The sequence below is a fragment of the Sciurus carolinensis genome, chromosome 5 (assembly GCF_902686445.1).
Source record: "Sciurus carolinensis chromosome 5, mSciCar1.2, whole genome shotgun sequence".
In the NCBI taxonomy this organism is placed as follows: Eukaryota; Metazoa; Chordata; class Mammalia; order Rodentia; family Sciuridae; genus Sciurus; species Sciurus carolinensis.
In genome coordinates, this window is record NC_062217.1 from 112,956,785 (window position 1) to 113,028,873 (window position 72,089).

A 72,089-nucleotide genomic window follows, 5' to 3' on the forward strand; every position below is an offset into this window, starting at 1 on the left:
TGAAATTTACATTTCAAAAATGTTTAAACAAGATAGGGAGTTAGAACTTTTGCTTCAATATTATCAAGTGCCTCAGTCTCCTCTCTGTCAAGGAATCTAACTAAAGACATGAGAACAGAAGTAGAGGGACTGAGGAGGGCACAGTCAGCCTTTGTGATGCTCAGAGGCCATCTTCAAACCTTGTATCTTCCAAAGAAATATATTCAGCTCAAAGAAAGTGAGCTTTTTAAAAAACAGCACTTAAACTTAGTGCTATATTGCTTCGTTATTCAGACATTACATAGTCATTTAGGTGAAAACCAAATTGTTTCTATGACCAGCAAGACACTGACCCTTTAATTATGTTTTCAATCCCTTCTAATATTTTTTGAAGACAACCCTTACATACACTATTTAAAATTCTATATTACTTCAGTTGAGTTCAAAACATTTGACCTTTAAAACCCAGCACTGTTAACAAAGGTAAGGAAAATAAAGGCGTAGGAAAGACATATTTTTGTTTAAAATACATAATGCTGATTTGATGTCAATTTTATTTTATGAATTAATCCTGTGGGAACTTCTAATATTTTATTTTAGGTTTATCATCTCCATTAGGCACTTCTGGACAAAATGGTGTATACAGATTCTATATTAAGCCCTAATTTAACCTTTTAAATAAAATTACATTTAAAAGTTTAATATTATGGGCTAGATGTAACTTAGTGCTAGACTGTTTACCTAGAAGAGCAAATGTTGGTTTTAATCCCTAACACCATAAGAAAAAAAAAAAAAAGTTTAATATTATTCACATGAAGTTTAACCTTTCTCCAATTTTTTTAAGCCCAAATGGGATTTCTGCCTAAATTAAATCCAGTTTTAAAAGATATGCAAAATAATGCCATTATGTTAATACTGGTTAAAAATAATTGCTATCACACTACTAAATGAATAAAATACAGCAAAGCTTAAATACTGCATTTCATGCAATAACTATATATTAAATAAATCCTCAAAAGATACTCTCTAGATTAAAAAATATATGTCACAAAGACTCCTTTTAAAGTTAGTTTTGGTCTGGGGGAATAGCTCAGTGGTAGAGAACCTACCTAGCATGCAAGATGCCCTGGGTTTGAGTCCCAGAACTGCAAAAAATAATAACAACAAATAAGGTTATTTTAAGTGTTATCCTATAGCTAGGAATAATTTATTTTCTGATGATACATTGCAGGAGTTTGGTTTTTCTTTAAGCAAGCACAATGAGTCATTATCTAATAAATTCAAATAATGAACATTTATGCAAAGAAAACTAGTGACTAGGGAATTTCAAAGCATGTAAACTTTTGTAATATTGCATAAATATGTAAGCAAATAGAAACAAATGTAAAAATTCAGATACAAACCATGGTCATGATATGTTATTTAAATTTTAACTAGCCAATCACTGAACAAAGATAAAGGAACTGATCCCAAGGGACTGGGGTGGGAGAGAGGGCAATGTTGCTCCAGCTCCTTGATACTTTAGATAACTGTTGGTAAAAATTACAAGAGGCAACATGGTAAAAGGAATCACTGACAGAGCCCTTTCCTGGAAGTCCCTACCACCCAAAGACCCAGATCTGATTCTCTCTACTTTTCTCTAAATTTCAGGTGTTCATTTCCTCTTGAGTTGAAACAACCACACTTGCCACTGAATGTCAGCTATTCTTTAGACTAACACATTTTGCCAGTGATGTCTGCCTTAGGATCAAATACAAAGGAGAGCATGTTTTCACATCAGATGAGTGAAGAAATAGGATATGAGTTGCATGAAACTCTTCTTAACTCTAGTGCTTTGATTGAAATAAGACATATATCTCAACTATAATAGAGTCTGCATTGAGTTCAATTATATAACTATTTGAGTGGGGAGTGTGCAGCTGCCATGTATTTGCTCATTCCCTGTAACAACCTTTACAACCTACAGAATAATGTAGAAGGCTTGGAATTTACTTTGGAAGATTTTCTACTTTCTATTTCTGTTTGGATTTGTTTGGTTAGTCTATGTGGTTGAGCTGAAATCTCTAAAGGCACATGGCAATTGAACAAGAGGGAAATAATAAAAGATTTTCAAGTATTACAAAATTCTCCCACAAACTTTTGTTTCTGATTTACTCCCTGAGTACAAAAATCAGCTAATAAGGAACATGATTCCAGAATATTACACAAAGTTTGATCATACTATTGGGAGCTTATGCATTCCTAAAATATTACTAAATACAGGGATCCTACCTCAGGTATATTTCAGCTCCCTCCCTCCCCACTCCACCCTACTCTATGCCACTCCGTGGGAATACCCTCATCATGCATGGTGGTGACACCTAAATTCTAGTCACCTATCTGTAAAGGGTGGTCTCTGAGATTCCTCAGATTCTTCATCTACTAATTTACCTGAATTTGAACAAATTAAAGTAACTGGAGTCTCAATCATACTACAGTTAACAAAAACATGACAGCAGCAAACATACCTCATGGAAAAGTCTATATAAAATTAGAAGAACCTAAAGTGGAACTCAGGCCCACACTTCTTAAGGACTGGCAGTCAATAGTTTCTGAACACCATGTCAGTTTATAGCCAATTTTATACTAGTGGTTCCAAATACTTTCTAGAACATTTCAAATATGCTCCTATACAAGTGAGACTTCAAATTATGAGGAGGCATTTGCCCAAAATGCAAGCACAAGTATGTTATTCAGGACTCAGAATGTTCCAAGTCATTTTTTTTTAAATTATTACATTTAAACCCAAAATATCTCACTAAAAGCTCATTTGAAACAAAAATATCTGAAGTATCAGATTAATAATACTTTAAACAAATATTATAATACATGGCCTCAGACACCCTTCCCTCTCATCTCAAATTGCAGGATCAGTAAAAGCCTTAGAATTATAGCAAGAGTAGAAATAGAAAGAGGCCAGTGATATCCACAACCAGAACAGCTATTCTGATTTTAACTTTGTTTTTTGCAGTTCTAGGGATTGAATCCAGGAATTTGCACATGTTAGGAAAGTGCTCTACTACTGAGCTATATCTTCAGTCTTTCAGTCTTTTTTTTTTTTGGTTTTGAGACAGAGTCTAAGTTGTTGCCTAGGCTGACCTCAGAACTTGTAATCCTCCTGCCTCAGCCTCCTAAGTAGCTGGAATTCCATGCATGAACCAGCACACCTGGTTTCAAGGTCGCTTAAGAAAGTATTTGACACACATTTAAGCACTTTAATGGTGAAATATCTTAAAAAGTAATTGACACCCATTTAAGCTCTTTATTTTAATAATGAAACACCTCAAGTTTAAATATCTGCACCATGCACTTTGATAAATGAAAAGTAACCCAATATATTTAACTAAGAAATTAAGTTGACACATCATACTGAAAAGAGAAATAGTTAAAAATTGGGATTGTGAGTATTAAAGTTTGTTGGTCAGTTGGAAACTTAGATCATTACCTCATATAGCTAAATAATGCTTTTAATAAGAAACAAATTTCTATATCTACAATGAAGGAATTTGTTTTATCCTTCTTTTTAACTTTCCCTTTTTTAAACCCTCGCCTATATACTAAAGCTTAGATGTAGTAGACAATGCAAAGGCCATTTCATTAATGTAGAAGCAGAGGTCCAAAGGACTAAGCAACTCGACCAAGAACACTCAAACTATTAATCATGAGCCAGGTTGGAAACAGATTTATCTCCAAAGTTTCAGTTCAGCTATATTTTTGACATTATTCCCCTTCTTTACATAATGGCTACATTTTGTCGAAAGAACATTGGGTTTTACAATACAAGAAACCTGATTTGCTTTTGTTCTAATAAGGTAGACAGGCAAGATTAGACCTTCGTCCCAAGAGAGCCTGAGTTAATAAAAGCAATCCCAGAGAAATAATCCATCCAGGAAAAAGCAGATCTTGTGTTCAGTGGAAGGAAGACCGCTCCCGGCAGGGCTGCGCCTACACAGAAGTCCAGTACCTGCTGTTTAGAAGACAAGACAGAATCAAACCTATTGAATTCACAAGAAGAGACAAGGCCTCAACCCACTCTCTCAAAAAATAACAAAAAGTGGCTGCTGCAGTATTTAGCTGCTGAGTGCTAACTCTCAGATGAAACAGGGGGGCCCGTGATATGAAAAGATTTTGGAAACCTTTTTTAAGGAGTGATAAACACAAAGTGGATAATAAAGAGTTGGTTTTTACAGTATCCCATGGAATGTAGAATAAGGAAGATGGGGGTGTGCTTTCCCTTGCTCAACACCATGCAGAGCACTTCACTGCTGCCTGCTCTCAAATCTGGCTTGATTTCTTACCACCTTCTTGCTCCACACACACCCTTCAGACCAGTTAACCCCTTCAGTGACTCTGCCATGCTGTTTCACATTCTAGTCACATTAAGTAATCCATTCAGTCCATCTAACCTTTTTATTTACCTCATTAGCTTTGTTATAAACTGCACATCCTCAAATAGTTAATGGAACCTTCACCTTTGTGAGGTTCTCCCAGGCAGAATTTGATCATCCCTTTCTCCATGCTACAAGCGTCCTGAAATTTTTCGCACTGTTGATAGATCACTGTCTCTCTCCATCCTTCACCTATCAGCTGCCTAAGAAAAGCTATGCTTATTTTTTCCAGGCAATGAACCTCACAGATGAAATGCCTTCAGTATGTGTTCACTCAAAGAATACATGATGCTGTTGAGGGTCTGGCAAAATGAGCACTCTCATACATCCATGAGAAATCGATACACTCTTCCAGGAAGGCATTTAGCAATATATTTGTGGGTCTTAACATTCTCAATTCCTTTGGTCCAATAATTCCATTTCAAGATACATATCACAAAAATATAAGCAAAGATTCGGGTCCAAGAATTTTTAACAAAGTCTTTTTTGAAATAGTGGAAAATTGGAATAATATTTTAAAAGAGAGTTAAATGAATTATAGAGCTTCCTCAGGATAGAATAATATGATATTATACCTGATAACATGGGGGATAACTTAATGATATACTGTTAAATATTTATAAAATGGACCCCAAAATAATCTTACCTAATTTTTCAGTCTTACAATGGCACAAAAGCATACCCATATAAGCATTCTGTCTTCTACTTTCAGTGTTGTATTCAAGGAATTAATGAGTTATCCAATACTTCATTATGGAACAGGCTTGGTATCAGGTGATTTTGGCCAACTGCAGGCTAAACTAATTTTTCTGAGCACATTTATGGTAGGCCACACTCTTATGTTCAGTAGGTTAGGTGTGTTAAACGCATTTTAAACTTACAATATTTTCAACTTATAATGGGTTTATTAGGATGTAACTCCTATGTAAGTCATGATTATCTATATAATATTTCTTATTTATGCTTCCAGTCTTAAGGAATTAACTTCTGTAATAATAATAATAATAATAATAATAATAATAATAATAATTTCCTTTCTGCCATAAAATAGAAAAAATATATATAACCATGTACATTTAGACATTGGAAAACAAACAGTAATGAACTATGATCCCTGAGTGAAGGGGAAAAAGGGAGTTCAGCCCTAGGATTGCCCCAATTCATTCTCTGGGGACAGTTTCAGGTTGCAGTGCAGGAAGAAAGAACCCTATCACAAGTGCAACAATCTTACTAAGTGGAGAAAACACAATTTGCAGGGCTTGAGTAAAAGAAAGGAAGGAGTTGCAGAAAAAGCTCCAGAGATCTGCAAAGAATTATTGAATACAGATTTGTGCATGCGTGGGGTGAATTCCATGAAGTGGAGGAGAGAACTAGTAGGTTGGAAAGTTCCTAGAACTTACATAGGGCTAGAAATAGTTCAGCTTCCCATCAGACAGAGTGGAGAGAGTTTGAAATACATGGAACATTGGAGAGAGTCCTCAGGAGGGTCATGCCTTTGTATTAAGGAAAATTAGCCTAAGAATAAAGGTGATTCTGCATCTTTATGCTTATCAGCAACTCCAAATGGTTAAAAGGATCTGTTAGTAACAAATGCTAAGAAAGTAAAGACTCCAATCTTTTTAATAAAAAGGAATACAAAAAAATTCAACATTCAACAATATGACAATTTGATGTCTGGTATCTAAATGAAAATTATCAGGCGTGCAAAGATGCAGAAAAATAAGACCCACTGACAGGTAAATAAAAGTTAATCTGCAGAAACAGAAATGACAGAGATGATGCAATTTGCAGGAAAAATCTTTAATCTCCAAATGGAATTTCCAGAAATGAGAATGCACTGGATGACTTTTAAATTCAAAACTGTGCTTAAGGAAATTCACAGCAAATTAGGCACTGTAGAAGAAAAGATCAGTGGACTTGAAGACAGAACCTATCCAAAATGAAGTACAGGGAGACAAAAATGAACAGAGCATCAATGACCAGGAATCAATCTCCAGCAGTTTAGCATATGTGTAATTGGACTCTCAAAAAAAAAAAAAAAAAAAAAAAAAAAAAAAAAAGAAGAAAAAGCATAAAAATATTAGAGGAAGTCATGGATTAAATTTTTTCAAAGTAGATGAAAACTGTAAGGCAACAGATTTTAAAATCTCAACAAACCTCAAATAGAATAAGCATAAAGAAAACCACTGAAAAATACATATAATCAAATTGCTGATTAAGAGCAAAAAAGGGCCAGGTGCAGTGGTGCACACCTGTAATTTCAGCGACTCTGGAGACTGAAGCAGGAGGATCAAGAGTTTGAAACCAGCCTCAGCAACTTGGTGAGGCTCTAAGCAACGCAGTGAGACCCTATCTCTAAATAAAATACAGAAAAGGGCTGGGGATGTGGTTCAGTAGTTAAGTGACCCTGGGTTCCATCCCCAGTACCAAAAAGAAAGCAAGCAAGAAAATGCTTAAGAGAAAATTCCAAAAGCAGCCAGGAGTAAAAAGACATTAAATACAGAGTCACACACAAAAAAATAATTAATTAATTAACTTAAGAATATGAATGAGGGCTGGGGTTATGGCTCAGTGATAGAGCACTCACCTAGCATACACATGAGTTTGATCCTCAGCACCACCTAAAAATAAAATAAAAATATCGTGTCTACCTACAACTAAAAAATATGTATTTAAAAAAATTAGAAGAATGAGTTGGGTGTGGTAGCACTTAACTGGGAGGCTGAGGTAAGAGGATGGCAAAATCAAGGCCAGCCTGAGCAAATCAGTGAAACCCTGCCACAAAATAAAATTATAAAAAGGCCTGGGGATATAGCTCAGTGGTAGAGAGTTTGCCTAGCATGTGCAAGGCCCTGGTTCCATTTCCAGGACTGCAAGAAAATAAAAAATAAAAATAATGATAAACTTTGTTTTAGAAACTAAGCAAAATGTAAGACAATGGAATGTTAATTTTCTAAGCTCCAAATAGAAATTGTCAGCATAGATTTCCATATTCTACAAAAATACTTTCAAAAATGAAAATGAAATAAAGTCATTTTAGACCAAAAAGGTCTAACTTTATCACCACCAGACCTCCACTAAATGACAGAAATTTAAAGGTTAGAGGAATGAAAAGTACCCAAAGAGTAAACATACGAAAAAATAGAAAAGAGAGTTTTAACATGGGTAGATGCAAAATGTATAACAACAGCAAAAAAGGGATGAATGAATGGAAACAGATGGTTGGAAGTTTCTAACAATAATCACATATTATTATTTGAAGATAAACTATGATACATTAAATGTATATATTATAATTCATGGAGTACGATATAAGAAGTATTTTGAATACACTAATAAATGAGACAAAATGGAATCTTTAATGATATTCAATTATTCCAAAAGGAGGACAGAAAATAACAAGAGATAAAAAATATATGACTCAAAAAATAAACAGGTGGCAAAATAGTAGATACAAAACCAAAATCATTTTAATAATTACATTTAACATAAATCATTTAAAATTCCAATTAAAACGTAGAAATTATCAAGACCCAGGGCTGAAGTGGAGCTTAACATTAGAGCCTGTACAAAGCTCTGGGTTTGAGCCTCAGTGGGCAGTGGAGTGGGGGGGACAAGATTCAACTACATGCTGTGTATGAAAATGTACTTGAAATTCATAGACACAAAAAGGTTAAAAACTGAAGTAAGACAATATGTTATACAAATATGAACCACGGGGAGAATAAACCAGAGGGACTATGTTCACACAAAGTAGACTGAAGAACTGTGAATATCATCACGGATAAAGACAAGCATTTTATAATAAAAAGGAGTCAACTTCGGAGGAAGACATAATAATCCACAGGATGTACACACCCAATAACAACTTTAAAATATGTGATATAAAATATATAATAGAACTCAAAGGAATCGAAAGCCAAAAGTAGCATATCAAAATGTTAGTTTCTCAAGATGGTTAAATGAAGGTCAGTGTTGGTTTTTTCTCTCCTTTATACTCTTCTTTATTTTCAAACTTTTGGGGGTTAAGAATGTAACTCAGTGGTAGAGTCATGCCCAGCATGACTCAGGCCCTGTGTTCAATCCCCAGCACTGCCAAAAGAAAAAGAAAATCAATTTTTTTCAATAAGCACACACTACATATTAACAACAATGGTATACTACTCAGTCTTTGTTTTGTTTCTCAACTCTTCCTTAGTCTGGGGACAAAACCTCAATTTTTTCTTCTGAGAACCAGTCCTTCTCACATGGCTCTGTTCTCTGTGAGGGCCTACATAACCTCTGCACAGTTGATCACAAGTTTGCATGACCCAGGTTTACCAGTCCATGTAAAATAAACTGCCCCCCCCCCATAGGTCCAGTGATGAAAACACAAATGGAAAATGAAACAAGCAGAGTTTATCAGGCTCCTTGTTCAGGAAAATATCTGCAAGAGATTTCTCTCCACCCTCGGGCCCTATAATCTTGGACCATGCAAGAGCATCTTTGCCATTCATGGAGAATGCCTTCCTGGAACAAGAGTCAATGAATAGGGAAGCTGTCCTGAGTATCAAAGAGAAGCAAAGTATGTGATAATACTATTTATCTCTGTATCAGCCATGCCTTAAAATATCCCCTGGGTCTCTGAACTACCTGGGCCAATTATTTTCATTTTCATTTCTTTTCTTTTCTTTGTTTTTTTTTTCTTTTCTTTTCTTTTTTTTGCTAAAGCTAATTTGACTGTATTTTCTGCCAGAGGGAACCAAAAGCACCCTTACAAATATTAATAAAAGAGGAATTCAACTAATTTCTGTTTTGCTAATTTGCATTTTTCTCTGGAGAAAAGAGCAATGACTATAAGAGGACGTCCCTTCTCTGGGTTTCACATGTGCACATAAGCTGGCCCCAGCTTAGTACGCATGGCCAAGCTCTTGGAAGCTCCTAGAGAAAATAAGGAGAACATGGCATATACCAAACTAAAAGGAAGATTCTTCTAATTATTTTAGCCTTTCAAGTATATTTCTATTCATTTCTTCAAATGTTTTCATATAGCATGAACAATAATTTTTCAGAAATTTCTAACAATAAAACCGTGAAGATTTTTCCTACGTTCATATGGATTTCTAAGTAAATCAATACATCTCTAAATAAAACCAAGAAGTTTTAAATTATTCTTCAAGCCAAGTGAAGGCATAATTATCATTAAAATGCCACATTTTCTATTGGGGGAAAAATGCAGCAGAGATTTATGAGGCTAATCACCATCACAACAGGGTTCTTCAAATTGCAGCCTGGTTTATGGGTTTGGTTACACTATTTTCCGCAAATAATTCTCCTCCAGACACACACTCATCTTCACCCATCCTGGATTAGATAATGGAAGAGATGGTGTATCTCACAGAAAAGTATAGCTGTGAGTCATATAGCAAGGAGGTATTCAATACTTATTATGCTGACAGACAATTTAAAATCAATAAGAGAAGCTACCTAAGGAAGCTGATTTAGAATAAAAATGCTCTCGGATTGAGGACTGAATTACAGATAGTTCAAGTTTTAAAAATATAATGAGTCATTGCTGTTCCTCCTTGGTGTTCAAATTTAGACATAAAACTCAGGTATATTTTTAGGAGTCATTGTGGTCTACAGGGTTGATTAGGACTAAAATTTTGTTTACTGTAAAAACACTGGGACTTTTATATAAATATCTTAATGCCTTTTCATTTAATTTTAGATTTAAATTAAATTTATAATTTCTAGAAACATGGATATATATATTCATATCATATGTCCTAATTTATTTAAAAAAACCTTTCCTAATGAAATTTTTTGATGCCCAGTTTGAAATTCCTTTATATTATTCAGTTATAAGCCATTACCAAAACAAAATAAAAATTTCTGCACACTCCATTAAAAAGAAAAAAAAAAAAAAAAAAAAAAAAACAACTATCCATCCTTACCTGCCTCTTAGAAATAGAACTGGTATTCCTAAGAGTTCATTTTCACATGAATACTTTTGAACAAATTTTCTGCATAATAATTTTTATCAAAGTTATTTGCCTGACATCAGAACATATAATCTATAACAATGAAAGGTTAAACTTCAAAACTGAGAATAAAATGTTCTTAAAGTTCCTGAGGCACTTTTTAAGTGCAGTTAATCCTACATGGATACAATCCTGCTCTGTTCCAGGAATTTTGCTAAGGACCAGGATACAAGATGGAGAACCAGGTAGTCACAGCCTCCACTGTGAGTTTACCCTCTAGGAGGGAACATACAATTACACAAAATTGCATTTCATAAGAGTTTGGAATAAATACAACGAAATAAATGCAACATGGAATGAGAACTTGTCACAGGAAAAAGACCCAATATCACCTGGGAGACAAGCAAGGAGCTTTTGGGGAGGTGGCACTAAAGTGACACTGGGCTGGGGGTTGTAGTACAAAGCTGCTCTCCCCGCCTTTTCCGGTGCAGCCATTTTTCCTGCCTCCCAACCACTTGTCAATCTGTGAACATCCTAGCTAGTTATTGGTTCATCAGTCAGCTTGCAAGTATCCTTCTCCGTTATTGGTCTCCTGTTAGCCCGGCAGAATTCAACTGCCTCAGGGTAGCTACCCCGCCATCTTTTTTTCTCTTGTTTTTCTCTCCCTGACTCACTTTCTTTCTCCTCCTTGCTTTTCCACTCTCTCTAGTGCGGCCCTTTCTCTTTCCCTTTCTTTTCCTCTCATTTTCTCTCTTTCCCTGCAGGGAGACACTCTGTTTGCTTAATAAACTCCCTTATGTGATTTCCCGTGTCCGGCGTGGCTTTCATGGGATTCCTTACAGGGCTGTAAAAGAGCACTGGGCAAGGAGAACAGCATGCTCCAGTGCTGGCAGGCAGGTAGCCAAGGGCTTTTGTGGAAACAGGGGGAAGGGCCACTGCAGCCAGAGGACACTGAGTGAGGAAAGATGGCTCAAGACGGGGGCCAGAACCTACAGTGCAGTGTTAAGGACTTGGGACTTGATTCTTAAGAAAACGAAGAACCTTGAACGTGTCCTAAGTAAAGAAATGAGGTCACCTTTGAAAAGCTCATTCTGGGGGGAAAAAAAGGAGTTGAGAAAGTATTGGAGGAAATCTAGATGTGAGAAAACAAGTTCAAAGACAGTGCTGTGATCCAGGGCCATGACACTGCCTGGAGTGGGAGCCCCTGTGAAGGGCAGAAGTCAGCAGTTTGGTTGTAAGGCATGAAAGGAAAATGTCACAGATGACTATGACCTGAGGAACCCCAACATTTAGCTCAGAGAGAGGAAGACAAGGAATCTAGTGAAAATTAAGCAGCTGTTACTGAAAAAGAAAGGAGAAACAGGAAATGGAAAAACATTTTGAGTAAAGGGACACCAGTGTAGAAATGGCTAAGAGCAAGGAAGATGAGGCCTGAAGTGTGTCCCTTGGGTTTAGCAGCATAAAAATCCCTGGTAGCGTCTGCAAGAACAGTTTAATAAACTGATGAGAGCAAAAATCAAACTGAAAAGTGGACAGCAGAATCAATTGTTAATGAAAAATGTAGACATGGACCTGCAATTAGCACTTTTATCATGTGTGGCTAAAAGCAGAGAGAGGTGGGGTAAAAGCAGAACTAGGTTCACACATTCAACTTTGTACTATAAAATTAAATTATGCATCATGGCAAAATGGGGTATATTTTATTTGCTGCATGTGTGAATATGCGACTAACTTTACAAGTTAGACCGGACTTTTCATGACTGTTTTGAATAGAAAATACAATAACAGTAAACCATTTGAATTATTTTGATGCTAAAACACTCATGATCAAGAAATTGGGCAATTATGTGCTGAACAGTGTGGAGAAGAGAGATAGAAGGTTTCTGTTAATCCAAACCCCAGGGTGTTTGCTATCTGGGAGACAAAGTTAAGACACCTTAAATGATGTAATACAGGTTATAATCAAGGAAGAAATTGCTTGCTCAGAACTATTGCTCAAAAGCTATTTGGTTGTTGATTAAAATGTACTTTTCTAAATGAAATATGAAGTCATTTCTCCTTAATACTGCCAAATTGCAATTGAATACAATGCCCTTTGCAAAGTTTTAGTTCAAGTACAACGCCACACTGCCACCTACTGGCTATTACTTGAATTTTCTTTGATAGGTTTTTAGCAATTATCACCAGATAACTTACTATTGGTTGGGATAGTAAATAGCTAATAAATGCCATATAACAAAATTAAAACATAATGCAAATACTTTGTCACAAAATAATCTCAATTTAAAAACAATTTCAAATTCATAGTGTCTTAAACCAGTAATGAGGAAATTAACCTTATGAAAAAATTTTTAACATGCAATGTGTGTACTTTGAAAAGAAAGAGCATTGTTATATCCTTAATACTGCTCGTAATTATCTATTATACAAGGTAGCAGATAAAAACATGTAAAGCTCATTGTTTATCACAGAATAGAGAAAATAACTTTACCCTTTCAACTGAAGTTATCATTTTAGAAATCAAAACAGGTGTTAAAAATTTTAAAGAAACAAAGTTTGCCTTTTGGGAAAAATTTCTTAAAACTCTTTAAAAGTCACCACTTCTACTTCTCTTCCCTCTGAAGATATACCTCCTTCCAGACATTTCCAAGCTCCTCCTGCTCCTGCTCCCTAAAACCAAGGAGAACTTTCTAGTGGTATTGGCCAGAGCCCAGGGCAATCCTAACTGGGCAGGTTAGTGGTCCTTAATAGGGAAGAAGTCACATGCTCATAGCTCTTCTGGTTCTATCCATCACAGAGAAATGGGACTCAGTGCCCCTACTTGGGAACTTGTCATTCCCGGCTAATTTTGTGTACAGAATCACCAAACCCCACTACTCTCAAGACACAGATTCAAAATACACAGTGCACTCATTAAAAGATGGCATTTTGATCTCAGATCTCCATTGTTCTGGCAAATACTCTCCCAGGAATGTCACTCAGAGGAAGAACATAGAAATCAAGATATGAGCACTGGGCAGTCCACCTAGCACCCACATTACCAGCAACTCCTAATTTTAAAAATGCTTTTTAAAAATGATGGTCAAAATAAAAATAAATAGCTTTAAAAGTACACAGTCCCCACAGTTCTTTTAAAAGTATAATAGCATAACTCTTTTACCATAACAATCATTTAATCTATTAAAGCATAGACAGCATCTTGATATTTTTAAAGGAATAGTACTTCCCATAAGATCCTAGACACATATCCTAAGAGGAAATACTAGGGTTAAGAATTAGTGTAATGGTGCCCACCTACAATCACAGCTACTTGGGAGACTGATATAGGAAGATCTCAAGTTTGAGGTTAGCCTGGGCAAGTTAGCAGGACCCTGTCTCAAAATTTAAAAAAAGTAAAAAGGGGCTGGAGATGTGACTCAGTGGAAGAGAAGAGCACCCCTGGGTTCAATCCCCGAAACAAAAAAGAAGAAATTAATACAAGAGTTTATCTGAGTCAGTGAATTGCTTTGAAAAGACAATATCTAATGTGAAATCAATTCAGTTCAACACATTTTCTGATATACATCTTTGAGACCTAGAGCTACTTCTCCCAAATGGGTGGCCATTGTAATGTTGCAGTTCAAAACATTACTCACGTTTATTAGACATGTTTATGGTGACACTGATATGAACAAGCAACTATGCTGCCAGTTGTACAAAAGTATAGCACACACAACTGTGTACTTTATGTAGTTTGGTAATGTTAATAAAGGACTATGTCATTAGCTTATATATTTACCATACTATACTTATTATACTTATTATTTTCAAGTATGCTCTTACTTTTTTTTTTTTAAGTTTATTGTGAAACAGTATGCCTTATTATACTGGCAGCAGCCTCCCATCTCATGTTTACAGGATGTCTTGATTGCATGGAGAAGTCAGTTGAGTGGTTGACCTAAGTCATTCAGGTTTGTGTACAAACACTCTAAGGTGTTTGCACAATGATGAAATCACCTAAGGATGCAGTTCTCTGTTTAATGATATCTCATCATTAAACAACACATGACTGTACTCCATTTCTCTTCTTTCTAGGTTTTTGATATGATTGAACCTCCATGTTTCCTCTACAGTTAGGTGTGGCCACTAGCTCTGTTTCACCAATGAAATGTGTCACCTCTAGGGCATGCTCTAAAGGACAGTAATCTGTTTTGTCTCCCTTTCTTTGCTGCATAGAAATACAGGTCCAGATGGAGTCCCCAACAACCTGAATCCCTGGCTATCTAGAATGAGCAGAGATTTATAGCCAGTTTCTACTGGCTAGAAAGTATAAACAAAAAATAAACTTTGGTGCACCAAGTTACTGAGATCTCCGGGTTATTTGTTACCATGGTTAGTCTATATTTCTGACTGTTACAACTGCTAAATAATTTGCTTAAACTCATACTTTAAGACAGGGATCAGCAATCAAAGGCCTAGGGTCAAATCTTGCCTGTTACCTGTTTTTGTTTGGTTTTTGTTTTTGTTTTTGGCACGGGGATTGAACCCAGGGGTGCTCAACCACTAAGCCACATCCCGAGCCCTTTTTTATATTTTAGAGACAGGGTCTCACTGAGTTGCTTAGGGCCTCGCTAAGTTGCTGAGGCTGGCTTTAACACATGATCCTCCTGCTTCAGCCTCCCAAGCCACTGGGATCTACTACCTGTTTTTATAAACAAAGTTGTATTGGAACATAGCCATGTCCATTCATTTACAGAGTTTCTTTGGCTGCTCTTGAGCTACAACAGCAGGACTGAGTAGTTGGAACAGACTGTAAGACTAAAATATTTACTATCTTGCCCTTTACCCAAAAAAAAAAAAAAAAAAAAAAAAAAGTCTGCTTTAAAGCCCCATACTAGCTAGGTACTGCTATAGCATGTACACTCTTTAAAAGAAGGTACTAAGTTGGTAAAAGTAAACATCAGGTAAAATTTGTTAGCTAAATGCTTTGAATATTCATACTTGTGACTATTCTCTGGCATCAGTTAAGGACACGGTGAAGAATTTGGAATTTTATGGAGGCAGGGCTTTGAATTATAGTGTGGAGAAGCTGCTTTGTGGGAGACTCTCATCTACTAAGGGACCTCAGGCTGCTCAACAATTGTAGCTCATCACAACTCTGTTATTCTCTCAGTTTTGACATTTTCAAAGTAGCTCTCATAAAAGGTCAAAAATATTAGTTATCTCTATAAAATTATCTCTAAAATAAAATTAGCTATTAATGCTGATAGCAGAAGTAATAAGGTCTTAGAAAGTGTTCTCAGCAGAATACAGAGTCTGTCCCTGTGTTAAAGGAAAATACACCCAGATCAGCCTTGGCTCTGGATTTTGCACATGGAGCCCACCACGCTCTGCCAGAAGAAATTAGTCGAACTGTTCCAGCAAGGGCCTTGGCCGTTGCTCATCTCATAAGGCCCAAAACTTCAAAGAAATGCACAAAGACATTTACTTTGGCAGATTGGGGACACACACAAGAATACATTTACTTTTTTGAGCAAAATGCAAATGAACTTCTTATTCTAATCCATTCTAGCAATAACATAGAGAACTAGAGTGTACATTTTTGCTATATACTACATCATGGATTAGCAATTTAGATAGACCATGGGGCCAGATTTGCACTTCAGATCTGAGCTCTTATTTAATTAGCTGTCTGACACTGGCAAATTTCCTGCTTTCTCTCTGCCACAATCTCCACATTGGTAAAAATGGGGATATGACAGTCTCTATGTTACTGGGTTTTTCTGATGGCTAGATATATTAGTAACAGTGCTAAGAATGGTACCTGGTATAGAAAAAGCACTATGTAAGTGTTAATTTAACACACCTAATGTCCTCCATTCCACTGTAGGCACTCTGATCTCTCACACAGAACAAACAAATGGTACTCAGTTAAAAGACTGCTAATATAAGATAGTAAAACCTTATAAAATATAATACTAGGAAAAACATTAAACTTATCAGCAACTTTTAAATTCCCACCTATTCAAAAAACTGAGAAATTTTCTGGAAGAACTGAAACAATCTGAATGAGTTTAAAGACTGAAAAAAAAATTAAACAAGGGAGAAAAAAGGAATTCCATTTAAAGAAAGTTCTTATTAAAGGAAAAACCCATTTATTTGAATCAATAAAATTAAGTGGACAGGAAAGCAATTTAGATGAGAAAAACTGGTGTTATGCGGAAGAGGAGCAAGAGGAAGACCAGGATGGGTAGGAGACATGGGAGAGGTCAGTGGTTCTAGAGGCTTGTATCTAGAAAATTCTAGACAGTTCTCAGAAAGTCTTAATGGTTTTTGAAGAAAGAGGAGTGAAATTCTTTATCCGAGAAATGTGACCAGGGTGTGCCAGTACCTGTGTTGGTGATAGTAAGATTCTACAGGCAGGAAGCAGGCAAGAAGTGAGCTTTTGGTTTCCTTGCTAAGGAGCTTGAGTCCATTTTGTTTGGAGGATTCTGGAATATAAACAGGATTTGTATTGCAAACTGAGGGTGGGCTTGAGAACTGGTACACACAGAATAGACAACTTGATGGAGTCTGGCAGGGCTAGTGTCAGCTGTAAAAGCAAGCTGTGAGTCAGACTCATTTTCTGTGTCCCCAGGGGAAAGAAGTGATACCTGGGTATATCCAATCCAAAAACAGAGAGAGAGAGAGAGAGAGAGGAGAGAGAGAGAGAGAGAGAGAGAGAGAGAGAGGGAGAGAGGAGGGAGAGAGATGGAGAGAGAGGGAGAGGAGAGAGGAGAGAGGGAGAGAGGAGAGGGGAGAGAGAGAGGACGGAGAGTTGGTGGGGAGGAGAGAGGGAGAGGAGGGAGAGAGAGAGGAGAGAGGAGGGAGAGCGGGAAGGGAGAGAGAGAGAGGGAAGGGGAGAGAGATAGCGAGGGAGAGAGGGGGGTAGAGCGAGAGGGAGAGCGGAGGAAGAGAGAGAGAGAGGAGAGAGGGAGAGAGGAGGAGGAGAGTAGAGGAGAGGGAGGATGAGCGAGAGAGGGAGGAGAGGGAAGAGGGAGGGGAGAGAGAGAGAGGGATGGGAGAGAGAGAGAGAGGGAGGAGAGAGGGGGGGGGAGAGAGAGAGTGAGAGAGAAGCGAGAGAGGAGGGGGGAGAGAGAGGAGAAGAAGGGAGAGGGGGGGAGAGGAGAGGGAGAGAGAGAGAGCGAGAGAGACGGGATGGCGAGAGGAGAGAGGAAGAGATGGAGAGAGGGAGGGAGAGAGAGGAGAGAGTGAGAGAGGGAGAGAGAGGGAGGGAGAGGAGAGGGAGAGAGAGGGAGAGGGGATGGGACATGGAGGGAGAGAGAGAGGAGGGAGAGAGAGAGAGAGGAGAGAGGGAGAGAGGATGGAAGGGGGAGAGCAGAGGAGAGAGAGAGAGAGGGAGGAGAGGGAGAGAGGAGAGAGAGAGAGGGAGAGAGGGAGGAGAGAGAGGGAGAGAGAGAGGGAGAGAGGGAGAGAGAGGGAGAGAGAGGGAGAGAGGAGAGAGAGGAGAGAAGAGAGAAGAAGAGGGAAGAGGGAGAAAGAGAGAAAGAAAGAAAGAAAGAAAGAAAGAAAGAAAGAAAGAAAGAAAGAAAGAAAGAAAGAAAGAAAGAACCCTAATAAAAATTTAATTTAAAAAGTGAAGGAGAAAATATGAAGGTGGGGCATCAGTGGGAGCATAATCATGTAAAACACAAGTAAGAACGGTATTGGTCCAGGACTGATGTCTTCTGTTTAACCAATCCATATGCTCTCACTGAGGAGAGAAGGCATCAGCTTGATTATCATTACCATTGTCTCAGGGGTTTATTCTCTTCTAGGAAAAATATACAGAAATCCAAGATGGGCAAAGAAAAGGGAGAAGGTAAACTGCATTCTGAGCACTCTGAACCAGGAAGCATCCAGATGTCAAGGTCAGGGTAAGGTAAAGATCAAACCAGTACAAAAAATTATATATTACACAAAAATTGAGCAGAGGCTTCTAGAGAACAGATAGGAGGTAGAGTCTGGATAAGTGCTATGAAGTGAAGGCCTTTACACATCTGCATTTCCCTAACATGAATGATGTGCAGCACCTTTTTAGATGCTTATTGGTCAATCATGTGTTTTCCTTTGCGAAGGAAATATTTTACTCACTTTTATTGGGTTGCCTTGTTATAATTAATTTTTGAGTCCTTTGTATATTGCAGTTACAAGTCCTTAGTCAGAAATATATATCACACTCTTCCCATTTTATAAACTTTCTTTTTGTTTTTTTTAATCGTGTGTTTCAAAGAGCAAAAGTTTCTATTTTGACAGCAGCCACTTTATGAATTTTACTTTTTTTATGCCTTTTGTATCCTATGAAATCTTTGGCTATCCCACAATCACATATATTTTTCTTCTAGAAGTTTTAGAGTTTGATCTTTTATATTTAGAGCTATGATTCATTTGAAGTTAATTTATAAACTTTTTTTCCATATAAATTTCTGGTTATTCCAGTACAGTGTGTGTGTGTGTGTGTGTGTGTGTGTGTGTGTGTGTGTCTACATGTCACGTACACATACCTGGTGATTGAATCTAGCGCCTCATGCCTGATAGGCAAGTGTTCTATCACTAAGCTATATCCTTACTCTCCAACATTATTTCTTGAAACACCTTTTCTTTACCTCATTAAATTCTTAGTACTTTTGTTGAAAATTAATAAAAAGTATAGGTCTTGTTCTGGACTTTGTTTTGTTTAACCAATCTATATGTCAATTCTTTTTTCAATATCCCTGTGTCTTGGTTAATAGAGCTTTGTGGTAATCAGGTAATGTAATTTCTCCAATTTTGTTCTTTTTAAAAATTGCTTTGGCTATGCTAGGTTGGAATGTTTATGGGAATTGCATTGAAATTATAGATTAAGAAAGCTGACTTCCAATTCATGAACATGAACTCTGTTTGTTCAGGTGTTCTTACCTCTTTTGAGCAATGTTTCATTACTTTTCATTGACATGTCTTATGAACGTTTTCCTAGTTTGCATTTTTAATAATTTATAAATGGAATTGTACCTTTATATCATTTTCCAATTAGTTATTGGTAATATATAGAAAAACTATTGATTTTGCATAATGTTCTTATATTCTGCAACCTTGACAAATTCACTTCTTTGTTATAGTAACTTTCATAGAGAGTCCTTCAGATTTTCTACACAATTATATTGTCTGCAAATGAAGGTAGTTTTGTTTCTTTCTTTCCAATCTGTATATCTTTTATTTAATTTTTCTTGCTTTTCTGCACAAACTAGGACCTTTGGTACAATGTTGAAAAGAAGAATTGAGAGTAGACATTCTTACCTTGTGCTCAAGCTTAAGCAGAAAGAATTTAGTCTTTTATCATTAAGCATAATAGTGGATATATATTTTTCATTCTATTCATTCTATTCCTAGTGTGCTAAGAATGTTTATCAAAAAAAGTCAATGTATTAAACAGTATCATATACATTTTCTTCATCTGTTGAGATGACAATAGATATTTTCACTATAAAATGTTATTATTGCGAATTACATTGATTTCCAAATTCAAACTAAACTTGCATTCTTAAAATAAATACTATTTGGTCATGATGTGTTATATGCTTTTTAAAGAAATCTTATTTAGTTTGATTTAATTTTTGTGAGGTTTTATTTATTTATGAAATTTTGTTATCTATGTCATGAATGATATTTATCAGAAAGATTTTCTTCTTTTAATGTTTTTGTCTAATTTAAGTAATGGAGTAATACTGAATTGAGGAAATGAATTGCTTCTATGCTCTGAAAGAGTTGGAATATACTTGGTATCATTCTACTAATTTTTTTCTTCTTCTTCTTTCTTTAATATTTTATATAATTTACTAGGAAACTATGGGGCCAGGTGTTTTCTTCATGGAAAGGCTTTATGACAAATTTAATTTTTTAAATAGATGCAGGTTCAGTAAGACTTTTCTAGTTCTCCTTCTGTCAGGTTTGATAGTTTGTGTGGTTCAAAGAATTAGTACATTTTATCATCTAAGTTGTCAAATGAATAGAGTTGTTCATGATATTCCTGTTGTTATGGTTTGGATCTGGAATGTTCCCCAAAGGCTCATGTGATGTGGCTTGGTCTCGAATATGGTAGTGTTCAGAGGTGGAGGTCTTGGAAAGTGGCTAAATCATGAAGACTCTGACCTCATCAGTAGATTAATACATTGATAGCCAAATGGACCACTGAAAGGTGGTGGAAAGGCTAGGAGGTGGGACCTGGGAGAAGGAAGTGGGTCCTGGTGGGTGTGCCCTTGAGGACTATGTCTTGTCCCTGGCCCCTTTCTTTCTCTGTGCTTCCTGGCCCTAATGAGATGATCAGCCCTGCTCTATCATACCCTCTGCCATGTTGCTGTGCCCCACCTTAGGCCCACAGCATGGCAACAGCTAACCAAGGACTGAAACCTCTGAAACCATGAGCCAAAATAAGTCTTTCCTCCTCTATATTGTTTCTGTTGGATATTTTGGTCACAGCAACAAAAAGTTAACACTCCTGTATTATACTTTTAACATCTATAGAATATCTTTTTATCCTCTATTTCTGAAATTGGTAATTTAATTCCTATTTTATAAATTAGGTAGACTCATCTTTTAAAATAATTACTTTTAAATTCACTAATTTCCTCTATGGTTTGTCTTTTTGTCTACTAATTTCCAATGCTGTCATTATTATTTTCTTCCTTCCAGTTGCTTTGAGTTTAATTTGTTCTTTTACTTTTCATTTCCTAAGGTATGAGTGATGTCTAGATCAATGACTTTACACTTCTTTTCTTATCTAATATAAACATTTTAAGCTATACATTTCTTTTTTTTTTTTAATTTTTTTACATTTACATAGGGTAATGATGTTTCTTTTTTTTCCCTTCCCCCCCCACCCCTCCCACCTTTTTCCCTTTATACAGTCCTTCTTTCCTTCATTCTTACCGCTCTCCTTAGCCTAACTCTAAACCTAACCCTAAACCTAATGCTAACCCCTCCCACCCCCATTATATGTCCTCATCCGCTTATCAGCGAGATCATTCGTCCTTTAGTTTTTTGAGATTGGCTTATCTCACTTAGCATGATATTCTCCAATTTCGACCATTTGCCTACAAATGCCATAATTTTATCATTCTTCATTGCGGAGTAATATTCCATTGTATAAATATGCCACAGTTTCTTTATCCATTCATCAACTGAAGGGCATCTAGGTTGGTTCCACAATCTGGCTATGGTGAATTGAGCAGCAATGAACATTGATGTGGCTGTATCTCTGTAGTATGCTGATTTTAAGTCCTTTGGGTATAGACCAAGGAGTGGGATAGCTGGGTCAAATGGTGTTTCCATTCCAAGCTTTCTGAGGAATCTCCACACTGCTTTCCAGAGTGGCTGCACTAATTTGCAGCCCCACCAGCAATGTATGAGTGTTCCTTTTTCACCACATCCTCGCCAACACCTATTGTTGCTTGTGTTCTTGATAATCGCCATTCTAATTGGGGTGAGATGAAATCTTAGGGTAGTTTTGATTTGCATTTCTCTTATTACTAGGGATGTTGAACATTTTTTCATATATCTGTTGATTACTTGTACATCTTCTCTTTATAAACATTTCAGCTGTATCCTACACAATTTACTTATTGTAAACTTTGATGTTTTGTTTTCATTATCATTAAAATCAAAATATCTAATTTGCTCTTTGACTCATGCATTCTTTAGAAGCAGGTTAATTACTTTCTCGATATTTGGGGTTTTCTGTTTTGTTGCTTCTGATTTGAATTTATTTCCACTGTAGTGAAGAAGCATATTCTATAAAATCGTAATCTTTTGAAACTTGTTTTATATGGCACATTGGCTATCTTGGGTTACCTTCCATATGCCCTTTAAAATAATGACTATTCTGCAATTGTGCATAATATTGTACAAATACCAATGATATTAGGGTAATTAATGTTCTTATCTTTAATAACTTCACTGGTTTTGTTGTTGTTATTTGGTTACACCATCTAGAGGTGTCTCCAATTATGATTGTGTCTTTTTCTTCCTTTAGTTAGCATGCTTTCTTGTTTTGGTTTGGGGCTTCATATACTTTAAAATTCTGCTAGGTACATATCCATTAATAATTGTTATATCTTCCTATAATTTTGAATATTTTATCATTAGGATGTATTTCTCATTTCCTCTAATATTACAACTTATCTTGAGGACTAAAACCCCTCTAACTTTCTTTAGCTCACTGTTTGAATGACACATCTCTTTTTCTAGGCTTTTAGTGCCAATATAATTTACCTTGTCAAAAAAAAAATTCATCTTTTTTTGAGAGTAAGTTGATTCTTATTTAAATTAGTATGACAATCTCTGCCTTTTGATTAAAGTGTTTAGTCAATTAACATTTAATATAATATTGATATGACCTTGTTAACTCCATCTTTTCAATGTTTTCTTGTTTCATCTGGGTTTTTTTTGTTTGTTTGTTTCTTTGTTCTTTCTTTCCTGCCTTCATTTTTATCAATTGAATATCTATTGAAAATTCAATTTTGTTTCTTGTATTGGCTTTACAGTTGTATCTCTTCATTAATTTTTAGTACTTGCTCTGGGAATTAAAATATAGATCTTTAAATTATTCTTCTCTAATTATAATTGATATTCTCCTCTAGATAAATTCTCTTCTAATTTCCAAATGCTCTGTGATACTTTCCAGTATCTTAAAAAAAAAAGGAACTTCTTATTTTTAATTATTATTTTATTCTATCACTGTTATCTGCAGAGTTTGTGTGACCATATCACCCCTTTGCCTATGCTAGAAGTAGTTAGCAGTTGTACAAGTCTAAAATCACAAAGTACATAATAGTCATTTGGGTCTTCTAAAACACCATAATGATTTTATATGTAAAATGTTTTAAACATCTTTAATAGAGCATATACTTAGTTTATGATTCAAATTTTAAAAGACATGACAATTATTAAAGTAAATAGGGAAAAGGCTAAGCCATGAATTAAGGCATTCTGTTCTAAGCATACAATTTCGGGCCAGGGGTGTGGGAAGAGAGTAGGAAAAGACAGCTGGATGCATCTATACAAAGGCAAATTAAAAGCAAGAAGCCTTTAAAGAGGGCGAGAGGTAAAAAGAAATCTCATAAAAGGTACCATTTGTTTCCAGAAAACTGGGACAAGTAAAAGAAAATAACCGTAAATCTTCTCTCAGCTAAACTTTTAGGATTTGTTTCTACTCTGCTAATTTATTCAGTAATCTACCTATTCTTAGTAATAATGAAGATTGCTTTTTTTAAAATATAGATAGAAAAGTAGGTAAGTAGATGGATGGGTATATAAGCATATTTTTCCTTATTAACTTCCTGGACTCTAGGATTATTTCATCTCATGGCATCTATTTTTCAGATTAGACAATAGTGGTTTATATATTAAACTTTGGATTGTTCTAGAAGAGGAATCCTATTCATTCACCTTTCTATTTACTAAAGCTTATAGCACATACAGGCTCTAAAGAATTTCTCTGATGCACACACCTGTGTATGCATATGTTGAATGTTTATTGCAAAATCTGTGTGTGAACAGCACTGCTCTGGACACTAGGAGTACAGAAGCTTTGGAAAACTAAATCCATCCCCTCAGTCAGGAGAGAGACACTGTCATGGTTACAACTAACTAAAACACTTGTTTAGTTATGAGTACTGGTGCTGTTTATTCTTTCCTATGGATCCAAGTTGACCGTGGTGTCATCTCCCTTCCACTTGAAAACTTTTTTCCTGAGTACAAGTTAAATGTTTTTCTTCTTTCCCTTCCTTCCTTCCTTCCTTCCTTCCTTCCTTCCTTCTTCCTTCCTTCCTTCCTTCCTTCCTTCCTCCTTCCTTCCATCCTTTTCTGTCTGTCTTTCTACTAGAGATTGAACTCAGGGGTGCTTCACCACTAAATCAGATCACCAGTCATTTTTATTTTTTTATTTTGAGAAGTCTTGCTACATTGCCGAGGCCGGCCTCAAACTTGTGATCCTCCTGCCTCAGTCTCCAAAGTCTCTGGGATTACAGTATGCATCACAGCAACCAGCTACTCTTGTTTTTTGTTTATTTTGTGGGGTAATACATTGTAGTAAATCTGGATTCTATTGGTTCCCTCTGAGGATTATGGTGGAAATCCCATGGAGTAAGAAAAAATATTAGTAACTGTCACCCTAGAGGAGAACCTGGGTAGTTTCATATGAAAGGAGGCATTTAAACAGGGCCCTGAAACAGTAAGATTCTCCTTAACAGAAAACAGAGATGGAACATGTGAGTGTATGAGGGTTATCTCAGGGATTATGAATGGGTCTTAGGCTGCTGATGTGGTTCAGTAGTAAGAGTCCTTGTTAGCATGCATAAGGCCTGAGTTTGCACAAAGCCTGGCACTGCAAAAATAAAAATAAAGAGTGGGTTTTGCCAAAAAACCTTGAGAGAAAGGGAACAAGAACTTAAACACACACACACACACACACACACACAAACACACACACACACACACACACACACACGTGCCACTATTAACATATAATATACAGTCAACCTGGAAAACATAAAGAAGTTCAGGCTCAAGTCTTTAAAAAATAGAAACCACCAAGAAAAATCTCCAAGCATGAAAGTAAAATAATCTGAAAGATGACATTGGTAGCAATGTGAAAAATGGAATTCCATGGGAGAAGTAATGAAGGAGGGGCTAGAGAGGGAAGTTATTTTCCGAAATACTACCAATGATTGAACCATAACCAGTGTCTAGATCAGTTTTACATACATCTGTCAAAATATAACTTATAAATATATAAGCAAATATGCTAAAAATAGTGTGGGTGTACATATATATGTATGTATACACACAGACACAGACACATATACATACTTCTAAATCATAAAACTAAAGGTGTAATTTCTTAGAAAGTGCAAGAATAAAAGCCAGAAATATAACTACTATAATTTCTAGGCATTCCTTTCTTCCTCTATCCAATAACACACATAAGGGAGTCTTTTCAACCTATAAAAAGCATCATGCCCAGAGATGCAGACTATCAAGGTCTAATACATTTGCCCATCTGGTTTCTTTTTCCTTAGCCTATGAAAATTTCTTTGTTTTCTACTGTCTATTCTATACTATACCTTTGCTTATGAGTATCAGTCAACTCAAGGGAAATTTCACTGTTATCCTATTTTATCTTTTCCTATTGTCTCTTAACTTAGGATTCTAAACTCCATGCTTAGTAATGGATACTCACTGTATGTAACCTTGCAGACTTAAGACTCAGCAACCATTTCCCAAATGAATGACAAACATTCTGTTTCCAGGTGCAAATGCAAGAAAGGTCGTCCCAGGACCATATCAACAAGATCAATGTCCTGGTACCTGCTGGGAGCCCTCAGCACCCTCATCTTCCATCTGGCTCCCTTATACCACAAAAGCATTATTACTTCTAAGTTCCATTTTTAAGCTGACTCTAACACGACTATGCACTTTTATCCCCAAAGGCAGATCATTTGGTCCCAGCCTTAGCTCTGTGATACTGTAATCCCAGTTCTGTCAAGAGCAGGAACGAAGGCCAAAGAAACTATCTTAAATCAATGCAGTAAAAATTTTGGATAAAATCTGTTAAAATATATCCTAAAAGAGTATAAATTATTAAAAAAATTACAAAAAAATTTGTTCATAGCTTTTATGTATGACTATTATTGGTCTATTGCATCTGAGAAAAAATGAAGAACTAGAAGATTAAGATAATACCATGTCTAGCCAATTTTAATTGTGGGACTCTTCTGCAATGAGAAAAATTCAATATAGATTTTTTTTCAATGTCCCACTGATTTACTGAGATCTAAAGCATTAGCGTGTGCTTATTGTCAGTCACTTCATAATATGCACTCTCAATCATTCATTAAGATAAATATATAAAATGCATTAACAGTTTTCCCAATCAAGCTTTAATTAGAACACTTTTATCAACTAATTCCTATTAAATGTTTATATCTATGTTTTACAAGATGAAGCATACATGCAGGCTCCAAGAGAATAGAAACCTGTTTTCTCTGCTACATTATCCTAAGTCTTTTAAGTCTAGAATACAGTTGCTTCTCAAAGAAATTGGATGAATGGGTGAATATATTTAGAATGAGATCCATTACTAACTTGGCCTTTAAGATAAACTATTCTGGGTCTTTCCTCTATGTTTTATTCATTTGGTCACTTGGGATATTTACAGAACACCTGTGTAGGACCTCGTGAGCTATACAAATAAGCCTTACATAAGGTCTTTCCAAAGTCATGAAACACATCCAAGGGACTACAAGTCAAACAATGTAAGAGTCCGTGATAATACCAGTCTTCCTGTCCCTCCCCCTCTTCCACAAACTCCCGCTCTAAGTCACCTTCCCCAAAATGAGCAATCCAAGAAGAAATAACATGCTTGTCATTCAAACGACACACATTCCCGCATCAGATTTGCCATCTTTCCATTGTACATATTATTGACTACCAGTTAGTTTAAAAATCTGATTCAAGAAGCTAGTACAGGTACTAAATGGAGAAAGAGCTGCTGACTTCACATAACAGTTATAGGGAGAGGCAGAGACAGATTCCTCTGAGACAGTTCCTGACTGAAGCTTCAGCTGATAGAAAGGGTCCCTAAGTCCCTATCCCTCTGCAACCCAGGCAGCTCTACCTTTATAAGCCTCAGTGAAAGGAGATACAACTGTGGTGAGGCAGCCATGCCCAAGGCTATGACTTCCTTGTGCCTCTTCAGGAGCAGGAAGGGAAAGTGACAGAGGTCCAGTCCTGAAGGCCTCAATGCTACATCTCCTGACCCTGTGATTTCAGTCAGGGCACCAACACCCTCAGTTCCCTGATTCGCAGAATAGCCCCATAATAGCATTTCTTCCTACTCTCACAATGGTGTTGACATACTCAAACAAGACCTACATGTAAAAAGACTCTGAAATTGTAAAAATACCATTTGAAGTAAATTATTGTAATTCTTTCCTCTTCTGTAGGTAGCACATTAACACATTTCTCCAAATTCATGTACAAATTATTTTTGTATAGGGCCTCTGAATTTACCATGAGCCTTGCAAATCATCTCACTTGTCCTTGTGACAGCAAGTTTGAAGAAGTTAGAATACAGAAGGTTCTACTACTTTTTTAAAAAAGGAAATAAAATGAGAGAGCTGAAGGGGTTTACTGAAAACCAAACACACCTCAGGTCATCAGCCTTCTAATGGTGAGCTCTTCCTCTTATTGCACTCTGCAGCCTCACAAGGCAAAACAAACAGCCCTACTGGGAACAGAGTTTACCACGACCACCTAGTAGACACCCCCCAGCACTGTCAAGGAAGAAGGAGAAATAGGACTCTGAAGACAGTAAAAACCCGACACTAACTCAGCCTAAAGTCCCAACCAGCACTTTCAAGAATCTCTTCCCTAGATATTTCAGATGAATAATAGAGAACAGCTTAGCATCAAATTTCTTATACTAATACTGTCAAGTGAGGGCAAAGCGGTTCTATTATGGCATGATTTTATAATTGGGCAGGAAATGATAGCTATCCCATTCTGTCAAAGAAAAAGCCAGAGACTGAGAAGCAATGACCTTGTCTTAAATCAAAGATACAAAATATTACACCAGATAAAGATATCAATGTGTGTTCAAAGATAGCAGAGAACATTCCAGAAAGAAACACTTAATCAAGTTGAGAAGCGGTCACCTTGATAGCCAGATGGTCCCAGTGTAAGCTTATTTCATGCAAAGTTAGCCATTTAAAGTCTCAAAGCACAGAGAAACCAGAACAAATTAGCTCAAAAGAAACTACTGCAGCCAAAGCATTAGCAAAATGCTCATGAATTAAGACAAAACTAAAATCTAAAAAAAGAATTGACCCAAGATCTACTTAAAAGCAGAAAATTCAAAATTCTAACAATGACCTCCATTGAAAAGATATCCATAAATTATTTTCAAAAGGTGTTGCATATTTCCTTCATGTCATACATAATAATTTAATTGCATCATAGTTTTTAAGTTAAAATATTTTAAAGTCCACAGACTCCAAATATTGATTAACAAGAATGTAAGGGGAATAAATATGAAGAATTTCAATTACTTTTATATTAAATATGAAATACACTTTAAAAAGAATAAGCCTTAAGACAATGATAAAATCAATTGTTAATTTTTATGGGATCATGTTACAAAATAGGTAATATTGTCTCCTCTTATTTTTCTAAACTACTAGATACAGAGCAAAACGACAAAAATATCTAATTGAAATTCTATTCAAAAGCATTTTCTAATAACCTAAAGCATGCTCATCATTGTACTTAAAGATCACTGAACAAAATTGCATGATTATTCTTGTTTGTGTCCTCAACATCAGCTGCGGAATTGGCATGTAGCAGATGCTCATGAAATACAGGTTGAACAGATCCTTTGAGACATGGATCCTGTTTCAAAGCCATCTCATTTTTACAGTGGGGAGGGCAGTAGAGATGCCCTTGGACTTACAGTGGGGTCCTATCCTAATAAACCCATCAGTAAGTTGAAAATATCATAATTTGAAAATGCATCTAATACCTTTTGCCTACCAAACTTGGCTGAGCAACAGAGTACACCGTAGAGTCTCGGATGTTTCCTATCATACTCACACGGCTGACTGGGAGCTGAGGCTTGCTGCCACAGTCCAGCATCTCGAGAGAGTATCCTACCACAAACTGCTGGCCTGGGAAAATGTCAAACTTCTAAGTATAATTTCTACTCTATGTGTATTGCTTTTGCACCATCATAATGTCTAAAAATCATAAGTCAAGCCTCTGCAATTTGGGAACTATTGTATTTCATTTCCATTTGAACATGTACCATGTCTTCAGTATCCAATTTAATATAACTACACTTGATATCCTGGAAATTTATGAAAAATAAAATTTAAAAAAATCTATCCTGCTGAAAGAATCTTGGGATTCTTTTCCAAGTCATCCAGATTTTCTATACTACTTCCAGTGTAGTGTTTCCTGCCAATCTAGTATCACAAAACAGAAGAGTAGTGCTAACTGCCATGAAATGACATAGTCATGTACTTGGGTCAAATACTGTTACCAATATTGAAATACTACATTTTTAGTCATTTTTTTTTTTAAATAAAAGGTGTCAGCAGTTTGCTCTGGTGCATGCCTGTAATCTCAGCAACTTGGGAGGTGGAGGCAAGAGGATCTGGAGTTTGAGGCCAGCCTCAGCAACTTAGGGGGACGCTGTCTCAAAAATAAAAAGGGCTGGTGATGTAACTCAATGGTAGAGCACCCCTGATTTCAATCCCCAGGTCTGCAAAACAAAGAAATAAATAAAAAGAATCCATCACACACCCATTAGAATGGTTATTATAAAAACAAACAAAAACAAAACACAGAAAGAAATAAGTGTTGGTGAGGATATGGATAAATTAGACCCCATGTGCACTATGGGTGAGAATATAAAATGGTGCCTCTGCTATGCAAAGCTGCATGGAGTTTCCTCAAAAAATTAAACATAGAATTAGTGTAGGATTCAACAATATCACTTCTAGATATATTCTCCAAAGGATCAAAGACAGGATCTTAAACAGGTATTTGTACCCATGACAACAGCAGCACTATTCACAACAGGCAAAAGCTAAAAGCAACCTAAGTGTCCATTGATGGATGAATTGACAAATAAAATGTGATACACACACACACACACACACACACACACACTATTCAACCTTACAATGGAAAGAAATTCTGGCCCATACTACAACTTGATGAACCTTGAAGACATTATGCAAAGTGAAATAAAACAGTCACAAAAAGGTAAATATTGTTTGATTTCCATTATACAAAGCAGTTAGAGTAGTCACATTCATACAGACTGAAATTAGATGGGGTTGCCAGGGGCTGAGAGTGGGGTGGTGATTGAAGGGGAAATGGAAGATAGGAAGCTATTAGGCAATGGGTATAAAGTTACAGTTTTGCAGGATGAAAAAAGTTCTAGAGATGGGTTGTTATGCAACAATCTAAATCTATTTAATGCCACTAAATCGTATGCTTCAAAATAGTTAAAATGGTGAATTTTATATTATGTGTATTTTACCACAATTTCATAAAATATAAGTTGCTTAAAGTAGAAAATCTAAAAGAAAAAATGTCATAAATGTATTACCTATTCAAAAATTATATCATAAAATAATGTAGAATGTCTTCAAGATTATTCCTTTATGTCTTGTGTTCTCATTAATTCAATTTTATCTCATTTCTTGAGTAGGGGTAAAAAGGGTGACATTTCCTCCAGGGTGCCCAAAATTACACATATCCTATAACCGATGTTATCCAAGGCCATTAATTATTTCCAGAAGATTTTAGATATTAGCTGGGGCAATTATGAAGGAATGTAATGCTTAGGTATTATAATTTATAGTTACTACCTATTTAGGGTTGTCAGATAAAATACAGGATGCCTGTTAAATCTGTCTTTCATCAACATTGCAAACATCTTAGTTTAAATATATCCCAAATACTGCATGGGATATACTTACACTGAAAAAAAATTATTGCTTACATGAGATTCAAATTTAACTAGTCATGCTGTGCTTTTATTTGCTAAACCAGTGATACCTACCCCAATTTCTTCTTAATTTATCTTGGTACAAAAAAATAACAATAATGAAAAGATCAAAAAGAAATTACAGGGCTGGGGAGATAGCTCAGTTGGTAAAGTGCTTGCCTTACAAGCACAGGGCCCTGGGTTCGATCCCCAGTGCTGCAAAAAAAAAAAAAAGAAAGAAAAGAAATTACATCATATATGTTGCACATGGAAGTGATGCATGCAGTCTTAACATAGAAGGCAGCAAATTGATGAGATGGATAAGTGATAATGTATACAAATCAACCTAGACTGCACACATCTATAAACCCAGTCACTCTGGAGGTTAAAGCAGGAGGATCACAAATTTGAGGCAAGCCTCAAAAACTTACTGAGACCCTATCTCAAAATGAAAAACTAAAAGGGCTGGGGATGTACCTCAAAGGATTTAATCTCTAATACTGAAAGAGAAGGAGGAGGCAGAAGAGAAATAAGGGGGAAATAATTGCTTTTAGGAAACTCATTGCCCACCCCCCACCCCCGCCTTCTGCCCCACCCCACCAAAAATAAGAGGTAGCATTTGTTACGTGTCCCAGCATAACTGGAACGGGATATAAATCTGGTCACCCCTATGGAAGTATGGCATGTGTGTGAATATCATTCATTACACATGAAGTGAAGGGAAAGAATCACACCATTACAGGGTTGAGACACATGTCAGAAATATAAATGAAGTTCCCACTTCCTACTGAGAGAAAGGCTCACTGGTAAAAGTCTAAATAGCTAAACAAGAATGTGTGTGTGTGTCTGTGTGGATGGGTGGATAGGTGGGTGGGTGTTTTGCTGGTGATGGAACCCAGGACCTCACACAGGCTAAGCAAGTATTCTACCACTGAAAGCTTGGGATGTACTCCCTAGCCCAAGAATATTCTTAACTACAAATAAAGACAATTTAAATGTTGTCAAATTAAATAAAAAATAACACGTTCAAAACAATTGGGAGTGAACGGAATGATTCTTGCCATGTTCTGAGTACCAGGAAAAAAACTAAAGAACTGAAATGATTTTTAAAAATTCATGAAAATTTAAACTGTCAACCTCTAAACAGACATAAAAATCATGGATATAGGAAGGTGGATCATGTTCTGGAACGATCTCTAATGTATATTTTATATTTTAAAACCCTATCATTTTTCTGTTCCCTTTATAATCTGCTTTAAACTGCCTCCATTTTCTCCACTTCCATTCATATTTCCACCATGATTTACTCCCTTTTCCCTTCTTTCCTTTCTAATGTGTACGGACCATTAGAAAGATAGACCAGGGGCATCTCCAAGGACGTGAGCATAGGCTCAGAGCCTATAGATTTGTATTGATATGCAACATAGTCACAGTCAACCCTCAGCCGGTTCTATCCCCAGCAATTTGAATCAGTTTTCCCTACTCTGGAATGCCTGTGAATTTCTCTCCTTCCTGGTTAGAGCAATGCTTCTCAATCATTATTAGCTTCTAACAGAATCCCCTGAAGGCTCTACAAAAACAGATTCCTAGGAACCACCCCTCAGTTTGCATACAGTTGGCTTGAACATTACTCTTCAAACACCACTGCGTTTGCCAGGCACTGTGGCACATGCCTGTAATCCCAGCAGCTCAGGAGACTGAGGCAGGAGTTCAAAGCCAGCCTCAGAAACTTAGTGAAGCCCTAGGTAACTTAGTGAGACCCTGTCTCAAAATAAAAAATAAAAAAGGGCTGGGGATGTGGCTCCGTGGTTGAGAGCCCCTGGATTCAATCCCTGGTACCTAAAACAAAATAAAACAAAACAACAAAAACACTGCTTTTGAGAATATGTGTAATCCTGCTCCTTGACCTACTCCCCCAAACCCTACTTCATTTCCTTAAAAGAGAGTGAGATGAAAAGAAACTCAAAGAATGTAGGTTCTTACTTTCTTCTGCAGCAGGATGGACTATCCACAGAAGCTAGAAATAACTCATCAGATGAAGGGTCTAACTTAAAGCTGCTCTGCCCTCTCTCCCAATTACTCATGAGAAAATTAGGATTTTGAGTAGAGAAGGTGCCCCTGAAATGTAAGAACTACTTAAGAAGTAACTATTCATAGGACCAGGACCACAGCAGTGCGACATTGATTATAGTATTTAAAGGACACAGCAAACCACAGAAGACAAGCAACTCAGATATAAATAAGTACCAGTCTTACAATAAAGATCTGGTGGACAGTTTTCACATCATTGGCATCAGGGAATCAGCTCTTGCTGCCAGGGGGCCAGGATTTCTTAATCATAGCCTATTACTCATTCCTGGTATTCCTGTTGGAGAGACCACTGGGGACTGTCTTTTCATTGGAAAAGAAAAAACAAAAAGTCTCAAGCAGGTGTATATCAGTCAGGCCCAGCCCGTGACCGACAGAAAGCTTTGTTCAAGATTCTTTAAAAACTCTTCAAACACAAGAAATATTGCCAAGTGTGGTAGTACATGCCTATAATCCCAGCAGCTTGGGAGTCTGAGGTGGGAGGATTATACATTCAAGGTCAACCTCAGATGTTTAATGAGATCCTAAGCAAGTTAATGAGTGCCTGTCTCAAAATAAAATAAAATAAAATAAAATAAAATAAAATAAAATAAATGAATGAGCTGGGGATGTGGTTTAATGGTTAAGCATTCCTGGGTTCAATTCCCAGAACCAAAAAAAAAAAAAAAAAAGAAGAAGAAGAAGGAAGAAAAGTAAAGAAAAAAGAAATGATATTGCAGTAGCTTTGGGGGTCAGCAATATTTCACTATGATCTCCTTGTTTTCAGAAAGGGATTTAACTGGTCAAACTGTTTTGTCTCCACATACATGTCAAACTGGTTTTTCTCCTTTCAGGCCCCTGATCAAATCTGCTGTATTTGTGAGCTGCATGACAGGGCTGGGCATTCTCCTGGAACAGCTTCCTCACAACCATGTCCACATCTAACAACTGTTGGCATCAAAGTTCAATGATCAATACCTGACAAACTGTTCTTTTGTTCCAAAAGCTAGTCTTCAAATGCGTTTTATTTTAGCAGGCAGCCACCTAAGCCACTTTATGCCCTCCATTCTGCCTCTTCCAATTATCTAGTGGAGTTTTTGGTTTCCTGTCATGATGAAGGCTCGGTTTCCCAGAGGCTTGACCCTACATACAGCAGTCAGCACTGGTGGCTCTGCAGTGATGTTCCCACCCATTCCAGCCTCGCTTCCATCCTCACCATGCCACTGGCACATTCTGAATAAGGTTTCTCACTTCCAGTTTCCAGATCAGATGGATGCCTTTCTTTCATTATTTATTTGGTTTATTGAGACAGGGTCTTGCCAAGTTGCCCAGGCTAAAACAGGGGCCTGCCTCCCTTCTCTCTCAGAGAACTCCAATTTATAATCAGTCAGGAAGGATTACAGGGAACAAAATACTGCTTTAGACTGGTGTCTGAAGTGGGGACAGACTTGTGGAATGGAACCCTTAATCCGTAGGGTCGGACCATAATTCCAGGTAGATGTTTCCAGAATTGAACTGAATTATAGGGCATCTAACTGGTATCCGCTGAAAAATTGTTTAATGGGGAGAAATCCCCACATGTTCTGGTCACAAAATTGTGGTGAGTGTTGACTATGTACCAGAAGAAAAATGTGTTTGTTTTTTCTGAAACAATAACAGATATATATTTCTGTCATTTAAATTTGGTTAAAAATTGTGTTTGCATGTAGATGATGACCACCTATCTATAACCTGAAAAATTTAAAAATTTGTGTGATAATTGTTGAATGTTTTAAAACTTCTGTGTTACAAGTACTTTTTCTTTAAAAAGGATTTTTTTAATAGGCATTGAAGAGGAAAGATATTCATGAGCTACTCAAAGGTCCCATTCCTTCTCAACAAGCTGGAAAACCCACAAAACAGGAAATAACTCAGAATCAGGGTCTAATGTTAATTTTGACCTTTCCTCAAAAAAATTTTTGGATAAAATTCCACCAGAGTTCACTGTGAAAATAAAGATTTTTGAGGACAAAAGTATTTAATAAACTCTAATCTTCTTTTGATTGCTGCTTTTATTGAATCCCTTTCCTTCTGTGCTGCTCAGGGTACCTGCCTCTTCTATGTGGCTCCAAAAAGTAGAAAGATGAATAATCAGAGAAATGTTCCTACTGGAAGTCTGAGCTGGAGTCAGCATGGTGCAAGGGACAGTGTGGCAGGAGACACAGTGCTACCTCTGTGCTGGGCACAGCGTCTTTACTGCTCAAGTACAGCCAAGTTTACTTCGTTCATGATGGCAGGAGTCTGAACCAAAACCCATGGAGTCATAAATAATCAGTGTGAGTCCCAATCTGAAGTCCATCAGGCTTCTCTGAGTATGAAGGCTCTTAGTTTAAATATTTTAAATGTGTCTTTTATTCCAATCATAATTTTTCTTTATTAAGGCAAAATTTATTACAGTGAAATGAAGTATTGAATTCGACTAGTTTTCATAAAAATGTGTACCCATGAAAATAATAAAATAAAATATACATAAAAAATTTGGATCATCCCAGAAATTTCTCTTGGGCTCCTTACTAGTCAATCACCCCCAAAAGAGATAACCACTGTTCTGATTGATATCACAATATCAATAATAATCTTTAAGAAATTGGCACAAATATAGTCTGAATCATCTGGATAATCATCTTCTAACTGAACACTGCCTATTTTATTTTCACAATCAGGCTTATATGAAGCAGTAATATTTAAAATATTTGTGGACTGATTTTTTTTTTAAAAAAGAACAAAGTCATACATTTGAGCATGTCATACTCAAAAAGAATCCATGCCATAAAGGCTAGTACCACGTCTATGCTGCAAGTAACAATTTATTTGCAGCAACATATCATTATCATTGCTTTGCTTTTATGGAATTTTAAAGTCATATAAGCATAAAGTATCCAGGCCAAGTTTTATACTTTTATATATTTAAGTAACATTAAGTAAACATAATTTAAGTCAACATTGACAAGACATAATAATCAAAGGAAGTCATTATATTACCCAGGTTTTAAAAGCATTGCTCTTGTGTACATATCCATCCTCACAGGATGTAGGATCTAGGTATCTCCTTTTTTTTTTTTTTTTTTTTGCAATACTGGAGATTGAGCCCAGGGTCTTGGAGATGCTAGGCAAGTACTCTAACACTGAGCCACATTCTCAGTCCAGACTGAAGGGTTTGAGGTCATCAATAAATCTTTGCAGCCAGACTATTGGGACCTTTCCACACATCTTCCCTATCTTAAGCCTAATTCAACCGTCAACCCAAAATACCCAAGAACATCTGTGTCCAAGAATATCTGTGTCCAATCCAGCCACACAATTTGTCCCTCTTTAAATTTATGTACCAGACAATATAGCTTTGTGTTTTCCTAAGAATTCCTGGCTTCCTCTAAACACGTAAACTCTAGAGTAGGCACAAAACAGATGATCAGTACATATTTTCCCAGTGAATGCAAAGTAGTCCTGTAAAAATGGGAAGTCCCTGTGTGTGTGCATGTGTGTGTGTGGGGGGTGTATGTATATATATAAAGTATATATATATACACATATATATATAAATTAGATACTTAATTTTTGAAATTAGACAAGAAAAGTGTCTACGTAGGATAGAGTTTCTAAAACCAGAGTTCATAACATACAGTTCCAAAAACATGGAAATTATACTAAATTTATTTATAAATAGTGCATTTTCTTATCTTGGATCCGTAAATTTCTTCAGATAGCAAATGGAATTCTAGTTCCAAATGATAGACTTTAAAGTCCTGAGGATCACATTTCTCTACATATTTGGGATCACAGTCATAGAGAGAATTTGGTAAGAAAGAAAAGTCCATATATGAAACAACAATTTAAAAGTTATATTGTACCATTTATATATCTAAACACAGGCTCACCTCAAAAATAAGAATTGTTCAATTTTTCTATCTCATCTGTATACTGAGAATTATAAAAATAAAGTCTATCCCAAAAATCAAGGCTTATTTGATTTTGAAATAGGGTATCAGAAACAGTTAATAAAGTAAATAAAAATGTTTAATGAAAAGCACAATAGTTGGTTTTGTAATTTTAAAAAGAAAAATTTTAATTAGTTGCTCTATTAAACTAAAAGGAGATAATTCCTGCAAATTACTTGAAAATGTTTTACCTCTTTTCAATAAAATAGGATGAACAAATTAATAGAAGTTAGCTTAAAAGAGTATGTGCATTCATGTGTTTATTGAATTTTAAAATATGGATTAGACCATCTTTTTATATACGAACACTATTCTAGATTTCCTTTAAACTACTATAGGCTGATGCTAAGAGAAGTATAAATTAAATTCTCCCTATGTATATTTTTCAGTAATCTGCTTTTATGACACATACCACTAAGCTTATCTTTTTGTTGAAGAATTCATTCCTGTGTTTCTATAGTAAAAATCATACTCATTAATTATGGAACATTAATAAAACTTAATTTCAAATCTCAAGTTAAAATATTCTACAGAAATCATTAATGATCTCCATTTATTTCTCTGTCATGTTGGAAAAGAGTAACAAGAAGTGGTACAAAATAATGAGAACTATAAGCACCTACCCATGATGAAAGAATACGAGCACAATGATTATTTACCCTTCAAAAGTATCTGAGGATTGAATAATGGCTCTATGTTTGCTCATGACTTGAGGATGGGTTCTTAGTTCAGAGGCTGCCTGACACCAGCTTCTTGTGGACAACCAAATGTCATAGTCCAGAGAAAATGGATCAGCAATATCCCTAAACAAACGGATTCAACAAACAGCAACGTTCTAACCATCTTGCTTCTTCCAAGAACTGACTGGCCCCAATTTTAAAAGATATGCATGCTAAGGCAGTCAAACGGAAGGAGCTAAGATAAGAAAAAGGACTAAATGTGTCTGTAGTGACACAGGAGTAAAAACATATTGCTTTAGATTGAAATCAGTATATGTTACTATCCAAAGGTGTTTCATTATATGATGTCACTTAGATGTCTAAAATTTATCAAAGGAAAATCCCTAGTTTAGAGACTGCAAGTGAGACGATTTTTTAAAAACTGATTTCAAGTATTTAGTTTTTCTACTCAAATAAGTAGCTTATAAGGTTGCAACCTTACTATTTCAGTTTTCAAAGAAATAAGTATATTTTGAAAATCCAAATACCTGAGATTTGGGAATGGTTATAAAAGATAGTATTTATGAACAATGAATACACCAGTTATTTCAATGAAGCAATAAGTCTGTTCACCAGATTCTCAAATTCCAAGCTGTTTTTCTCAACTTCACCTAGACACCAATCTTAAACGAATCTTTTCTCAACTGCAAATAGAAAGAAAGAGGGAGAGACAGAGAAAGGATGAAAGAACACTACTAGCTTTTCCTTACATGATACTGCTTTGAAATGCCAGCCCCTGCTAGACTTCTACCGGTCCTTTGTCGCAGAAACCTAAATTCCATCCCAGCTACCCAAATCCACTCAGACTGCCCTACTTTACAGACAGTACTTTACCACACTAAGTTAGGGAAGAAATGGAAATGAGGCCTTATCTGGGAGTGGTGGTTTTACCTTCACAGATGATGATCAAATAATGTGAAATACAGGCTGAGAAAAAGGCAATGTAATTTTGAAATAATTTTCTAACTCTCCATGGACATGAAAGCAACGATAAGAGCTGTAAGAGTTAGTTTTAATATTTCAAAACCATAACAGAAAATTGTATTTTAAAGTTTATTAAGGTGGTAAAATCCGACAAGGAAATAAATTGATAAGGCTTTTGTGAGAATTAAATTGTCAGCTTAGTCAAACTGGATATCTCATGCTGACAGTTATATTGACTTTAACATAGAAAAAAACGGAAAAACAGATGATTACTTGACCCATTATGTCCCAGAATCATAAAGGGCACAATTTAGTAGGGCTGGGGGCATAGCTGGGTGGTAGAGTGTTTGCTTAGCATACATGAGACCCTGGATTCAATCCCCAATACAAACCAACACCCCCCCCCCAAAAAAAGAAATAATTTAGTGGGCAAGATTTCAAAACATTGGCCAGAAAAATAAAACTAATAAGAGGCTGTGGAGTAGCTTTTAAAAGTCATAATGCATAAGTATAGATAAGAGTGTGTGTATATAAGCAGAATAAGAGCTATCTTAATATTTAACTTAAACACATAAAAAGACTTCCTTCTCCTTGGAATTAAAAAAAATACTTAAGTCTTTATTTACTTAAATATATACTCAATGTTATTCTCAAATGAATCTACAAAAGCTTCTATAGATAATGCTAACAGACTACCAGCACAAGTTTACTATTTTATTTGGATTTATTCAACATTTATGGATTACTGCATATGAAGACAAAATTAAAGATATGATTAGGACTTCAAGGTTTCAGAAACATAAGGTAATATTTTGAAGGTTGAATCAATGCAGTTTTGTAGAATTTGTTTCAATAATGTTCTGAGGTCCAGAAGAAGAAAATAAAAGAAGATAACCATGAGTCTAATCTAATGTTGGGACTTGGACATGGAAGGTTAAGTGTAGGAAGCTAAGGAGTGAGTTCCACCAAGCCACATCAGTGCCCTTTTGATGCCCGCTGGCAGTAACTGACGTGGCTCCCCTCACTGCTGACATTACCATATTACAGGTAAACTCACTAAAATATTAATTCCACACAGGAATATAGAAAATGCCCCTTGAAGATAACTGCTGTCATCCCCCTATTCAAAGTGAGAAAACAGGTCTAGTAAAGTCTCTAGAGGATATATCATTAATGTTGACTCATGCTAAAGCACGTGCAACAATGAATCAATGTTCAGGTTTCTATCCTGATATGCCATTTAACCCCTATTGATTTAAAACAAGGAATAACTTCTCTGAGACATGTTTTACATCAATTAAGTGGTGATTGCAGTATCTGTTTAGTAAGATTATTAGTATAAAATAAAAGACAAATGGGAATTGCTGGCTGTTACATATTATTCAATGAGCACTGAAAATCTCTAATAATATCTGGGAGAGTAGTCAACTTTGACTAAACTCAGGGCTCTTTGATAGAGATGGAGTAGGAAGATGATCCAACTTGATGTCATCAAACTTGATTATTAGTGGAAGGCTGATTGCAGTATGTTACCCTCACCATCTGACATAGTAAAGCACTCTATACTATGTCCTTAGCCCAAAAGGGAAGGTGAACTAGAAATAATTCACTGAATTTCATTCTGAAGACATTTCACAAGTGGGGTTTTCTTTTAGAAATGTAATTGGCCTTTTTCTAACTTCATTTTAAAAAAAGTCAAGAATCTGCAAGCAGTCTGGCATAAAGGTTGGGGATACAGCTCCATGGTAGAATGCTTGCCTAGCATACATGAGGCCCTGGGTTCAATCTCCAGTACTGCAAAAGAAAAAAAAAAAAAAAAAAAAAAAAGCTTGTTGTGAATATATAAAAGGCAAAACTCCATTTGATCACTCTCCTTTTCAATTTTTCAAACTCCTTTATACTCAATTGTTCACTTAGTTCTACTAAACTTTAGTCTCAAGTTCTAAATTAATAAAAAGGCTAAAAGAATATAAGTGGAGGACTGGGGTTGATCCTCAACACCACATAAAAATAAAATAAAGATATTGTGTCCACCTATGATTTAAAAAAAAAAAAAACACACAATATAAGTGGACAAGCCAGAACTACACACCAGTTCTTCAATTCCAAGTCATTGCTCTTTTCTATATAGTACAACTACATCAAAGCATTTCTGTTAATAAAGAAAGGGAGGAGGAAAGAAAGCAGGCCCTGTGGATGGCTTACTTCAGATAAACTTACTCTTTGTAACATGTGGATTTACCATCAATCTTTAAGAAATGTTTTTTCTTTTTATTAAAATTTTTTTTAATTTTTACAGACTGCATTTTGATTCATTGTACACAAATGGGGTACAACTTTTCATTTCTATGGTTGTACACAATGTAGATTCACACCATTCATGTAATCATACATATACATAGGGTAATACTGTCTGTTTCATTCTACTATCTTTCCCTCCTCCACCCCCTCCCACTCCATAATATTTTTAAACTATATGCCCTTAATACTTCTTGCTTATGTGTTTTTTTAGTCAATTCTAGCCAACAGATCTATCCAGACATTACACAGGCCAGGTGCAGTGATGTACATTTGTTTTCCCAATGGCTCAGAAGGCTGAGGCAGGAGGATCCCAAGTTCAAAGCCAGTCTCAGCAACACAGTGAGGCCCTCAGCAATTTACTGAGACCCTGTTTTTCAAAATAAAAATAAAAAGGGTCGGGGATGTGGCTCAGGGGTTAAGCATCCCTGGTACCAAGAAAAAAAAAAAAAAAAGATACAGGATTAAAATAAATGTGCAATCATGGACAAAGCAAGAAAAGCATTAACCTTACCTAAAGGGAAAACTAATAATCATTCTCTTGGAAAGGAAGGAGAAGTGGTGTGATATATACAATAACCTTTAATGTTAGTTCATGTTCTCTTCATTATTATGCTGTGCTGCCAGAACAAAAAGGCTTGAGTTAAAGAATATGGGCATGGTTTTTAATGTCCCTTTCTCAGTTATTAGAACATGCTTATTAATGTTATGAAGTATGCTTTAAATCATTTAGATTTTTCTTGGCAATACCATTTGAAGCCCTTATGGAAAAATGCAGCTGCTCCATCTACTTAAGAGAGGCCACAGCTGCCTTTAACAGAGCACAAAAGAAATTCCATCATCTTGAGCAATGGACATGCAAATCATAGTCTTAAATATATTGTCCATACTTTTCCTTAATGTAGAAATTCAGAGATGGGTGATTTCCTGGCAGAAAGTCTATCTGTTTACAATGCACAATATCAAACATCCTTTCAAAACCAACATAAAGATAAAATGGACAACATTTGATATCAAATCCTTTCATTTTCCTTGATAAAAGGAAGACCTTGCAGATACACTAACTTTACTCTAAAGGCTTTAAAGCATAGTCAAATGATGAACATTAGCTAATCTCTATAACATATTTATTAAGTAGAAATGACCTACAATAATGAAGAGAAGCTTGGCAAAACTGCAGGGATTCCAAAAAGCATGGATGAGGTATTTCAGAATGGACATTGTTATTTATAATTGAAAATGGGAATGGAAAATAAGTACCTAGAATGATATCTGGAGAACTGAGAGCAGGACTAGACAAGGTGTGAAGAAACAAGATTCATTTACACTAAGTTGACTGTTGCGACTGTGAGACCTGAGAAGATCTATGAAGGAGAAAATGTAAAGAAAGAACGAAACTCAGCTAGTGAAGATGTCAAATTCACTGATAAGTCACATCTACTCCAAAAATCTAAAAGTGGGAAATCATATTTAAACATACAAACAGAATAACAAAAAAATACAGAATAAGGAACACTGTCAAGCAATCCTAGCTACAAATAGAGAAAAATAAGTTTTTAGTTAAAATGTTCACAAGCATCAGTCTATAAATTCAAAGCAATTCCAATGAAAATCAAAATGAAAATTTTCATTCATTGAAATTGACTGATATCAAAATTTTTTTGAAGAGCAAGAATAGCTAAGATAATTTTAAATCAGCTGAATGGAGCATCCCGTTAGGTAGAATGTTTATAAACCAAGGTATTTAAGACAACATGATACTGAAACAGATAAACATGCCAATAGACCAGCTAAAATACCTCACATACATATACACAGGAACCTGGCATGTGACCAAAGAAAAGTTTAAATTAAAAGGGAAAGAACAGTGATAATACTCAATAGAAAAAAATATATATATATATGTAACTGATCCCAACCTTACTCCATAAACAAAAATCAATTCCTACCAGATAAAAGTATAGTGTTAAAAGAAAAACTTAAGTATTTTTTAAGGCAAATAGAGGATAAAATATTTGTGATCTTTAAGTAAGACAGGATCTTCTAAGCCAGGGAAGAAAAGTATGAAATATGAAGAGAAAAAAATTGCAAATCAACCATAGTAAATGTTAAAATTTGGCTCATCAAAAACACTATAAAACTGAGTGCATTGGCACATATTTGTAATCCCAGTGACTTGAGAGGCTTAGGCAGGAGGATCAAGAGTTCAAAGGCAGCCTCAGCAAAAGTGAGGTGCTAAGCAATTCAGTGAGACCTGTCTCTAAATAAAATATAAAATAGGCTAGGGAAGTGGCTCAGTGGTTGAGTGCCCCTGAGTTTAATCCCTGGTATCAAAGTAGGAAAAAAAAAAAATCTATAAACAATGCTTAAATAAATGCCACAAATTTAAAATACTTATTTGCAACCCAACTGAAAGAAAGGATTCAGGTCCTTAACATACAAAGATGGCCAATAAATCAATGAGAAAAATATGAAGAACCTTACAGACAAAATTAAAATATATATACACACACATATATATATAAGCATTTTAAAAGAAGAAACCAAAATGCTCATTAAATACATTAAAAATAGTTCAACTTCATTTGAAATCAAGGAAATGAAGCATAATAAAGCCATAATGAGATTCCTTTCAAAATCAAAAACCTACAAAAATTTAGAAACCTCATGAAAGAACACAGATGTCATCTCTAACACATGCTTGGGTGATGGTCTATGGATCAGGGAAGGAGGGAAGCTGAAAACTTAATTCTACCAATACTTAGGAGAGCAATCAGGCAGTATCTTATAAAAATATGCATGCCCTTAGCACCAGTAATTCTATTTGCTTTGTAATATGTCCTAGAAAAAGTCAATCACGATTATTTAAGGAGAGATTTGTCCGGACTATTCATTGCTATATATAAATTTTTATATTTTATGTAACAAATACTTGCATAGTCATTACTACATGCCAGGTACTGTTCTAAATTCTTACTAAATATTAACTCACTTAGGCCTCATAACAACCCTATGAGTTAACTAATATTGTTATCTATTTACTTTTCATGTCATTTTATTTTGGACCTCATTTATACATTAATCATTGTCCTTTGTTTCTGACACAGTCTCATAGAACCATGAATGGCCTACTTTTATCTCTTATTTACTTTGTTAATCATGTTAATAAACTCAGTATCTAACAGGAGTAGAATCTTCAGTACAACCTACATCCAACCATATATGTGTCCTAGCCTGTCCCTCCTCAGTAGTTTATTAAGATCCACACTACAACCTACAGAGTGGGGGAAATAGCTGCAAAATATGTTTGGTAAAGGATTAATCTCCAAAATACATAAGCAACTCAACAGCAAAACAAAACAAAGAACTAATCACCTGAATTTTTAAATGGTCAAGGACTTAAAGAGATGTTTCTCCAAAGAGGACATATACAGAGGGTCAACAGGTATAGGAAAAATGCCTAATATCACTAATCATCTGAGAAATTGTGACCACAGGAAGATAACACCTCCACACCTGTTTGGATGGCTTTTATTTTTTAAAAAAGACAATTAGGGTTGGTGAGGATGTGGAGAAATGGAACTCTTGATCCTTCAAATTAAAGTCACCTCTCAGTCTTTTCCATTTCTTAACAAAGAAAATGCTGTTTAAAATAGTACTCTGGGAAACTGAAATTGCTGCTTACTGCTATAGGAAACTGGCCTGGAAGCTCCTGCCAAATCAGACCCTGAGGATCAAAGTCTCAGAAGCCCATTCACCATCAGGGTACACACAGCTTTGGAAGCTCTGTCTTGTGAGCTTTTGTTTAAATTCCTTAAGATAGCGTGACATAATGGTAGAGAGCAGAGACTTAGGACTTCAATAACCCTGGCTGAATCCTTGCTCATAGCCACTCACTGCTGTGTGACAGGGGGCACATTACTTAATCATGCCATGTCTTAGTTTCCTGATCTATAACATTGAGAAATAACACCAATATGAACTCCATCAGGTTATTGAAAGGATTAGATGAAAGAACCAAACAAAAGCACTTAGAACCATATCTGGCACTCTGGGGACATCCACTAAAGACTTGCCACTTTGCCATTATTGAAATTACCAGCAGATCAAAAGCAAATTTTCCCTTCAGAGTAGTACCCCTGCTGCTCACAAAAGGTGAAGTTGAGATGACCTTTTTCTCCCCAGCTGAAATACAGTTGTAGATCTTGAAACTTTCAATATAAAATGCCAATTATGCAATTATGTCTCTTTCATGACTAACATTACTTTTCTAACACAGCAATACTAAATACATTATCTGCATTTCAATCCCTAGTCCTGAGTCCTTTATCTGCTCTCCTCTTTCAAAAATTCAGCTAATTTTTTTTAAATATATAAAAATGAATAATTTAAGGCAGTGGTTCTGAAACTGTTCCTGTGAAAACACATGCATGAACACATACACATATCTATACTGCAAGCTCCCTTCCACCAACAAGCGTTCACTCCTATCTCTTAAACCCATTAAGATGCCTTAGTAAGAACAGATAATCTCAAAATAAGGCACATGCCTGTAATCACAGCAACTTGGGAGGCTGAGGCAGGAGGATCACAAGTTTGAGGCCAGCTTCAACAACTTGGATTCGAAGCAACTTAGATAGACCCTGTCTCAAGTTGAAAAAAAAAAAATTAAAAGGGCTGGGGATGTGGCTAGTGGTAAAGGGATCAATCCTCAGTACCAAAAAAATAAATAAATAAAAAAGAATAACCTCAGTTCTAAAGAACACACCAAAGAACCCTCTATTCCTCGTAATTAGCTAAATTCAAGTTGTCCTTGAGTAGATGGAACAAAACTCTGCATTATTTAAGATACAAATAGACATTATTTAATGGAATACCAACCATATATCATCTGGTATCAAATACTCTTATAAAGACAGTAACAATACATTGGGGCAGTGTCCCTTTGTAAACCACACTGGCATATGTATTATTGGGCATGCTAGGCCTCTGATGACCACAACCTGCTGTGCATCTTTTTGCTAGATGAGACCAATGTGGTCCAAGGCATTATTTCTTCTCTTGTGAGCTGAGCATGTTCACACTCAGGATATGTATAACTCAGAAGGTTCAGGATGACAAACTTGACCATGGCTATTGCTACATACCAAGTACTTAATTTCCATTCATACTCCCTCCTGAAATTGATTTGATTAAGGATGTGTGCCACACATATTCCTCCTGACCTGCTATTGGACTCACAGAAAAAAAAAGGAAAGAAAAAAAGAAAGTGAGGAAGGGAGGGAGGGAAGAAAAGAAAAGAGGAAGGAAAAGAAAGAGTTTTCCATCCTAAAGTTTTCTAGGGTACATGGATTCTGGGTAAAATACAGGGACAGTCTGAATATTAGTGAGGTCAACTTGAGAAAGTGAAATCAGAAACAAATCATACTCTAAAGTTTGATTAACCAATTCTTTTGCAATTCAAGTGATTTCCAATTCTTTGCTATGAACGAAATGGAAGGGGGCAACAACCAAGTATCATATATTATTTTTCTTGCTGCTGATGTTGTTGTTGTTGTTTAGTTGCTAGGAATGGAGCCCAGGCCTTCATGCATATGAAGCGAGCACTCTACCACCAATCTACACCCCCACCCCTGATAGTTTATCTTTGAAGTGATTTTTGATAATAGATTGTCATGTGGCTTGGGGCACGTGATATGGAAGCAGGTCAAAGAACTGAATGACACTGTCCTAAGGAAATTACTATCAGCACCATTTATTATTCATGTGAACTAGGTTTCTCAAGATTATAGCTATAAAAATAAAAGAACAGTTGCTGAACTCTATTTTATTCTGGTAACAATATTCAAACAAGGAGACATTTAAATTAAAAGAAAAAACCTCATTCATCTTTTACAAAATGTATTTCAACAAATTTTTTTTAGAAAAACAACATTTATCAAACTTTTTAAATACATTTGTGTTTCTGGCATAAATTTTGTGTGACTAATAATTGTAATGAGATATTAATCCAGCAGAAAATTTCTTATCATTTAAAGGTTGAGGGCAAGAAAAATTTTAAATAGCTATATTAAATGTATATGCATGTTTTTATTACCAGAAAGCATGATACAGTGATCAACTGAAAAATATATAAGCACAAAACCCCATTTCATTAGGATGCAATTCTTTGCAGGGAGGAGAAGGAATAATAATTTAAAGAAAAAAAGGTAGGGCTGTGGATATAGCACAGTTGGTAGAGTGCTTGCCTACCATGTTCAAGGCCCTAGGTTTGATCCCTAGCACCACCAAGAAAAAAAAAGAAATAAGGGCAATGTTGTAAAATTTGCCTGATAACAATCTTGATATACTTTTAAATAGCTGACCAGAGGTCTTAAATTATTATGTCATTTTAATTTTATCAGACGTATTTAAAAGACTAATATAACGACATCAACTTTAAAAGAACATTTATCCTAAATCACATCATTTGTAACAGTTTAAATTATAGATAAAAAATAAAATAAATTATAGATAAAAATATTAGAAGTCAACCAAAGAATGTGCAAAGAGACAAACAGTTTTTCAAGATTCTTTTAGGAGATACAAAGACCACTAGCTTTAGAAGCACATGTAAACCTTGTACTTAAATGTAGACACACCATCCACAGGTAAGAGGTCCAGATCATTATACTCCCATACACACTCTTACTCCCAGTCTTTGGGTTTTTCATTTGTTTGTTTTTGTTCTTTTCTGGGGTCAGGGTGTGAAGTTTCTTACTTTCTAAGGATATAAGCATTAAAAATAATGTGGCTGAACATGGTTGTGTGCCTGTAGTCCCAGTTACTGGGAAAGCTGAAGCATGAGGACCTCTTGAGTCTACAAGTTCAAGGCCAGCCTATTAACATAGCAATACATAATTGCAATATAGATCAATTAAATGATAATACAATAATCCCCAATTTTCTTAAGTTTCTTATATAAGTTTCAGTAGATGTCATGAATTTCAAAGGTCCACATAATTTAAGATGTTCAAAACCTGAATAAAGGTAAATAAACACACTTGAAAGGTGGAAAAGTAGACTTGAACTGAAAACTGAAAAACAGATTTTTGTTAGTTTTTGATGTTTGAATCTTCCTATCAGTTCTAATTTAATTTATTAATTTACAGTAATTCCCCCAAAACACCATTTTTTTTTTACCTGGAGTTACATAAGTCAATTTTGAAGTTCATTTGGAAAAGCAAACATATAATAAACCAAGAAAACTCTTCAAAAGAAGATGGGTTAATTGTACTGGATATTAAAATATAAAGTCTCTAATGTTGAAATAGACTGGTATTGACACATTAGTAGGCAGACAAAGAAAGAAAAATCTAAAGTCCACAATTACTTCCAAGTACATGTGCAAATTTAATATTTGATAAAGACAGGCTCACATTTGGGAATAACAAGACAGAATATAACATTAGACCCATTCCTCATACCATACATGAAGATAAATTCCAAATGGATCATAAATTTAAATATAAAAAGTGAAACCAGGAACTGGGGTTGTAGCTCAATGGTAGAGCACTTGCCTAGCATGTGGGAGGCACTGGGTTTGATCCTCAGCACCACATAAAGTAAATAAATAAATAAAATAAAGGTGTCCTCCACCTACAACTAAAAGTATTAAAAAAAAAAAAAAGTGAAACCACACAAGTACTAGAGTATAACCTGGATGAATTTCTCTATAAACAAGAAATGGAAATTGTTTTCTAATTGTGATCCAAAATCTAAAAGTAAAAGCAGCAAGGTAAAGAGATCAATTGAACTATTAAAAATTTAAAAAATTATATGGCAAGAGGAATTACAGCAAAATAAAAGGAGAAAAGACAAAATGGAAAAATATTTATGATTTACATTACAGACAAAGGGAGTATTTATTATATATACATAATTTGTTCTTTAAAAAGAGAAAAAAAGACTGGTATGGCAGGGCACGCCTGAAATCCCAGTGGCTTGGGAAACTAAGACAGAAGAATTTGGAGTTCAAAATTAGCCTTAACAATGGTAAGGTGCTAAACAACTCAGTGAGACCCTGTCTCTAAATAAAATACAAAATAGGACTGGGGATATGGTTCAGTGGTTAAGTGCCTCTGAGTTCAAATCCGCAGTACCAAAAAAAAAAAAATAGAAAAAAGGAAAAAAGGAACAATAATGTAACACAAAATGGGTTAATGAATTTCTATAAATAAAATATTAAGAAAAATAGGCTAGTGAAATAAATAATTTATGGGAGAATGTGTAAAAATGGTTCTTGATCAGAAGAAAAATAAACGGCCTCATTATTCCTTATTAGAGAAATGAAAATTAAAACTACAGTCATATATAATCATTTTACTTATTAAATTGACAAATGTACTGTTTGCTGACATACTCAATGGGCAAAGCTGTGAGAAACAAGCATTCTCATCCACTGGTGGGAAAGCAAAATAGCATAGCCTCTGTGAAGTGGAATTTGGCAACCGTCAGCAAAATGATATATTCATTTGCCCTTTGACCCAACAATCTTATTTTATACATTTATCTCAAAGATACACTGGCAGAAGATGAAAAGACAAACAAACATTGGCAAAACAAAATAACAGAGCAAAAACAAAAAGACAAGGAAACTCATGGCAGGACTATTAATAATAGCATAAAACTAAGAACAATTCAAATGTCCACGTGATAGGCCAAGTACAATTATAGTACATTCACACAATGGCATTCTCTGCAGCTATGATATAATCTCGAGGATATCTTAATAAATATAACAAAGCAGCAAGGGGAAGATGGATAGTATGCTACTATTAAAGGGTTAAAATATACCCAAAAAAGGTCTATTATATTAAAACAGTGAAAAGATTAAGTCATAAAAATGACTTATTAAAAAATGACTAATTAAAGGAGAAGGGTAGAAGTAAGAAAAATAATTTAAATAACTACAAAATAAAATTTTAAAGCAGGAATTCTTAAAACTAAAAATAAAATGGAAGAAAAAATGTTCAGTGAATTGGGGACTTAGTTCTACAGAAAAGGACTATGCCAAATGACTTTAAGACAAGTAATTTGTGTATTCCAAGTCAGATAAGCAAAGACAGAATCAGGAAGCAAACTTGACACTAATCATACTGTGGGTGGTAGTATTGGTATTGTTGTTTTGAGACAGTTGGGTATACACTAAGTGACAGATCAAGAGATCATTTAATATTCTAGAGCTCTCACTTCTGGAAGACTTGAGAAATGTGATTCTTGCGGAGTAAGAAAGGAAGACACAAGTGTAAAATAGAAGGAAACCAGTGAATGAACTCCTGATGTTGAAAACTTCCTCTATGAACTATACCAAAAGATAAGCAGTGGATGTAAGGGATTTTCTCTTTATTGAACCATTTTAGCTAATCAAAGAAAATGAATTATACATTTAGAAAAGAGCAAATTCTAATATCAGGATATCATCACTATGTGCCTCCCAAGAATTAATGGAACTGAATTTTTCAATAGTGGTCAAGATCACAAGAGACAGTCAGGCATTTGTTATTTTGCTTCCACCTAAAAGAATTTAAGAAGTAAAGACAAAAATTCCAAATATCTGGATCTAATAGAGTTTCTAAATCTAACTACCAATTTACAGAAAACAAAAAGAATTAGTTCATTCAGTGGCACCATGGGGATGCAATTGGCAAAAGACTTAGTTTCTTGGACAATATTGCCAAAAAAATAAGAACCAGAGAAGGGAAAACCAATAGATTAAAAGGATCTCAGGAGACCTATCAACCAGATACAATGTGGACCTTTTCATGATCCTACAATGAACAAAAAATATTTAAAATGTTATATGTATAACTGGAAATTTGAACTGATTATTTGATAAACTCCAAATTTGGAATAATATTTGCAGAATTATTATTGAAAGTTTACGTGTGATTTTAGACATTATTTGAGATTTGGGTATTATTGCTAGGTTAGGTTTGGAGGGTTGCCTTTGTTTTTAATTTTTATCTCTCAGAGATATAAGTGAAATTATTCAGGATTGAAATGTTAAAATTACTTTGATTTGCTTCAAAATAATGCAATAAAGAGGGAAATGGGTAGATAAAAGATGATAGATTCATGCTAGTCTGTTTTTATCTATTATCTTTATGATTGGGTAATAGGAAGTTAGACATTCTACCGCTCCACTTAAATTTTGGGGTGGTTTTTTATTTTGTTTTATTTTGTTTTGTGTACCAGGGATCCCAGGGGTCCTTAATCACTGAGTCACATCTCCAGCCCTTTATAATATTTTATTTAGAGACAGGGTCTCACTAAGCTGCTGGGGCTGGCTTTGAACTCGAAATCCTCCTGCCTCAGCCTCCTAAGCCTCGAGGATTACAGGCACGTGGCCACCATGTCAGGTTCCACTTAGTTTTGTATTGTGTAAAATTTTCCACAATGAGCAAGTAATCAAAGCTTCTGGTTTCAAATAGTACAAATAGTACATTTATTTTTGAGGAGCATTTCCTGGTTGTGAGCTTTTCAGAACTATGGGGCTACAGCATCTAAAAAGAAAGAAAAATCATGTCTTTATTGTGAAATAGTTTTAAATGCCAAGAAGTATAATATAACAGCTATGTATCTACAACTTAGAATAAAATGCAAGAAATATAATGTTTCCTCAATTACATGACCCCTCCGTCCACTTCTACCTGCACTCTTCAAAGTAAGTACCACCATTTTGAATTTATTGGCGCACCATCCCACATATGGCAGCTGGTCTTCAAAGACTGCTCCAATGAACCTCCAGGGTTCCTGGCCTTGTGCAGGCCCCTTCTAATGCATCAGGACCAACTCTGACAGCTGCTTTTGATCAACAGAACTGTGGAGGAACAGCTACTGTGTGACTTCCTAGGCCAGGACATGAGAAGACCTGCAGCTTCCACCTGGGCATCTGAGCACATTTGCTCTTAGGTCATTCCTTTTGGAGCCTAGCTGCCACATGGTGGGGAGGCTGCTACATGGTGGGCAACCCAGACGTCATGGAGTGGCAGTGCTCTCAACCCTTACACCTTATTGTCTCTCCAAAAGTGAATTCTGAATCACCAAATAAGTATAAACCTAATGATACACAGGTGATACCAAAATCTAATAGGCTGTTACACCTCCAAGAAGTTTCAAGTCACTATATTAGATATATCAAGTACAGCATTTTCTTATTTCACATCAACATGAGCTCTTTCTCTTTTTACACTGTCTCAATTTAATGCCAGCTGAACTTAACAACAATAACAAAAAATCAGCCTTATGGTGCACTTTAATCAATGCTGATGAATTCTTAGCCTGGCGTAAATATCAGCAATCAGCATGTGCCTAAATTCTGAAAAAAGTTTAGTGTAATCACACAAAACCCAAGTATACAAAAATCAGTTTGTAGAGCAAAGTCTTTATCCTGAAACTTAAAAAGAGAACACAACCTCAGAAAAGCAATAACTAATGGTGGTGAAGTTAGAAAAAGGGAAAATATTTTAAAAACAATGTCCTCCTGACCTTTTCCAACAACAACAACAAAATTCCTCTATGAAGAGGAAGTATAAAGGTCATTCAAGGAAATGAGTATGAATGAAAGAAGGAGTCCAGATGTGTGGCACAATTATGATTCCACTCAAATTTCAAATTCATTTTAATTCAGCAGGGGGTTAGCTGGTAATTTCCTTTTAACAATACTAAGTTATCATAATGGACATGGCAACATATTTTATTAATAGACCTCCTAGTAGTTCACTACAAACAGTTGAAGAATAATCATTTTTGAAAGTCAGAACCAGATCACAGGTGGTATGTTAGAGTTTTGCACTTGTATAGTGAGTAAAATAAAACTTGTTTAAGGCAAATGCTTTTAACTTTCATTAGAAAAACAGAATCTAACTCACTCTTTCAGGCACAAAAAGTAACTTCCCTAGGAAGACTAAAAACCAATGAATTATGAACTTTCCAGATCTTCCATGCATATCATTGTGTGAAACATTATCTCTAATGCTTGTTTCTTCAATATTCAACATTGCCATCTCAGAATTTAATCAGGTCTGATTTTCACAAGACAATAAGTCTTTTGCCTACCTTAGGTTTTAAATTAGACAATTCTTTTTCTAAGAATGTCTTAGTTTCCTTTTATACTTTTTGATATATGTCCATAGGAAAGAACACAAGACACTTTAGTTTTATAAAACTATTGTCTTAGATAATGATAATAAAAATATCAAACACCAGTATAGTATTTCCAGTGTAACAGGCACTATATGATTGCTTAAAATTATTATTCACATTTAAGTCCCTCAATGTCTCCATTAAATAAGTATACTATTATTATTATCCCTAATTTAGGATATAGAAATTTTAGGAAAATGGGTCTGAAATTCATTTCAGATACTAACTCTTGGAATTGTTTCCTAAGTCTGTGCCCTTAATTTACCATGATAATAAAGTGTCTCCAGAACTTGTGATAAGTTTCCTTATTTAAAACTTGGTGGTAGTCAGGCACAGTGGTGCACACCTAAATCCCAGCAAGCTCAAGAGGCTGAGGCAGTAGGATCACAAGTTCAAAGCCAGCCTTAGCAAAAGCAAGGTACTAAGCAATTCAGTGAAACTCTATCTCTAAATAAAATACAAAATATAGGGCTTGGAATGTGACTCAGTGGTCAAGTGTCCCTGAATTCTCTTACCAGTACTCGAAAACAAACAAACAAACAAACAAAAAACCTTAGTGGTATATAGTAGATCTACATTTTCCTCACAATGTATGGAAGTGCAAAGAACACCAACCCATCCCTTGGAACAAGCAGCATCTGTATGAGCACATCTATCCTAGGAACAGCCATCAGAAATACGGGCCCTAATGATGGAGTACATCTCTCTCCCATGATAAAACTTCAACCCAGAAGTTTTATCATGTTTAACCTTGTCAAGATACCAAAACCTTGGCCATTCCATAAATCCGATGACCTACCACAGTTTAATGTTCTACCTGCGTTTGAAGTTCATCTGTTGCTATTATATTGGAAAATCTAGCCTACCTATGTAGGAACCCTCTCTTCAAGATAAAACCCAAAGGAAGAGCATAACTCTATGTATTCTGTTTCTTGGAATGTCAGAAATACAATACCAAAGGTAGGAGAAACAAAAATACCCAGGAAGAAAATAGAATCTCACATTTGCAATAATGCTAAGGAACAGGTATAGTTTCAAAAGGTAGAGATGGAACAGGAGCTAAAATTTATAATTAAAAATGAAGACCTGGTATTATGGACTAGGCAGAGGGGAGTGAAGGAAGGGGAGGGGGCATGGAGGTAGGAATGATAGCAGAATGAATCAGACATTATTGCCCTATGGGTATATATGATTACATGATCCGTATAACTCTACATCATATACAACCTGATGAATGAGAAGTTATACTCCATTTCTGCATAATGTGTCAAAATGCATTCTACTGTCATGCATAACTAATTAGAACAAATAAAAAATATATTTTAAAAAAAATGTTGACCTGAGCCAAAACTCTGGGAATATGTTTCATCTTTCTTGACAAGCACAATTATAACAATAGTCAGCACTGATTTAAGTCTTGTGATGGGACATCATTCTAAATGCTTTCTATGAATCCCCACTCTTTCAATCTTTACAATGACATATGAGGTAAATAAATTGTTATCCCAATATTATAGGTGAGCAAGCTGCAATATAGGGAGATAATTTCCTTGCCATTGCACAGCTACTGAAACAAAAATTAGGGGATACAGAAAAAGAAAGATATGCCTCATCTCAGAAGAAAAGCTCCCATAAACCATTGGAATGCATGAAATGCCCATGAACTGTTGGAATGCAAAACAAGCAACTCAGCCCAGTCCAAGCCCTTGGCCCACGTCCTTGACAGCAAAAAGTAACAAGATATGAGGACAATGCACTAGTGCTGGAAAAACTGGTCCAAAACCACATTAACTTTACCCTGCCTCCACCTCTGGTCCAGCCCCTGCCACTGTCCCTCTTTAAGTATCAACAACCCAGAGGAAGTGCTTACTATTTTCACTCTGGAGACCCCTGCATTCTCCCTTGAATGTCTATTCCTTGCTTTATCCCAGAAGTTCTTCTCACCCCTAGGATCGCACATGTTTTCCCTTGAATATGTCTCTGCTTCCCTAAATAATTCTGTATGTGCCTCTAAGTGATGTGTCCTTAAATTCATTTCTGCAATGTTTGTCAAGAACTCCTCTCATCTTGAGTCAAGGTCCCCCTCTCCAGAAACTCCTCCTCAGATCTCCTCCAGTGACACTGCTCTAAAATTACATAGGTGAAGAAAGTCTGCAGGAGTGAAATTCCCACCATTCCAAGAAAGTCTAAGGCCAATCCAGTTATGGTCATTGGAAACGAAAGACACTGAGTAAACCTTCTAGTGTCACTTGCTTTTATTTACTCATCTTATTAATTGTAGAGATCACCTAGCTAAGCAACATACTCCTAAGAACTTTTTTGAAGTTAATAGCTTTGACGAATAGGTTACAATGGCAATGTTGACTATGTTTCTTTTAGGAACTCGGAGAGAGCTCAAATCTGTTGGAACCACCCGTCTCTACTTGGGCAAGTGTTCTACAGATGATCTTCTGATATTTGAGGCCCCCAGACTCCACCTTCATAGAATGCTACACTGACATGTTCTAAACAGGAGTTCATGAAGAGGCAGGAAATTTGATCACACATGCTCAGACCACAGATTTCTTCACTTTTCCTTAATTCCAATCATCTTTCTCCAAGCCTGAGACCCATACATGCCTGCTTCTTCAACCTATATATCCCCATACCCCTATCCTTAGGAAGGCAGATTTGAGACTTGGGTCTCCCATCTCCTTACATTTGGCCAACTCACGAACATCATACTTCTGGTGACAGGCATACTATGCGACAGGCAAAGTGGGTCTGGTTCAGTAGCCTCATGTGAGAAACAAAACTGGGATTACTGTTGTTGTGCTTATATTTTTCAGTACCTTCCACACTTTCCATGATAAATATATGTTAGTTTAATCACCAAAAATAATAAACATGCATTTTGAAAATGCTTGTGACTAAGGGGAAGAAATAGAGTAATAAGAGTGTGTTATAGGAAATTCTAGCGCTACAGTCTAACCTGCAGCATAAATGGCTAGCTCCCATAGGCTCCACATCTTACAAATCTACACACCATCCATCCTCTGTCCTGGTAACTCTAGGTGGAGCTATATCAGCAGTGAAGACTAGCAACAAATAATATAAGGACATAAAATTTCTATTAAAATATTGGTTTCATTTAAAGCATTTTTTTTATTCTTATCTGGACAGGTAGGAACTTATACTGAATATGTGGAACAACAATGTGGCATCCAAGAGAAAGAATGAGGGCCTTTGGGGTAGGTTAATCCGAAAGTGAACTCTCACAAAACCATTCTTTAAACTCTGTCCCTATGTCTGAATTTTAATGATAGCGATAATTATCATTTACTAAATAATCTTTATCAGTATGTGCACCACTCTCTGTGCTAGGGGCTTCTTAAGTATGATAAATGTATACTGCTTCATTTTACAAATAAATTCGCAGGTGAGCAATTTCCCCCAAGTCAATGAAGAGAAGGAAAGAGGCTTAGAAATGCTGAATTGCTTAGGGACAAAATTATTCCCTTTTCAATATTCTTTGAATCTTTATTATATCCAAGAAAAACTTAGTTTAGTTTGGCGCCTTTACTACTTATTCAACAAGAGCCAATGTTCCTTTCAAATATGAGGAAGCTCAAACACTTGAGCAAGCAATGATATCTACTTGAATTTTTGTAACATTGTTTTATTTGCATCATGGTTTTCATGTTCATCATTTCAAGCAAAGCCATGTGTTTTTCAATTTACAAAAACAACATGATCATTCCTTTCCACAAAAAAACTATATTTGTAAAAATGTGAGTTGATTTTAATACACAGGAAAACATCATGAAATTGACACTTCAAGGACTAGGTTACAAAAATAAATCAATGAAACCACACCAAACTATCTCTCCATTTAAAGAATTTTACATCTCACATGACAGTAGGCATTTTTGATCAGTGAACATTTTCACGTGCTACCACCGTAACAAGTATGGGATTCTACCCAATAAATATTTTTCTAAACTAGATATTAAAATTCAACTAGTACATAGTCTTACTAATTAGCAAGTAATGCTAAAGACTAGAAACAGAACCTGAAGGCATCTAGCAAACATCAGAACCAGACGTAGATATGACAGAAATGTCAGATTACACTGGAAATTTCAAACAACTACAAAGACTATAACACAGCCAAGGAATGAACCAGTGAATTTGAAGATGTCAGTGGAAACTTCCCCAAATAACAAAAGAATGGAAAAAATGGAGCAGAATATTTAATAAGTGCAGGACAATTACAAAAGATGTAACATATTCATAATGGTAATACCAGGAGAATAAAGATAGAAATAAACAAAAGAAACATTTGAAGAAATAATGTCTAATAACTTTCAAAAATTAACAAACTATAAATCCAGGAAGCTTAGGAAATACCTCAGGATAAATGTCAAAATACTTATACTAAAGCATATATTAAAACTTTAGAATATCAAAAATGAACAGAAAAATCTTTCTAGAAGCCAGAGGAAATGAATACCTTACCTAAAAAGGAACAAGGATTCTAACTATATTATTATATTATCATTTCTCTTCAGAAACCACACAAGCAAGAAAGAAGCAACACAAAATATTTAAAGAGTTAAATGGAAAAAAAAACTGTCAACCTACAATTTGCCAACAACATTGTTCTTCAAAAGACATGAGAAATAAAGACTTTCTCAAACAAAAATTGAGAGAATTTGTCACCAGTAGACCTGCCATGCAAGAAATTTTAAGAGAGAAGTAAAGTAAAAGAAATTTGGAGAGAAGTAAAGTGATACAGGTATGTGTGTTAGTCAGTTTTCTATCATTCTAACAAAATGCCAGATATAATCAACATATAACAAAAGAAAAAGTTTCTTTGGCAAACAGTTTTGGAGGTTCTAGTCTGTGATGGATTGGCTCTTTGTTTTAGGGCCTCTGGTGAGGTGCAACACATCAAGACATAAGTGTGATAGAACAAAACTACTCAACTCATCACCAAGAAACAAAAAAGAACAAGGAAATGGTCCCACAGTCCTTTACAAAGGCATACCCCTCAATGACCTAAAGATGTCCCACTAGGTCACACCTCCTTAAGGCTCTGCCATCTCCCAATAGTACCACCCTGAAGAACAAAAAGTTAACACATGGACTTTTGTGGAACATTTCATATCCAAACTATAGCAGTATGAAACTTGGAGCTATACTAAGAAAGAGTATTAGAGAAGAAATAAATTAAGGTAAAATAAAATCCTTTTTTTTTTTTTCTGTCCTTAACTGATCTAACAGGAGTTTGTTCAAAAACAACTATTGTTTTCAATAAAATAGTGACAGTACATTCAGTAAGTGTAGCTTATAATCCGTTTAATCTGTCAACTATCAGTAACTGACAGATCCTCCAAGATAATTGAAATGAATGACAGCAATGTCGTCAGGGAGGCAGGTAGGAATTGGCATTCTCTCTTGTAAGGCATGTTCAATCACCTGTGTAATGGTGCAGTGTTATTTGAAAATAAATGTAGGTTCCTTGTACATTGATATTGCAACCATTAGGGAAATCACTAAAATAGGTTTTTAAGGAGTATAATTTATATGCTGAGAGAAAATGGAATCACACAAAATGCTTAATTAATACCAGAAAAGAAACATTAAATAAGGGCAGCAAACAAAAAATAATTTAAAATATGGTAGACAATAACCAAACTATATAATTACTTTATATGTGAAGGGTCTAAAAGTGCAAATTTAAAAAAAGAAACTATCAGAATGAAAACCCACCTGTAGGTTGTCTATAAGAAATTCACTTTATATATAAAGAAACACACAAGAATGGAAAAAAATACAACATGCCAACATGAATCAAACGAAAGCTGATATAACTATCGTATCGCATATGATCAGTGAAAACAATGACTTCAGATCAAAGAAAAATAACATGGATCAAGAGGAGTACTATATATTGATTAAAAAGTTTATATTCCAAAATGGGTAAGACTCAATGTGTATATGTCTAATCATGGAATATCAAAATATGTGAGGCAGAACAATAACAAAAAACTATAGGAAGAAATAACTGAATCCACTACTATAGCAGAGTTTAACACCTTTCTTATCAATAATAGACCCAGCAGGCAGAAAGTCAGCAAGGACATAGTTGAACTAAAAAACAACTGGGTTTTGTTCATTTGTTTGTTTTTCATTGCTTTGGAATGAACCAAGACCTGTTGCATACTAGGCAAGCTGAGCTCTATCCTTTGCCTAAGCAACTGCATCTAACTGACATTTATGGAATACTTTACCTAACGACAGCAAAATACACATTTTTCTCAAGCTCCCCAGATAGACCACTTTCTGAGCCATAAAGCATATCTTAGCAAATTCAAGCAATAGAAATCATATTAAGTACACTCTCAGACCACAATGGAATTAAACTAGAAAATACTAACTAAAAGATAACTGGAAATCTCAACATAACTGGACATTAATGCACTCCTAAGTAAGACATAAGTCAAAGAAGAAATCTCAAGATAAATGAAAATTATTTTTGAACTAAGTGAAAATGAAACTTTTCAAAATTTATTGGATGCAGTAAAAACACTGCTTAGAGGGAACTTTATAGCATTGAAGACATATTACAAAAAGAACAAAGAATTAAAATTAATAATCTAGGCTTCCAACTTAGGAAACTAAACAAATAAGAGCAATATAAGTCTAAAACTAGCAGAAGAGATAATAATAAAAGTTAGAACAGAAATTAATGAAAATGGATGCAAGAAATTGATAGAAAAAGTCAGGTTGGCAGATGATTCAGTGGTAGAGCACTTTCCTAGCATGAGGCCCCAAGTTCAAACTCCAGCATCAGAGAGAGAGAGAGAGAGAGAAGAGAGTAAGTAACCAAAACCAAAAGCTATGTTGTAGAAAAGATCACTAGAATTGATAAAGCTTTGGCTAGGCTATTCAAGATGGAGAAGACACAAAAACTCATAGTAAACAGGAGCCATTCCACAAACATTAAATGGATAATAAAATATGAACAGCTGTATGCCAATAAATTTTATAACCTAGTTGAAGCTGATGAGTTCCAACAAAGACATTTGAAATCTTTAAAAGACATTTAAAACTCACACAAGAAGGACATAATTCAAATAGTCCTACACCTATCAAAGAAACCAAATCAGTAATTAATAACCTTCACTAATAAATAGCACCAGTACTAGATGGGTTCACTAGTGTCTTCAACCAAACATCTCAGAAGGAAATGATACTAATTTTCTATAATGTCTTCAAGAAAATAGAAGCAGAGGCAATGTTTATTAACCCATTCTATAAGACCAGCATTACCCTTATACCAAAACTAGGCGAAGACATTACAAGAAAGAAGAACTACAAACCAGTATCTCTCATGAATACAGATGCAAAAATTCTCAAAAAAAAATTAGTAAATTCTATACAAAGATACAGACATATTTTTTCCATCTGAACCAAGTGAGAGTTATTCCAATTTGTAACACTAACTTGACATTAAAAAAAAATAATAAGTCAATGAGCTGGGCACAGTAGCACATACCTGTAATCCCAGCAATTTGGGAGGCTGAGGCAAAAGCCTTGCAAGTTCAAAACCATATTCAGCAATTTAGAGAGGTCCTAATCAGCTTAGCAAGATCCTGTATCCAAATAAAAAATAAAAAATAAAAAGGGCTGGGGATATAGCTCAGTGGTTAAGCACCCCTGAATTAATCCCTGGTACCAAAAAAAAAAAAAAAAGTCAATGAGATCCATCAATAGTCTAAAGAAGAAAATTCGTAAGATCTTATCAATAGATGCAGAAAAAGCATTTGACAAAATCCAACACCCAATCACTATAAAATTTCCAGCAGATTAAGAATAGAGGAGAACTATTAAAAAAATACAGCTAATATATTATATACGTATGATATATATACATATATGTACCAGGGATTGAACCCAGGGTGCTTAATCATTGAGCCATATCTTGAGCCATATCCCTAGCTCTTTTTTATATTTTATTTAAAGGCAGGGGCTCACAAAGTTGCTTAGGGCCTCGCTAAGTTGCTGAGGCTCACAATCCTTCTGCCTCAGCCTCCCAAGTCACTAGAATTACAGGGGTGCACCAGTGCACCCAGCTACAGCTAATATCATTCTTAATAGTGAGAACTTTCCCCTTTACATCAAGAACAAGGCAAAGATGTCTTCTCTCAACACTCCTATTATTGGAATTCATAGCCATCATCTTTGTTCATAGATGGCATGATCGCTATGTAGAGAATAACAAGGAATGGACTCTCCCACCCCGCAAAAAATCTCCTAAAATATTAGGCAATTATAGCAAGGTTACAGTCTACAGGGTTATTACCTCAATTGCTTTCCTATGTGCCATCAATGAACAACTGGAACTTGAAATTAAAATTCAACACCCCATATAACGTAGGATGAGGAGGGAAGAAGAAAAGAAGAGGAAGAGGAGGAATAAGAGGAGGAGGGAAGCAGGCAGGCTTAGGTATAAAGTTAACAAAATACATAGAAGATGTATTCAAGGAAAACAACAAAACTCCAGTGAAACCAACCAAAGTTGTAAGTAAATGGAAAGATACTCTAAGCTCACGAAGAAGACTTAATAGTAATAAAATGTCAATTCTTCCCAACTTAACTGGTGGTTCAATGCCATCTTAATCAAAATTTCAACAAGCTATTTTGTGGATATCAACAAACTTAGTCTAAAGTCCATATGGAAAGACAAAACCCAAAACAGCCAACATAGTGTTAGTCAGAGGATGGATAGTACCAATGAGAATTACTATAACTACAGTAACCAGAGAACAGATACAATAAAATAAGTCAAGGTTGAAGAGATAGAGTTTCTGGAAAGGAGCTGTTAGTCAAGGAATGCAGACAGCCTCCATGAGTTGTAAAGCAGGGAACAGATTTCCCCCAGTCCCTCTGGCCCTGCTGACTCCTTGAGTCCTGCCCAGTGAGACTCATTTCAGACTGCTGGTCTCCATAACTGTGTCATGATAAATTTGCATTGTTTGAATCATAAAATTAAAAATTTTAAAAATTATAATAATCAAGAGAATAAGATACTGGCAAAATTACAGACAAACCCTCTTTGTTTCATTAAGTTGTGCTGTTTTCCTTGTATAGATCTTATACATATTTCATCAAGTTTATGCTTAAGTCTGCCTACCTACATCCATCCATATTTCTCCCCACTCTCTTTCCCCCATTCCACTCCCTGGAACAAAATAGAGAGGACAGAAGTAGACCCACAGGAATATATTTAATCTCTTCAACAAACTGTGCAGAAAAACTGAACATCCACAAGCAAAAACATGAATCTAGATACAGATCTCAAATCTCTCACAAAAACTCACTCATAATGAATCATATACTTAAATATGAAATGCCAAAATATAAAACTTCTAAAAGATAACAAAGGAGAAAATCTAGTAACTCTGGGATTGGCAATGAACTTTTAGACAGAACATCAAAGTTACAATCCATAAGAGAAAAATTTGAGTAGGATCCCATTAAAATTTAAAAAATTTATGCTCTGTGAAAGACATTGTTAAAGAATAAAAGGATATGGGGGTTGGGGTTTGTAGTTCAGTGGTAGAGTTCTTGCCTAGCATGTGTGAGGCACTGGGTTCAATCTTCAGAACCAAGTAAAAATATATAAATAAAATAAAGGTATTTTATTAAAAAAAGGTACACTGTGTACTTGCAACTTGTATGAGCTGTAAGTGAGCAGGCTCGAACCATGGTAACAGCAATGTATGAATGCCTTATAAACTGAATTCAGGGGGAAAAAAGAATGAAGGGATATGTCACACTCTTGGAGACAATATCTGCAATGCATGTATATGATAAAGGAACTATAGCCCAATAATAGAAAGAACTCTTTAAACTTTAACAAAACAACCAATTTAAAAATGAGCAAATGATCTAAACAGACACCTCACCAAAGAAGATACACAAATGGCAAGTAAAGCACATGAAAAAAAATGTTCAATATCATAGGTCAATAAGGAATTGTAAGTTAAAAGAATAAAGACTGCACACCTATTAAAATTGCTAGATTCCAAAATACTGCCAATGCCAAGTGCTGACAAGACTGTGGAGTAACAGGAACTCTTATACATTGCTGGAGGGAGTGCAAAATGGTAAAAACCACTTTGTAAAATAGTTAACAGTTTCTTACAAGGCCAAATATACTCTTACTATACGATCCAACAATTGGGTTTCTTGGTTTTCACTCCAACAAGTAAAAAATATACATCCAAACAGAAATCTATACCTGGATAATAACAAGTTTTATTCATAATTGCAAAGATGTGAAAGCAACCAAGATAACCTTCAATAGAAAATATGATAAACAAACTGTGATGTACCCATACAAGAGGGATATTATCCAGTACCAAAAAAAAAAAAAAAGAGCTATCAAGCCATGAAAATACATGGAGAATCTTAAATGCATATTGTTAAGAAGCCATTCTGAAAAGGGGCTATACTGTATGGTTTCAAATATGTGACAATCTGGAAAAGGTAAAACTGTAGATACAATAACACGGAAGATCAAAGATCAGTGATTGACAGGAGTTTGTGAGGAGAGGGTAGGGATGAGTGGGTAGAACAGATTTTTAGGACAGTGAAACTACTCAAAAAGTAACAGAAGACATAGACTTTATACATTTGCTGAAACATATAAAACCATACGACCAAAAACTGAACCCAAATTTAAACTATGAATTTTATTTAATAACATATCAATAATATTCATTCATCAATTATAATAAATGTGCCACACTATATAAGATAATAATAACAAAGGAAATTGAGTTGGTGGGGGAGGGGTTGGAGGAGAGGGAGGTATGTGGGAGGCTGTACTTTCAACTCAATTTTTCTATAAACCTAAAAGTGCTCTAAAATAAGGTCTAAATTAAAAAAAAAAAATACTTGGTATATATTCCATTACACACACACACACACACACACAAATACAGATAGAGATAGTGCATATCAAATCACAGGGCAAATGTACTTGAATGCAAAGATAACTGCTTTGTTTGTCATTCTAAATCCAGTACTCAGTAGAATGCTTGGCACAAAGAGGTGTGATACTGTCTCATAAATTAAAGGTATAATACATAAAGGCACACAAGCTCTGAAAACACACACATCACACACAGTGTCTGGTGATGGGAGAAACACAAATCCAAGAAAGGTTTTACAATAGTGGTGACATTAAAAGAATGGGCGTAAAATACATGAGAACTTTTCCAGGCAGATAAGGGTGGGGAGAACATACAAAGGGAACAATCTGAACAAAAGAACAGAGATAGGCAGGGGGGTGTGCTTGGTAACAGCAAGTGGAGTACCTTCTGGAAGCTTTTTGTTTGGATTTCCTTCTAAAACCAGAATAAAAGTTATTTTTAGAAACTACCATTAAACAGTCATATTGATGACAGTTTACAAAATGTATTCTTGAATGGTAAGTTTTGCACACGTATAGCTCTGTCCTAGCATGACATGGATGTTAAGATTTTTGTTTTCATGATGTTTCTTTTCTCTTTTTAAATTTGACTTAGCAATGGCTTTTGGCCAAAAACATTAAACTTTTACTCTAAAGATCACAGGTTTAAAACACAGTGACCATGCTGACCAAACTAGTTTAACAAAGAGTTATCCATAGTACAAGAAAAAACAGAGTACATAAAAATTAAAATAAATGTAGCTTCAACACTAGAAAATGTTTTGCAAGTGAATGCCTCTCAGTAAGTTCAGAATGACATACTCTCTCCTGAAGGATCACACACATTGCTACAAACAATATAGTCATATAGTCAAGTCCTCTTAAACAGCCATTACAAGAAATGAATATGACATGAAAATAATAAAACCTAACATTAATAGGTAAATAAGGCAGGTAAAAGTGGGGAGAACATACAAAAGGAACAATTTGAACCAAAAAATGATCTTTCAGTCATTAACCCAGGGATTCTATCATTGACAGAATCATCAATACCATATCTCATGACATGAGATATGAAAATCCAGGAAGGGGCTGGGGTTGTGGCTCAGTGGTTGAGTGCTTGCCTAGTATGTGTGAGGCACTGGGTTTGAGTCTCAGCATTACATACAAATAAATGAATAAAAATCCAGGAAAAGTTAGAAAATGTCATTCTCAGTATAAAATCTACTTCTTTAAGTAAATGCCCTTGCCATCTTTTAAGAAAAAGTAAGAGGAAATACTGTATGAGGGGGGAAAATGATTTCTCTGGATTCTCATAAATAAAACAAGAATCTGAAGAAGCAAATCTTGTATTGGCAAAGTGAAATATGCAATGAAATCATGGTAAGATGTAATTCATGGAACTGCAGTTAGGAAAGTAGTCTCAATATTTCACTCCCATCAGGAGTTGTCCTATGTTCTCTCAGAACCTCAAATTCATCAATATTAAAAGGCAAAATGTTCAGATCACAGATTTCCATGTTGAACCTCCATTAGTAACAGATTACATATTTGTCACAAAATACAGTGATTGATACATAAGGTGAGTAGCTACGCTCTTAGGACACCTATAAAGAGCACCAATAGCTCTCTATCCACCTAATGATTTATAAACTCTCAAGTTATTAGTTCCTCCTCACTTTATCCCTCAAGGATCTGTTTTGAAAACCAGCATTCCAAATTTTACATTCACTTGATCAAAAATTTATAATCACAACATAAATCAATGTGGAACAACTTTTTACAAATAACACTGGTGAAGGTAAAGAAAAAAAGTGATAATACTGTGCTGTGGAATGTTTAGGAAGTGGGCCCTCTCATACACTATTAGTGAGATTTAAATTAGTATTCCTATCAAAAGGAAGAGGTGGCTATACTCAAAAAATAAACACACATAAAAATGTCAACATCTTTATGCATGTTCCACTTCTGGTGACATATTTATAATTACAAGGACTCTGGGAATAGGGGAGTTCTTGGTCCCTTAATTTTTAGGACAATGGTAGAGTCTAGTGTAACCAGAGCCCTAGAATATCACTTGGTCCTTTGACACCAATGCACCATGTTAGAAAAAATTTCATCTCTGCATTGAATGTGGATTAGTTATACAATAAAAATAATAATAAATATAGCTGAGACCTTTAAGCAGAGTAATAAAAATTATTTACTATGAATCAAGCATGAAGTTTTACAACATAATACTTGTAAAGACTCTGTGGGAAATTAATACTATTTATTATGCCCATTTTCCAGGTTAGAAAGTAGAGAAACAAATCAACAAACTCTAGTAATGGAAACTCAGATTTGTCTGATTTTTTAAAGAAATATACTTTTAGCTGTAGATATCTTATTTGTTTTTTTATGTGGTGCTGAGAATCAAACCCAGTGCCTCATACATGCAAGGCAAGTGTTCGACCACTGAGCTACAACCCCAGCCTTTGTTTGAATCTTGAAGTCCTTCACCTTCATTACTATTTGTTATGGTTTGGATGTGAGGTGCTCCCCAAAAGCTCACATGTGAGACAATGCAAGAACATTCAGAAGAGAAATGGTTGAGTTATGAGAGTCTTAACCCAATCAGTGAATTAATCCCCTGATAGGGATTAACTGAGTAGTAACTGAAGTGGTAGGGGGTTACTGGAGGAGGTAGGAATGTGGGGCATGGCTTTGGGGATATATTTGTGTCTGGCAAGTGGAGACCTCTCTCTCTGCTTCCTGACCATCATATGAGTTGCTTCCCTCTGCCACCCTCTTCTGCCATGATGTTCTGCCTCACCTCCAGCCCTGAATAGAGCCTCCTATCTATGGATGGAGATCTCTGAAACTGTGAACCCTCAATAAACTTTTCCTCCTCTACAGTTGTCTGGTCAGGTCCTTTAGTCACAGCAGTGAAAAAGCTGACTAAAACACTACTCTGTGGAAAATATTTGCAATGAATGGTTTGAAAGAAAATTTCCAAAAGTGGGGATTGACACTAAATGGTTAAAAATTACAAGTTTTTTTTTTTTTTTTGAAGTAGAGGAATGGGTTTTGTAGGGTATTTACTTAACTATATTTCTGATTTTTTAGTAATAATCTTTGAGTTTGTAATTTTAAAAATTTAAACTTGAAAGTTGGGCATGGTGGCACACACCTACAATTCTAGCTATTCAGGAGATGAAAGCAGGATTCCAAGTTCAAGGTCAGTATGGGCAATTTAGTGAGATCAAGTCTCCAAAAAAAAAAAAGGCTGAGGATATAGTTCAGAGGTACTGGTAGTGCTTGCTTTGTGCATGAGATTATAGACTTTAGCTGTTACATATTGTAAGCAAGAATGGAGATTAGCTTTATTCATCAACTGATTATATCAATAATTTCTACTTGTAAATCACTTTAAAGGGAAAAAAAAATCAAACAAATTCCTACATTTTATGGTAAGAAGAAGGGAGAAGAGGAAGAAGTTTAAGCCCAAGAACCTAGTGTTCTTTTGCAAAAGAGAAATTTATGAGAACAGTGCCTTCTTACCAGGACAATAAACAGTAGGAATACATATCATTAACATAAATTAACGGATATTACATACACAGTCAAACTCAGTATTAACAGTAGATGCCCTGAGATGGTAGCTGTGTACCTGACACTGTATTAAATGCCTTTGGTAGAGGATCTCATTTATTTCTCTTGACATTCCTATGACATTTGTATTCTTATTTAAAGATGAGGAAATTCCACCTACCCAAGACACCTAGCTACAATAAGTGCCAAATATATCACACTGATATATTTAGAAGAAAATGGGTACAAGGTCAAACCTTTCGAGATTAAAATATTATTAGATATTATATGTATATTCTTGTTGGATTTGTAACACATTTCCAAAACCTTATAACATGTCTACATCTGACTTAAATATAAATTTTTTTAAAGATTTTTGAAGATCAAAATAACATTGTCCCACATGAGACCATAATGGTAAATATGGTCTAGCTGCCAAACTTCTTGTTCAACAGCCCCAACTAAGCATCAGATGTGTCAGATTTGAGACACAGGAAGGCAGATACAAAAAAGGACAAAAACTTAAGTACACTCTCTAGGAGCCCACTGTCCAGTTTGTCTTTACTAGAAAGCAGAGTAACAAAGTCATTCCAATAAAATGCTATGACATGACAGCAGAATGACCATGAAGTACTTTAGCACCATGGAAGATAAATGACTATCCTCATCTGTGCAAGTCTAGGAGAGTTGACTAGAACAGAAGACATGTAAACAAGATCTTGAAGGATTGGTAGAGATTAGAAAGAAGGAGAAAAACAAGAAGTGCACAAAGTAGAAGAGAGAAGACTTGTACAAAGACAGGGAAGAATACAAAGGCCCAGTCCATTTGGGGAAAGGCTAGAAAAATAAGAAAAGCCTGGTATTCAGTCAGATACTTCATAGAAACAATATGTCAAATTGTCAAGATACCAAAAGATGTTCGGTGCCACCCTAAGATGTTTGGACTTTATCCTATTAATAATGGATAATCATAAAAGGTTTTTATATATGGGAATAATATCATACCTTTTTCTTATAAAAATAAATGGGAAGATCAACTACCTTTTCGAAGACAATGTGGAAACAAGGAGACAATTTAGGCAACTGTTCAGACAACCCAAGTGAAAGATGATGAAGTCCAGAACCGAAGCCACGGCTCAGAGTTAAGAGAAGAAAGAATTGGATTCCAAAGGCATTTGTGAGACAGAATTGAAAGGATTTGTACCTTATTACATGAGAAGGGGAGTTTTCTAACTTGAGCAGACAGTGTTCACTAACAAATTTAAAATTACTTCTTCAGGAATTCATATAAATATTTGGTATTTACTCATTTCTTCAGAGTCTTCAACAATTTGTGGGGAAATCTGCAGCCAAAAACTCATTCACTGGGAGGTTTGGCAAGACAACATTTACTAGTTTTGATTGACTGATGCACCACATTTAGACCTAAGAACCTAGAGAATCTTTAAAAGCAGACAGAAATCCTACTAGTTAGGAGGAAACTTTGTAGAAGTGATTTGGTCAATTCCAACTCAGAGAACAATTCAATACATGGACTCTTCAAACTCTTCAAGGATTCAGGCTGATTAGTCATATGTATTGGTGAGTTAAGGAAATCTCTACACCAATGTATGCTGTACCATTTCATAACCAATAGCAGTTCTGCAATCCAACCAGCCTGCAAAATGAAGAATGAAACTACAAGCAGATTTCAATTACTGCTTATGCAGTAATTGGTAGACTAAGAAAGCAGTCTCCCAATACACCTGATGTTTAGTAAAATTAAAATTGCCAAAACCTAAGCTAAAAACAACAAAATTTCTAAAGTCAAATATAATTTGCTATTCCTTATTATATTTGGCATGATACTATATTAGTTTAATGCTAAAACTATTAGAGTGAAGAGGGCAGTATATTTTTTAAAATACAAGAAATAACACACCGATATATTCATATGGCACTAAGTAATCCGAATTAAGCAAATCACTTACTATGTAACCAATCCTGATAACTCTGAGATAAAGCAGGCATTATCATCATGACAGGCTTACAGATAAGGAAAGTGAATTGCACAGCAGTTCAGAATCACATTTAGTTTTACCATTTGTGTACCTTCTAGATTTATATTTCTTCTATTAGATTGCAATGCTTTTCTTTTCTATTTCATTTCAAATGTTGAGAAAGACAAAACACAGCACTGAAACTGATTGGTTGTCAACAATTTATTGTACAGTAATCTTACACAAGAGCTGGGCCTTCCTGGGCCTTTTATGGGTAAACCTGAAACTCTAGTCTGTCTACTAGTCACAAACAGGTGAACACTGGCCTCACTAAGGGTGTAATCGATGTCACTCTCACTTCTACACCCATCATTAAAATAATTGGGTGCCCTTCCTGTCCCAGCAGAGCCCACCTAACAAACACCAGCAACACCTCCACGGTAGCAATGGGCAGACACTTTCAGAGATTGATCATCTCAATGTAAATTTTAAACCATTATGAATATTTTTAAAAATCAGAATAATTGATTTCATAAAATGTACCATACACACAAAATTTAATCATAATCTTTTTCATTTACAGCTTAGCTCAGAAGGATCACAAATAGTGAGTTAGAAGGGGAAAGTAAGTTGAAAAACAATCTATTCTATATGATGAGAGAGGTCAGCGTGAGGTGGGGCCAAGAACCAAGAAACACAGGAGACCTCTGGAAGGTGGATAGGATAAATGGAGTCTTCTCCAGACCCCTAGAGGAGACACAGCCCTGCCAACCCAATGAATTTCTGACCTCCAGAACTGAAACATAATAAATCTGGTTTATTTTAAGCTCTTCTCTACCTCCAAAGAAAGTGATATCTAACATTTCAATTTTAACTTAGAAAACACCTATTATAATAGGTAGTGATATATCCCTCAATTCATATGTTCAGAGTCTTTAAGAATAATATATGCACAGACAATTATTTTTAGATACAATAGGATAGTAAGGACCTTCCAAATAAGGAGAGTTAGAGTAGTATTTTAAAGATAAATAATTATTATGTTACATCCTAAAAATATAAAACCTGATAATACTATATGGCATATCAGACTCTATTATCCAAAATGAAAAATTAACAAGGAACTTTAAAATAAATTTTTTAATACAAGGGATTTCACTCTTTTGCCCAGGCTGGCCCCAGATTCCTGGGTTCTTGTGTTCTGCCTGCCTCAGCCTCCCAAGATGCTGAGGCTACAGACACAGGCCACCACATTCCATTAATTAATGGAACTTAATTTTTAAATTGTACCAAATCATGTGTACTGTATTGTAAGCATTTTTAAAAGAAAAAGTTGCTGTTCTCTATATGAAATTCCATTTGAAATATTAGAAACCAATCTAAGTTTTATTTCATTTGGAATCTCCATCCCATATCACATACTATGAAGGTCTCTTTGATTAAATCTAGTAAAAAATTGACCACAATATAGGGTGTTAAAGCTATATCAAGTAACAGTGTGGTGTCTGGTTTTATTTTTAACTTCACCATGCAGATAGTTGAGTCAACTGAACATCCAGGTTCATGGAACATTATCATTGTATTCTTCCTCTATTCCTTTTTATCCTCACAGCCCACTACCTGGTACTAGGCTCCCCCTGCATACCAATGTATTTAATGAATATCTTTATGTAAATGTGCATATAAAATATGTACTGTGTAAGTTTATGATTTTTTTTTCCTTTTTTTTGAGATAGGGTCTATGTTGTTCAGGCTGGCCTGGCACTTTGGGGCTCAAGCAGTCCTCCTGCCTGAGTCTCCCAAGTAGCTGGGACTATAATACACGCCAATGAGTCCAGCTAGACTTGAAAATTGATTAATTGTTTATTTATTTGTTTTTAGCAATAGTGGGGATTGAACCCAGGGGTCCTCTACCACTGACTTATATCCCCAGCCCTTGTTATTTCTGAAACAAGATCTTGCTAAATTACTGAGGCTGTCCTTGAACCTGTAATCCTCCTGCCTCAGTCTCCTGAGTTGCTGTGGCATGAGCCACAATATCAGGTAGGCTTGTGAAATCTTAACTCATGTTAAGAAATGTAATGTTTATAATACCTCATGCCCTTACTTTTTTCACTGAGCACTATATTCTGAAGATCCACAGATGTTCCTTTTGTGGACTAATCCATTGTTTCTAGTATTGCAGAGCACTCCTTCATGTGCACCCACCACTTCTCTCTCCTCTTCCAGCATTTTGTTGTTGTTGTTGTTGTTGTTGTTGTTGTGTTTTGTTTTTGTGGTTCTGGAGATTGCACCCAGGAACACTCTATCAATGAACTACATTCCCAGCTCTTTTTACTTTTTAGAGACAGTGTCTCACTAAGTTGCCAAGGCTGGCCTTAAACTTGGCAATCTTCCCACCTCAGCTTCCCCAGTAGCTGGGATCCCAGCAATGTTCCATCATTGACTTTCCATTTCCCTGCATGGCTAACACCACCACAGTGAGC